General features: G+C 47.7%; 2 protein-coding genes and 1 long non-coding RNA gene across 3 annotated transcripts in view; all 3 read right to left on the reverse strand.

Moving 5' to 3' along the window:
- Positions 1 to 7,851, reverse strand: part of Smc3 (structural maintenance of chromosomes 3) — a 38,182-nt gene extending 30,331 nt beyond the window's left edge. Inside the window, exons 1-3 of the mRNA XM_050147474.1 lie at positions 7,687 to 7,851; positions 6,746 to 6,821; positions 151 to 189 (exon numbers count right to left, since the gene is read on the reverse strand). Of these exons, the coding sequence (XP_050003431.1) occupies positions 151 to 189; positions 6,746 to 6,821; positions 7,687 to 7,701 (130 nt within the window). The 5' untranslated portion in view covers positions 7,702 to 7,851. The remainder of the gene's footprint in view (positions 1 to 150; positions 190 to 6,745; positions 6,822 to 7,686) is intronic.
- Positions 7,852 to 40,043: 32,192 nt separating this feature from the next.
- Dusp5 (dual specificity phosphatase 5) lies at positions 40,044 to 53,170 on the reverse strand. Its single transcript, XM_050148233.1, has 4 exons — positions 52,633 to 53,170; positions 48,477 to 48,625; positions 44,325 to 44,544; positions 40,044 to 41,514 (listed from the first exon to the last, which is right to left on the reverse strand). The coding sequence occupies exons 1-4, from the start codon at positions 53,009 to 53,011 to the stop codon at positions 41,108 to 41,110; spliced, it is 1,155 nt and encodes a 384-aa protein (XP_050004190.1). The 5' UTR covers positions 53,012 to 53,170; the 3' UTR covers positions 40,044 to 41,107.
- A 4,742-nt stretch (positions 53,171 to 57,912) lies between these two features.
- LOC126505423 (uncharacterized) lies at positions 57,913 to 58,756 on the reverse strand. Its single transcript, XR_007592904.1, has 2 exons — positions 58,610 to 58,756; positions 57,913 to 58,132 (listed from the first exon to the last, which is right to left on the reverse strand). It is a non-coding gene; the product is annotated as an uncharacterized lncRNA (long non-coding RNA).
- Positions 58,757 to 69,745: the final 10,989 nt, after the last annotated feature.

Consider the following 69,745-nt stretch of genomic DNA (forward strand, 5'->3'; position numbering starts at 1 on the left):
GAGGACCCAGGTTCGATTCCCAGCACCCACAAACTGTCTGTAACTCTAATTCCAGGGGACCTGACACCTATGGCAAAACACCAATGCACGATAAAAAATGGAAAGACACTTAAGTCTTCATATAGCTAAAATCCAAAAATCTATACTTACCATAAAAAAAGTTGCTTTTTCCAGATCCATTTCTGCCCACTATAAAATTTCAAATAGTACAGGTTAGTTCATATAAAAAACAGTCAATTTAAAATCACTAAATCTATTTAAAAATTTTTCCATAGTATTTTTTGACTTTGGAATTTTACATTATAAAACTGGAGCACATTCACTTCCCAGGCCTCCCAGGTATGTCCCGCCCCAATTTAAAAAATTCAAATGCAGCTTTCTAACATAATACCTTAATACTGAAATTAAACAAAAAATAGTAGGTAAAATAAACCAGCAGAGCTGTAATTACCTACTAAATTTAATCTTTATATAGATTTTGGATAGGTTTTTTTTTCTTTTTGTGGCACGTCTTCCTAGCACAGCCCTGGTTGGCATGGTAATACAGACTAGCTTCTAATTTTGTAATCCTACTGCCTCAGCTTCCTAAGTGCCGACACTATAGACGTGCACTATCACACCTGCTTCAGATAGTTTTTCTGTGTGTGTTGTTTGTGTACACCCATGAACACATGTAGAGGACAAAAGTCAACATGGTGTCTTCCTTCCTCTCTTGCTCACTCTAATTTTTGAGATGGCCTCTCACTGAACCCGGAGCTCACTGTTTCAGCTACCAACCCCATATATTCTACTCTAGCCCCAATGCTAAGGTTACAGATACACACTGACATGGCCCCCTTCTATATGGTGCTGAAATACACTCAAGTTTCACGTTTGCACAGCAAACACTTACCCACTAAGCCACCTCCCTCAGACAGTTGATTTTTGCTCTCTCCCAATAGTTTAAGCAGGTCTAAGTTTAAGGAGTGCTACCTGACACTGGCAACTTATAAAAATACACAAAAATTTGTATGCAAATTATGTTTTTAGCGATTTGGATTCACATATTGTTAACCATCTCATGCTAAACTACTTTTACAATCAACTCCACACACTGATGCAGCCTAATGGAATCACAAAAGTGGAAACAGTTATAAGACATTTCTTTTGGTGTGTTTTTGTTTTTGCTTTTTGAGACAGGGACTTGCATTATGTAACCCTAGCTGGCCTCAAACTCAAGAGATCCTCCTGCCTCTGTCTCCCAGTTCCTCAGGGAATAAAGGTGTGCACCACCATGCCAGCTGTTAGACACATTTTAAAAAGATATTTCACTATTTTACTTTCAGGTTGTTCAAGACAGGGTTTCTGGCCCTGGCCCTGGCCGTCCTGGCCTTTTGCTTTGTAGACCAGACTGGCCTCTAACTCAGAGAGCCATTTGCCTCTGCTTCCCCTGGTAGTGCGCCACCTCACCCAGAGGAAATGTTAATTGTAAGTATGTGTATGTGTGCACACGCACTCGCGGGAACAAGTTTGAGCAAAGGTTGCTAGGAACTGAAGTAATGTCATGAAAGACAAAAAATACCAAGCACAGTGGTATAGACATTAGTGTAATCTAAACACCTTGAAGGTGAAAGGATGGGGATTTCCAACTAAAAGTACCCTGGGCGACACAGCAATGCACTATCTCAAATCTAAATAACTAGCTAAACAAATTTAAATAGAAAATACCTTCCATGGTGGATAATGTTCCTCTAAAATTATTAAATGAAAATCCTAGTACCAGATATAGGATATAAATTGTTGATCAGGGAGGCCCCAAGTACCCTTTAACTATTACAAGCTATTGCTGCTGATCTACTTGGCTGACCACTACAAACAGACCCTACTGCTGAAGACACCACATACTCGGCTGTAAGACAAATCTCAGCTGGAAGTTTCCTTCCTCCTGGATAACGTTCAAAGCACTGCAAAGCACTACAGCAGCTGCTGGGGGAGAAAAGTCATCAATGGTCCTCACCCAGCTGTGCGCCCATAAACTACAATAGAGACCTGCCTGGTAAGATATGCCCAGTGGTACAATAGTGTCATGACTACTGTTGGGGCAACCAACAGCTTTCTGGCTGGAAACTTCAGGTCTGGTACTGTGAACCTAGACAAAAGCCCAGAGCTAGGGAGTCATAGGCCCCAAGGAAGACCTACTACAGTTTTGCTAAATGGAGAAGACAGTTTTGTTTTGTTTTGTTTTTTTCTTAAGATTTTGCTTTTATGTGTATGGGTTCTTTGGCTGTGTGGGTACCACATGCATGCCTGGTGTCTGAAATCCAGAAAAAGGCATCAGATCCTCTGGAACTCAAGCTACAAACAGTTGTTAACTGTCATGTGGGTGCTAGGACTCCAACTGTATCATCTAAAGGAACAGTCAGTGCCCTTAATTGTTGAGCCATTTCTTCAGCCCCTAAAGGGACATGGTATAAAACTGCCTACTGAACTTTGTTTATGCCCATAGATTAGTGCTGCTCTCAGAGAAGATTCGTTTTGCAAAGGGCAGTGGTTAATCCAATGACTCACAATGGCCAAAGTGCAGAGACTATGAAGTGTTTGTCCCTAAATGGATCCTCTATATCATCCTTCAAGGCTCAGGAAACACCACAGGAGACAGAAACAATCAACAGCCAGAGGTTGGGAAGGAGTGCTGTGTCTTATAGACATGGCATGGCCACTACAGTCACCAGTTTACCACCGCCAAGGTCACCTGCACAAGACTGGATCCAGCACCATTCCATCATGGTAGGCTAACAAGCTCATGAGGCCCCATCACTCACTGAAGGACTATGGGTAATTAATGCATACTGATCAGAAAGTGTTATTTTCTTCAGTGATACAGCAACTGATAATTTGCCAGACTCCAATAAAAAACTTAATAGTCCCAGATTTACACTCCTGTGAACAACCATAATTAAATTTAGTTGGTCGGAAGGGAAAAATAAATAGGAGGAGCTTGTCAGGAAATAGGACTTCAGTCTGTGGTCGGAGTGAGGGTAAGGGAAATCGGCTTTTGTGAAAACTCATATATACGTATGAAACTGTCAAATAAATTTTCAAAAGAAAATAATGAAGGTTGTTGAAATGTTCCGGATTAAAGGCTCCTAAAGAAACGTGACAATTAAATCTAATAGTTAATAATAAACTGGATCCTGTATTGGGGGAGTCCTGTAAAGAATACTTCTGGGTCTATTAAAATAACAAAAACCTGGAGAATGCTATTCTTAAGCTTATATAAGATGATAACTATACAATGACTACAAGAATATCTCTATCAGCAAAGATACATGTACCTGGGGGGGGGGGGTATAAAAAGGATAATGAGAAAAAAGATACAATGGTTAAAAACAAGCATCAGTTCTCACTGGGAAATTTTTCCATAAAGTCAAAATTAATCCCAACTAAAAGATGAAAAGATCAAGGGAGTATCTATAAGTCCTTAAAATGACAACTGAAGCAGGAGAGATGGCCAATGGTTCCTAGCACCCACATCACGTGGTTCATAACCACCTCTAACTTTCAGCTGCAAGAATTCTAATGCTTTCTGCACATGGGCACACACACACCTTATAAAAATGTCACAATTCATTAATAACTGGAAAAATAAAAAATAATCTATAAAAATTACTCCTATCCATAGAATAAAACACTAAAAATCTTAAAGGATGCTAGAGATTCAAGATCTATTCTGAGCTAGGCATAGTGGCACATGTCCATAATTCTAGTGTTCAGAAGGCAGAGAAGGGATTGCAGCAGGTTTCAGATCGGCCTAGTCTCCAGCACTGAGGCAGTAGGATCTTGAGTTTGATTCCAGACTGGGCTACACAAGACTCTACATGGCAAGTAAAATTATTCTAGCTGGATGTAGTGGTACACAGCTATAATCCTAACACTTAGAAAGCAGAAGCAGGGTTACAGCCAAGTTTAAGGCCAACCTGGTCTACAGAGGGACTTCCAGGCCAGCCAGGGACACAAAGATTCCCTGATTTACACACCCGTTTCCCAATACCTTGGGAAACAATCAATAGGTTGTTTCTGCCTATTCTAGAGATATGTTCAAGCCAGGCCTGTGGATAACTAAAGGAGGCTGTAACTCCACAACTTCTTAAGAGTTTTGTATCCAGAGCTAAGCATTACAGAAGTAAGTGACAGCCACCAGCAAGCAGACAAACCCTCTCCAGCCTCTCTCTGCTGACTTTTCCCAGGCACGGCAGGTCCAGAAAGTCTGTCTGAAGTTACCCAACAAGACAACAAACCAAATGTGTCTTCTTCAAAAACTGACATCAGGGGCTGGAGAGATGGCTCAGACGCTATTACAGAGGACCAGGTTCACTTCTTAGTAACCATATAGTGGTTCACAACCATGTCTTAACTCAGCTTCAGGGGATTTCCGACTTTGTAGACATAAAGCATGAATATAGTAAACACACAAATGCAGGCAAAACAATCATACACATCAAAATAGTTTGGATGAGAATGGTCTCCAGCTGATGGACCCATTTGGGAAGAATGGGGAGGTACAGCCTGTTGGAGGAGGTGTGCCCTGGTGCCAGGCTTCAGGGTTTCAACAGCCCATCATGCCACTCCCACTTAGCTCTCCTTAGCTTGTGTACCATGCACGGCCTAAGAGGACTCAGCTGCGGGTCCTGTCCCATGCCTAACTAGTCGTGCTTCTAACTCTCTGAAACTGTACACTCCAAGTAAACTCTTTCTTGCTCTAAGTTGCCTTGGTCACAGTATTATCACAGCCAAAGCGAAACATAAAATAAAAGGTTGACATCGGCTCTTCCACATCACTCTTGCCCTTAGATTGCACCTTCCATTGAAGCCTGCCTATGTCTTCTAGAAAAATCAGGGTTAATGCAATGTTTTTTTTTAACATTTATTTATGTGTATCTATGTGCCAGGAACGTGTGCACACATGCGTGTACACATGGAAGCCAAAAGAAGTACACTGGATCCCCTGAAACTGGATAACAGGTGGTTGTCAGCCTCCTGATGTGGGTGCTGGGAACCCAATTCAGGTCCTCTGGAATAGCAGAGAATGCTCCTAACAACTGAGCCATCACTCCAGCTCCCAGTTTTCCTTCTTAGTGATTGTGCAGCTCAACATGGTATATTCCTGTAACCCAAGCATAAGCAAGAGGACCAAAAATTTATGGCCAAGTCTGTGCTATAGAATGAGGCTCTGTCTCCAAATAAATAAATAAGTGAAATTAAAATTTAAAAGGGACAGGGAGAACAATCATTTCTACATGGAACTATAATTTCTTTTAGGTTTCATGATTTATCATAATATCATATATTAACAGGTACTTCTTATTAAAAGGCTGGTTGAAGGAATCCTAAAAACTATACATACAAATCATCCATAATATCCACAGGAGATTGATTCTAAGAGAGCTCTCCTCTCCAGCCACAGATACCAAAATCTGAGGATGCTCAAATCCCTTCAATAATATGGTAGCATGTACACAAAGATCCTCTGTAGATTATTTATAATGTCCAATGCTATAGTTAGTAAGAGATTAAAAATCTAATCTTTTTGTTGTGGTGACATTTTGTTTGTGATCTAACAAATAAAGCTTGCCTGAAAATCAAGGTGCAGAACAAGCCACTAGTTAGCTCTAGAGGCCAGGCAGTAGCGGCACACCTTTAATCCCAGTACTCTGAAGGCAGAGGCAGGCGGATTTCTGTGAGTTTGAGGCCAGCCTGGTATACAAGAGCTAGTTCCAGGACAGGAACCAAAAAGCTACGGAGAAACCCTGTCTCGAAAAATCAAAAAAATAAAGACCTCCTACGACACTACAATTCATCATTTCCCCCAACTGATTCTGCATGCACGCCACAGCTACTGAGCGCACTGCATTAGGAGCTGACTAAGGCTGAGGTCCTGAGGGTGGGAGCCTGAGGAAGATGCTAGCTGTCGATCAGGCAGAAATGAGGCCTCAGCAGAATGCAATCATGCTGGTACACAAACACAGATTTCTACCCTCCAGAACTACATCACCAACCTAGGGTACTTTTATAGCTGCCATAGCAAACTGTAACAAGGATACTGTAATAGCGAAACTGTCAATACTACACACTGTTTTCTGATGGCTAGAAGCACAATTTCACCCGTCCTTTAGAAATTCAGCAGAATGTGTTTTTGCCAGCTGTAACAGCGAAACGGAGACTTAACAAACAAACAAAAATCGTAATAACAACCACTGCTAATGACAACGACTAAGTACCTTCTCAGTCTCTCCACTCTTGTGAGACAGGTATGATGTCTACTCACGCCTACCATCAAAATGTATGCTCACAAAGAAACTGGCAAGGGGAAATGACCGAGGACAATGTGGGAATGAGCCACCTTTCACTGCAATGTCAGCACAGCAGAACAGAACAGGTCAAATGACCTCAGTCATCACAACTTAAAGCTTTCCAAAACACCCTCTCACACACAGAAGGCTCGCAACAGAAACACACAACCAACATCCTCCCCCACACACGCTAGGCAAGCACTCCTACTACTGAGCCTGGCCCCCAAAACGACTCACCTCTGACTGAGTTACCTGAGCATTCTACTTTCACGAAATAAGCAATTCGTCGGTGCAGATAAGAGAAAGAAATTCCATACCAATGTTCAAAGACAACTGTCTCCTTAGGCCTGCATAAAGGCGGAGTACACTTAGCTGCATCAATTCTAAAGCTGACATATTAAGCCAAGAACACTTACCAATAACGTTATGTTTGGAGCTGAAGGGATCTACAATCGTCTGATCTCGGTAACTTCGGAAGCCCTGGATAATCACCTAACAGAGAAGAGACACCCTTCAGAACACGCCCTGGAAGAACTCCTACGGCAACATTCTTTCCTTTCCACGTCCTGCTTCCCATTTAATGCCAGACAGACACCTTTTGCTCCGCTTGGGAGCGTGCAAGTTAAAAAGCCGCTAGAGCCCTTCCGATGATCTGCAGCTTCTGCGGGTGCAGGGCTGACGCGGGAGCGGCTCTCAAAATGAAGGGGTGTCCAGAATGACAGAGTGGGCTGTCCCTGCGAGCGCGGCGGCGCCACACTGAAGGCGGAGCAGGCAGGGGCTGCTCCCAGCCCGCCGGACTGCAAGCTCAGGGAGGGCGTCGTTCAGCCGGACTGGGCAAAGCGGTCCAGCTTGGGGGAGACGGCGGGGGGCTCAGGGCCTGACAGGTCCAGCACAGAACCTTCGCCAGGCCTGTGTGCACGGTGCACGGCCCCTGCGGCGCCCTCCTGCGCGGGAAGACCCTTCTGACAGAAGTAAACAACCGAGCGGAGGCGCGCCGCCTTCTGCAACGAGGGTCCGCCCTGCCCGGGGACAGCCAGCGAAGGCGAGGTGGCGAGAGGCAGCCTTCGGGAGGGCGCGGGCTCCGAGGCCGCCCCGCCATCGCGGAGGCCCGGGCACCGCCATCCCTGCAGAGGGACGCGGCCCTCCCGCCGCAGCCCCCCACGAGCCCGCGGTCCGCGGCGCCCGACGAGACCTCAGCAGGCAGCCGCCGCGCCCCGGGGGGAGCCCCGGCTGCAGCCCGACCCCAGCCCGACCCTGGACCACCCGGGAGCCGCTCCCCGCCGTCCCCACGGCCCGGGTCAGCTCCGACCCACCCCGCCTCTCGCGGCGCGCGAACACGGAGGATGCCAGCCCTTACCTGCTTGATGTACATGACTGCGCGGCTTCTCTCCTCGGCGGAGAGACGGCCTCACCTCAGGACGGCAAGAGCGCGGCCGCGGGGTCCGCAGAGGCGCAGGCTGAGCCCCCTCCCACCGGGCTCCGCTCGCTCCCGCTCGCTCTGGCCCAACAAAATGGCGGCTGCGGCGGGGGCGGAGCCGGCGCGGCGGGCGGAACCACTCTGCGATCTCCGCGGGTTGCAGGGAGCGGCGGGGGTGGCCCCGCGTCGTCGCGTCGGAAGGGTCACGTTCCCGCGGCACTGCTGGGTGGCAGCCTCGCCGTAACTTAGACTCAGCAGTTCTGCTTGCTGAGAGATGCTGGGGAGCCCGGCTCGGAGAAGCCGTGCTCGGAAGACGGGCCAGCGCCACCTCCGGACGCGGGGACAATGGTCGCGCCCGGGAGGGGCGGGGCCTGCTCGGCGCCAAAGCCTGGAGTGAGCCGAGCGGAGCCAATCGGCTAGCGCTCCCGAGGTCATGTGGTCGCCCGGCCGCCGAAGAAGGGTGGCTCGTCCCGCTAGCGCCTGGCTTGAATGTAGGGCTCCTGGTGACGCTTGGAATTCGGAGCTCGGAACCACCGGGCTCCTTTATTCTCTGTCTGACTATAGGGCGCCTCCTACTGGTTCTGAGCCTCCAGACAGCTCCGAGAGGCCTGGAGGACGCTAGAAGACGGGGAGATTTTGTGTTTGATTGAGGGAGGTGGTTTTGCTTTGTTTTTCTGGGCGGCTCTCAGCCCCTGCGGGCCAGGAATTCACCTTGTAGCTGAGGATGACCTTGAACTCCTTATCTTCATTCCCCCCCCCACCCCCTTCCCGCCTTGAGTGTGCTAATAGGGGGGCAAATGCCTTTAATCCCAGCATTCAGGAGGCAGAGGCAGGCAGATCTCTGAGTTTGAAACCAGCATGGTCTTCAAAGCAAGTTCCAGGACAGCTAGGGGTGTTATATAGAAACCCTGTTTCAAAAGAAAAAATAAATAAATAAATAATATAAAGACTTATTAAGATTCAATGAAAATGACCGCACAACATTCAAAACGTAGGGGACACAAAGTGAAGAGTCCAAGAATAAGAAAATAAAAACGTAGGTTCTAAAAATAAGAATGTAGAAATAAAGAAATATAAAGTTATACGTCTAGGAGAATAAGAGCAGCTTTCTCAGCAGATCAAGGATCAGTCATTCACAGTGAGCTATTTTCTCGGATGCTTGGGAAGCCTCCATCAGCTTAGGTCATTTCATTTTACAATAGAGCTCTGTAGATAGGAAATGTCTCCTAGTAATCTTTGGAAATCATTTAGAGGCTACAATCGATCTCTCCTAATTTGGACCTTTGAAGTCTAATTTTTTGGAAACCTATTTTATATCCTAAATAATAGAATCTCCTCTTTCTATTTTTTTCAGGAGAAATTTGTAATCTCTATCAAGTCAAAACTTCTTTTACTTCTTCAAACATTCTCTCTAAAGTATTTACATTTGAACCAGATAGCAAAATGTCATCCATGTAATGGAAAACTATAAATTCAGGAAATTGTTTTAAGTATCATTTCCAAAAGCTGACTTACAAAATATTGGCACAGGGTGAGGCTATATAACTTTTGCATAGAGAATTGGTGATGTGGGAGTCCCCTCTGTGTGCTGTGATTACCATTAATGACTAAAGAAACTGCTTTGGGCCTATCACAGGGCAGAACTTAGGTAGGCAGGGAGAATGGAACTGAATGATGGGAGGAAGAAGGCAGAGTCAGGGAGACACCATGGAGCCACCAGAGTCAGACATGCTGAAGCTTTAGCCAGTAAGCCACTGCCACATGGTGATACAGAGATATGGAGATGGGTTAAATTAATATGTAAAAGCAAGCCAATAAGAAGTTAGAGCTAATGGGCCAAGCAGTGTTTTCATTAATACAGTTTCTGTGTGATTATTTTGGGTATAAGCTAGCTGGGAGGCTGGGAAGAACAAGCAGCCTACCTCCTCCTACAAACTGATATTTTCAAAAGTCAGAGATTCAATTATTATTTGTGTAGCTTCTGAATTTGGTATCATTATTTTTACTGCTGAAGTCAATTTTTGTAAGAAATCTGTAAAGGCTTCCTTTGGTCCCTGTGTAACTTAAGTAAATGACTCAATTTTCTTTTTTATTTCCCAGTTCTGCCCCAAGCATTCAAAGCTGCTGCACAATGCAATGCCAGGGTGTGGTCATCATATACAGCTTGCATGTCTATAGTAGCATGATATGGGATTAACCTCTGTATGCTATGAATATGTTTTATTACCATTGGTTAATAAAAAAAAAAGCTGCTTTGGCCTATGGCAGGGCAGAATACAGCTAGGCAGGGAAACTAAACCGAATGCAGGGAGAAAGAAGACACAGTTAGGCAGACGCCATGTAGCCATCCAACAAGCAAGATGTGAGGTGACAAACCATGAGCCTTATGGTAAAATGTAAAATAATAAGATATTGATTCATTTAAGACGTAAGAGCTAGCTAAGAATATGCCTAAGCCATTGGGCAAATAGTGTTGTAATTAATATATTACATATAATATATGTGATTATTTGGGTCTGGGTAGCCAGGAAATGAAAGCACAGTCTCCATTTACATAATGGCACCCAGCATTTGGCAATATACATCCACATAAAGCCTAAGGAATTTTTTTTTTTTGGAAGTTTTTTTTTTTAAAGGGCCTTTTAGACCCACAAAAATGGGAGTCCAATTACAGCTTCTCAGTAGCTGCATTTTTTCAGATAGGCTCTGTTTGCTGGCCACATGCAGAGGCATAGCTTCTTTAAGAGACAGCTTCCTGGTTCATACTTTTAGCACAAATGGCTCTGGATCTTTCCGGAGGTCTTGCTAAGAGCATTTAAATGAGGTTTGTGAGCAGAGTGCTGCAAGTTGCTTAATGGTGACAAAGACCCACTAAGTCACTGGAGTTTGGACGGTGACCTTGGCTTGCACAGGCAATGAACCATGTTGCCTGTGCCATGTTGCCATGTCTGCCATGTTGGAAGGGGCAGAGCCAACAAGCAAAGTTGCAGCATTAGTCCTAGCCATGCCTACTTAGCATTTTTTTTTAAATTCTCCTGGTCAGAAAATTCCTGACTAATGTGGTTTGATGCAACAAGATCCCCCAAAAGGTCTCCATGAACCCTAAAAACACTTTGCCCAACAAACAGCCGGAAGCAGTTTAGAGAAAACAACACCCAAATTCCCAAAATGATTGTTCATAAATGTTTGTTTTCATTTAAAGGAATTACGTAAATTGAGGCTGCACTTTCATTTCCCAGCTACCCAGACCCAAATAATCACACAAAAACTAAATTAATTACAACACTGTTTGGTCAGTGGTTCAGGTACATCTTAAATGAACCCATTTCTATTATTTTACATTTTACCACGAAGCTCCTGGTTTGTTACCTCACATCTTGCTTCTTAGGTGGCTACATGGTATTTGCCTATCTGTGCCTTCTTTCTTCCTGCATTCAGTTTAGTTTTTTTCACCTAGCTCTATTCTGCCCTGCCATAGGCCAAAGAAACTTCTTTATTAACCAATTGTAATAGAACATATTCATATTCTATGAATCCCACATCAGTAGTGTAGTCTCCTTCTCCAAGAATTTGATCTTAGGAGATGTTTACTCCATTGTTCAATAATCTTAGCCTTTTCTCTGAACCAGATACTCCACTGTAATTAAAGATCAGGCTCTAAAATACCATTAATCAATTCTATCCAGTCTTTAGGGATGATTCTATTATCCCTAAACTGACCACAAATTTAACATTTGCTTCACGAAAGGTGAATTAATGCCATATTATACTATTGCTTCCTTGAATTTCCTTAAACATAACATTGGCACAGAAGGCCAGTTAGCTGTAACAGAGCCTCTGCCATCTGGCAATTCCTGTAAGGTTACTGAATATATTAATGTTGGTTGTCTGAAAACCTTAGGTTTGTTCCTCTCTATTCTTATACTGCAATGCTGAAATTGACACTCCATTAAATTCTTCTGTCTGGATTTGAATATCTCTGTGATCTGTTTTATTAGGTTTATATAAAGCCTGTATCTTAGTGCTCTGATTAACCAACCTTTTTAGTGATAAGACAAAAATGATAAAGCTGAAATTCCTGCAGGTGGATTTTAACAAAGACAAACCGACATACAAAAACAAAAAAATACAAAGAGACAGACATAAAAAAATGATAAAGCTGATAATGTTTACAATTGACATTATACAAATCCCATCTAAATTAAATATCCTCAGCCAGGGCGGTGGTGGCGCACACCTTTAATCCCAGCACTTGGGAGGCAGAGGCAGGCGGATCTCTGTGAGTTCGAAGCCAGCCTGGTCTATAAGAGCTAGTTCTAGGACAGATTCTAAAACTACAGCAAACCCTGTCTTGAAAAAAAAAAACAATAAATAAATAAATAAATAAATAAATAAATAAGATATCCTCTCATTTAATTGTTCCACTTTCAGACTGTCTAGCATATTCTCATACTGTATGCGCCTTCTTTCCTCACCTCTGATTTTGTCCACCCTTGAGAAGGAAACTAGAGAGGCAGCATTATCTCTGGACCAGAGGTTGAAGTGAACATTAGCTGTAGGGACACATTGAGCTAAAGACCTGGCAGTTATTAAATAAAATCTCTGTCTGCAGATCATGCCTGAGGGCACAGTTATCCTTGGGATCACTTTATTCAAAGCAAAAACAGAAATGCCTTTGCTTTTTTGCTTACTTGGTTTCACTGTCACTGGTGAGTTCATCTTTCCTGCTGCTGCCGCTTCTGATGCTGATGAAGATGGTGATGATGGTGATGATGATGATGATGATGGTGGTGATGATGGTGATGATGGTGATGGTGATGATGATGATTGCTTCCCTAATATTAGAACCAGTGTCTTTGGGCCTGCAATGTGGACTGAAGACCAGTAACTCTCTAGGACTCCTCAAGGCCTTTGGCACAGATTGAAACTGCTGAGTCACCCAGTCTCACAGGATGAGCAAATACCAGGTACTCAGCCTCTCCAGTGTCAGACAGCCATTGTTCGACTACTCTGACTGCGGAAGCCAATCAGAAATCCTCTTTCATTATCCATTCGCTCTGCATGTTCTGATCCTCGTCCTACACACGACCCTGTATGAGAGCCGCCACATACAACTCGGCAGTAAAACAGTGCCTCCACATACAGCTGGGTGGAGCGCTCTGCAGACTTTTATGCCATCCCATAGCAGTGCAATGTGAAGACCTGAAGATCGAGATTTTGAATAAAGAACTCCTCAAATAAGAAAGCACCAAGAAAGGCGAGCACTAATGAGTGTGGATGCTCACTAAGACTAGTTCTCTTGGTTGCTGTCTTAGTTTCTGTCTTATTGCTTTTAGGAGACACCGTGACCAAAGAAACTCTTGTGAAAGAAAGCATTTAATTGGGGGCTTGCTTATAGTTGTCAAGGTTTAGTCCATGATCACCATTGCAGGAGGCAGGCAGGCAATGATTCTAAGGGGCTAAGTGCTTTTTGTAGAAATGTACTAGCAAGTACAATTATTGTCTTATTACACAGGAGATAAAAGAAGCAAATTTAAACCCTAAAGAAACAACTTCGAAAGAAAGAACATTGGATCTAAAGCTGATAGAAGGGGCTGAAGAGATGACTTAGCCTGTAAGAGCACTTATTCTTGGAGAGGATCGGGGTTTGGAGACTTAACAACCATCTGTAACTCCAGTTCCAAGGGATCTTTTGCCCCCTTGTGGACTCTACAGACGTTGCACCAGTGTGGTACACAGACATACATGTAGCCCCCAAACCCATAAACATAAAGTAAAAATGAACAAATCTTTTTAAACTGTATTGATTTATTGTGTGTGTGCCTATACGTGTGTGCCCACCCGCCACAGTGCACATGTGGAGGGCACAAGACAAGCTGATGGAATTGGTTCTTTCCTCAGGATGAGTCCTGAGACTGGACTCAGGTCACCAGGCCTGCAGAGCAAGCGTGTTGATTTTCCCTCCGAGCCGTCTCCCCAGCTGTCTTAGTCACTGCTGTTCTCTGTTGTGCGGGACAATCAAAGAAGGAGGGTCACTCTAGAATGTAACGTAGGCTCTCTGGCAGCAGGGAGGTCCAACCTCTGATGGACTGAACCTTGAACAGCCATTTAGAATTGCACTGATTATGACCCAAAAGCTATATTTTGGGTAAAACATACATGTTTCTCATACCAAAGCCCCTTTGATCTATTCTATATCTTCTCTGAATGAAATCATCAAACTCCCACAACTTTAGTCTTTATTGTACACTGTTTACAGTGCCCAATAATTCAAGAAATTCTGTGTTCCCAGATAGTCTTGTGTCCAAAGCCGTGAAATGGATGGAGAACCCCTTCAGAAAAACAACTCTATAAATCATAGAAAACAATCATTGTTATCTACTGTTTTTCTAAGTACCTCCGACAAACAGCTATTACATTCTAATGTTCCCCTAGATACAATGACTCTACTAGATTCCCACTACAAGTTAGTGTTTCTATTGTTGCGATGAGACACCATGACCAAGACAACTCTTACAAGAGAAAGTGTTTATTTGGGGCTTGCGTACAGTTTCAGGGTCTCAGTCTATTATCATCATGGCAAGAGCATGGTAGCACAAAAGCAGACATGGCACTGGCTAAGTTCCTTAGAGTTCTACATCCTAATCCTCGGGCAGCAAGGAAAGTAGAAGTGGAGAGAGCTGGACCTGGTACAGGCTTTTGAAACCTCAAAGCCCACCCTCAGTGACACACTTGTTCCCACAAGGCCACACCTTCTAATCCTTTCATACAGTTCCACTCTCTGGTGACAAAACATTCAAATATATGAGCCCATGGGGATCATTCTTATTCAAACCACCACACCAGCCCTCCACTAAACCTCTCCCTCCTGACAAGGTCTCTCTATGTGGTCCTGGATGTCCTGGAACTCTTTATGTAAATTAGGCTGGCCTCGAACTCACAGAGATCTTCTAGCCACTGCCTCCTGACTGCTAGGATTAAAGGCCTATGCCCCATGACTGGCTTTCCACTAAACTCTTTTTATTTTTTATTTAAATTTTATTTTATATGCATCTGGGTACTTTGCTTGCATGTGTGTCTGTGTAACACATGCCTGGTACCTGCTGAGGTCAGAGGAGGATGGTGGATCAGGTGGAACTGGAGTTAGAGAAGGCTGTGAGCCACCATGTGGGTGCTATAAACTGAACAAGTGCTCTTAACTGCTGAGCCAACTCCGCAGCCCTCTGCTAAACTCTTGCTCAAACAAAACAGAACAGTTCTGACACCCATTGCACCTTGCAGTGTATCACTGGGGTCCATTCTCCCTGGACTGGAGAGTTTATGCAATCATAAGAATTTTTCCACACTAAAGTCACCGGCTGTTGATAGACATATAATGCTCGTGAAAAGCAGGAAAACACAATTTTACTCAGAATTTTTCATCTAGTTGTGAAAACAGAGCACCATAATATGCAATTCTCTAGAACAACAAAGAACACGCACATTCAATAGAGATGTACCAATTTGGACTCTATTTTCCCAGGGCTAAGTTTGTTCTTGTTGAAATGTACTTTTATCTGCTGAGTCTTATCTTAAAATTTTGGTTTTTATTTTACATGCTTTTGTATCTTGATATAATCTACACAGTAATTCACTTTGATTGTATAACTGAATCGCTTTGCAACCCTAAAAAACAAAAGACAAAAAACACTGGCTCTTCCCCGTCCATTTGTAAAACACTGTCCTATCTACCGTATCTGTAAAGTGGACATGGATGTTTACACTTTTGGTTTGCTTTGGGTTGGGTTTTTATTTTTAACAAGGGGTTCACTATGTAGCTCCGGCTGGCCTGGAACTCACCATGTACAAGCTCAGAGATCTACTTGACTCTGCTTTTGTGCTGGGATTAAAGGCTTGAACCTAGCTGTTTGTGTTTTCTGAAACAGGCTCTCTCTCCCTAGGCAGCATAGCCTAGCCTGGAACTCACAACATAGCTCTCATGAATCCTCTTCCTCAGGCATCCTCTTCCTCCACACCTTAAGTTCTAAGATTTCAGAACCACTACACTTGACTCAACTTTCAACTGATCACAATGTGAGAGCAATGGAGGTTGCTCTCAGCATCAGTTTTCATCATTTCCACTAGAGGGCACTCTTACACTTATAACTGTGAGGCACTCCAGAGCTAGGGTGCCCGTAAACCAAGAAGGGGTGGGGACTGGGACACGAAGATCAATGATCTTTTCCTGAACACTCATGCCATCTTGTGCCATTCTAAGACTCAATAAAGGTTTTGCGGTTGGAAAGATGGCTCTGAATAACAGGTGCTTGCCACCGAGCCTGATGACCCGAGTTCAACCCCTAGGACACACAAACATTGGTATTGGTAGAAGAAAAGAACCTATTCCCGCTGGAGTCATTTGACCTCCGCGCGCACATCCCATGTGCCTTTCCCCGCCCCACAAATAACAAACGAGTGAATGAATATTAAAAACTCATCGGAGACTTTAAACCCAGTGACTGTGTACTTGTGGCTAAAACCCAACATGGTCGTGGCAAATAGAAAGGAGAAAGAGGCAGCTTGCACAGCAGAGAGTCCTGGTTATTGGCCGCACAAGAACAGAAGTGTAGACTTGGGATATACATTTAAAATAGCACGGTAAGTTGTGTGTTCTTTCTAGTTTATACTGTGGCGAGAGAGAATGGATGAGTGATACACTTGTGCGCCATTCCCAAAGTCCAGAGGCAGCGGTGGCTCACAGGTGTGGAGATGAGAGGCAGCAGGACATAGGTCAGCATCTCAAGGGTGAGCTAAGCTTCTGCTTTCTACATGCCGACAGGCATGCGTTTGCATAACACTCTCTCTCTCTCTCTCTTTCTCTCTCTCTCTCTCTCTCTCTCTCTCTCTCTCTCACACACACACACACACACACACAACACACACTCTCTCACACACACATAACACACACACTCTCTCTCTCACACACACACATAACACACACACTCTCTCTCTCTCTCACACACACACATACTTTTATTGCATTTTATTAATGCACGTAGGCATGCATGTGCCAGGCACTCACGTGGAGGTCAGAAGACAGACTGCTCCTGGAGAGGATGAAGAGGGCCGCTCTCTTTCCACCAAGTCATTTCAGGATTGAATCAGGTAGTCAGGTTTGATGACAAGAATCCCTCTACTGGCTGAGCCATGTCCCCCACCCCTTTTCTCTGGGGGGTCACCGTTTCTGGTCCTTTCATCACAGTAGTCTAGAGACAAGACAGGCAGATCGCTGAGTTCAAGGCTAGCCTTATCTACATAGTGGGTTCCTTGCTAGATATGGCTACATAGTGGGACTCCTGTCTCAAAAATTATACTTGATTTCTCCACCCCCCACACACCCTTCATCTCCCTCGTGTGTGTGTGTGTGTGTGTGTGTGTGTGTGTGTGTGTGTGTTTGGGTCCATATGTGTCACAGCCCACATGTGGAGGTCACCTTCAGGAATTAGCACATCTCTCTCTCCACCAGCAGGTCCCGGGTTGTTAGGGTGGCGGCAGCATCTTAAGCCACAGCCATCTCACTGGTCTACCACCACAAGCCTTAGCCTGTTACTCTGCCTAGGAAAATGGCAGGCTCCTTCCGTGACTTGCTATTTCTGCATGCATGCATTCGATATTTTCTGAGTTCTCCCTCTGTTCCAGGCATCTGGCAAGTCCCTGCAGGGCAGCAGTGAAGTGGACAAATGCTTACAAGATTCCTCTTTCTGACCGAGAGCAGGAAAGATCTAGCAACTGTCTGTATCTCCCATCACCACCTTCCATCACTCACCAGTGGGAGAAAACAATCAACCCTCGTGGTGCTCAGGTGCCTCTGAGGCTCAGCTAATCATCCACTCAGGGTCACCTTTCGACTCCAACAGAACTTCACTGAGTGAACCTCTGAAATCCAAAAGAAGAGGCCCACGCCTTGAGAATGCATCCTACAGCCACCCTGCCCTTGTTCCAAAGCTGCCCGTGTACAGAAAGGCCTCACACCAAAGCTGTTGGACACCGCAGAAGCCGTGTGGGGTCACGAGCAAGGATTTGATTTAAGAAACTAACAAAAAGTAGCTGTGTGATTTTTGGATACTACAAATTTTATGATTTTGAACCTCAGTTTCCCCGTTTGTAAAAAGGAAATGGCGGCAGCACTTCAAAGGTGTAAATCCATAGGCAGCTAACAGTCAAGCCGAGCAGGAGCCCAGGGATCCTCTGACTCCTTCATTCTTCAGCGAGAGAGCTGAGACCCAGCTTCAAAAGGCAATACACAGCAGTTAGACAGAGCTCGTTTGAAATCTTGGCTCTACCCATGTCTTCAGCAACTTCTTCTAATCTGTGAAATGTAGCAAGGTTGTTGCCAGGACTAAAGGAGATACTTTAAACTCTTGGCATCAAATCCTAGTATAGAATTCTTGAACTTAAAATGTTTCTTTGTTTCATTCCTTCTTCCCCCAACCCCCAGTCAAACTAGGTCCTAACTTGAACACACAGGCCCCAGGGTCAGCAGCTGACCTAAAGGGACGCAAGCTAGGGACCTAGGCAGATTCCCACCACGCGGAGGCCCTGACCAGGGGCAAGCATACTGCAGTTTGCTGGTCTGTAAAAAGTGGGAATAGTAGTAACCACTTCTAAGTGCCAGTGTGAAACCTGTGCTCCTTTTGAAAATATCTGGTAAGTGTTCTCTTCCCATTGGATTTTTGAGACAGGGTCTTGCTCTGCAGCTCTGACTCTCCTGAAGCCCATGGCATCTTCCAGCCTCATCCTCTGAAATGCTGGAATTATAAGCACATGCCACTACGCCTGGCTTAAGTGTCTGTTTTTTTTTTCTTATTACTATTTTTTTTTTTTTTGTCTTGCAACCATGGCTCTGATCAATGAGACTCTCCAGTAGATAAGCGGTAATGCTGGTATTTATTTATCAATTGCTTCATGTTTTTACTTGTGTGCCAGGCTGTTATCACAGCTGGCGTTCACAGGATTCAACAAGACTCTTGCTCTCCCATCCCTTACAGTGCAGAAGAAATACAGTGGCTGAGGCTGTGGATCAGTTTGTTAAAGGGCTAGCTTAGCATGGGTTCTGTTCCCAGCACAGCCTGACAACAGGCCATGGTGGCACCTGCCTGCAACCCCCAGCATTTGGGAGGTAGAGGCAGGAGGGCCAAAAGTTCAAGGCCATCCTCTGCTCTCTGTGGAATATGATGTCACCCTGTGCTACGTGAGACCTCACTTCAACAAAAGCAAGAGATAGGTCGTGCTCACAGGACTGTGGGCCAGTGGCTTCAAGGACAACCTAGCTAGTCAGCTCTTAAAAGTCTAGACTCCGGGACTGGGGAGAGAGCCAATCAAAAAAGTTCTTGCCGTGTAAACATGAAGACCCGAATTTGACCTCCCAGAACTCACCTCTCTCTCTCCCTCTCTCCCAACAGATGCACACACACCCACATAAATATGCATGCATGCATGAGCTTGCATCATGCACACATATGTATAGACAGAGCTGGACAGTTGAGATTTCTGTAGGCCCTGCTGGTTTGTCATCTTGCATAGTCCTTACTCTTCCCTGTTCCCACACAATAGTGGCCATCCCACTTCCCTCATGGGCTACCCTGGATGCTAAATGACTTTGTTCTGGTAATGAGACGAGGCTCATGGGAGGTTCTCTGTACATACTTCTTTAATTAATAAAACCAGGGCAGCATTCAGACGGGAAAGTGACTTTCGAGCAGAGGAAACAGAGAACACGAACTCGGCTCACCTGCCTGTCACTGAAAGTAGTCCCAACTGTCACACCTGGAAGAACTTTTCATTGAAGACTCTTGGTTTGGAGGTCAAGAAACTCAAGCCAGAGAGAAAAAGTAGTTGCCAAGCTAGGAGGTAGAATGATGATACCCAAACACAGGACTGGAGAGGTGACTCAGTGGTTCAGAGCACTGGCTGCTCTTCCAGAGGACCTGGGTTCAATTCCCAGCACCCACATGGCAGCTCACAACTGTCTGTAACTACAGTTCCAGGGGATCTGACACCCTTACACAGACAAAACACCAGTGCACATAAAATAATAATAATAGTAGTAGTAATAATAATAATAATAATACACAAGCATGTGCATATTCCAAGCTCTAGAATCTATGGGTATCTGATGTTATATATCAGAGGGACTTTGCTGAGGTGACAAAGATTTGGAACAAAGAAGACTAAGCTTATCAGGATGGGTTCAAGGTCATCACAAGTTCCTTAAGAGAGAGAAGGAGACAAGAGTGTTGGAGTTGGGGTGGTGTGCACCAGGGAGCCAGGGCATGTGCGTGTGCGTGTGCGTGTGCGTGTGCGTGTGCGTGTGCGTGTGTGTGTGTGTGTGTGTGTGACTAGGACCTCTGCTCTCTCTACATACCCTTCTAATCTGAGCCCTTGTTTTCCTGCTCTTTGTCCCAGGCACCAAGTTTGCTAATTCCCTTTGATAAAATGCCCTCCTCCCCCTCCTGTTTTTAGTGACAGGTCAGAGGCCCTTGCCTTGGCAGCAGAAGTCAGGGTGTGGTCAGAAAGCCAAGTGGGAACCTTTGGCAAGAGGTCACCTTTGGGCAAGGCTGATGAGATCTAGGGAAAGCAGCCTAGAGTAGAGGGATACAGCTGGGGTCCTTCAGAAGATAAGCCCTGGTGAGTGAGATGGGAAACTGCAGGATGCCAGTCCTCCGAAGCTGTGTGTGCAGATTAGCCTGGCCAAGGAGGCATATTGAGGCTGGGTTTTGAAGGGACTCAGCCCTCTCTTTTGAACACCTCAAATCTATGAAGGCTTGAATCTCTTATATAAAGTGGAATAGCGTTTGCTTTAGAACTATGTTCATCCTCTTATGGACTTTAAATCATCTCTAGATGCCTATGACAACATAGATATTATATAGTTCTTCGGTATTGTTTAGCAAATGTTCAGGACAGACACAGGTGGCTGTTTGTTTGTTTGTTTATGTTTTGGTTGTCGAGTCAGGGTCTTAAGTGCTGGACTTTCAGGAGTCTGTCACAACACCTATCTCAGACACAAGTTGTTGTTGTTTGGGACAGGGTCTCCATGTAGTCCTGCTGTCCTGAACTTGCTGTGTAGACCAGGCTGGCCTTGAACTCATAGAGATCCACCTGCCTCTGCCTCCTGAGTGCTGGGATTAAAGGTGTGTGCCACCACACTCTGCTTCGGACACAAGTTTTAAAAATATTCTGATTTTTTTGTTTTATATTTTGTTTTTGTTTGTTTTTATATACCAACCCCAGTTCCCCCACCTTCTCTTAACCACTTAGCCATTTCTTCAGTCCTGAGATTCCATTTTTAAGAAAAACAATACATTAAAAAGTCTGAAAAGACATATCATAAAATACCCCTGATGATTGTCTCTAGCCGATGGGGTTGGAGGAAGCCTCAGTGTTTTTCATTTGGTTTACCAAATATTTTCCAGTTTAATAACTAACATGATAAAAGCAAATCATCTGTAAAAATAATTAAAGGGAAGTGAACACTAGTGACACCCGCTTTGTGACTAGGTCTTTCCGTCTGTCCTCTTTCCAGAGCCCTGTAGGGAGGTTCCCAGCCACACTTCACTATGTAGAAACTGACACTGACACCAGGTAGCTCATCTATGACCTCACAGTTCCCAAGGGCAAGGGCCGGAGCCAAGCATTCCCAGCTAAGTCCAGCCACTCTGTCCTTCTACAGAATTCCCCAGTGTCCTGGGATTTGATCTAGGCAACTTCGGGGGAGGGGTGTGGAAATGGGAGGGTGGAGGCCATTTGAGGCAGTCTCGCTTTAGAGCCCTGGATGTCCTTGAATTGAATACATCATCCAGGCTGGCCTAGAACTCACAGCAAGCCTGTGAGTGAGGCCAACCTGATCTATAGAGCGAGTTCCAGGACATGCTTTAAAGCTACAGAGAAACCCTGTCTCAAAAAAACTCGTCAGCAAAGCCCCCTATCGTTTGAGCTATCTCTTCAGCAAAAACAAAAAAAGGGCTCAAGAGATGGCTCAAACTTTCAGAGAACGGTTCCTCTTCCAGGACCAGAGTTCAAGTCCCAACACTCACAGCGTGGCTCACAATCATCCCTAACTCTAATTCCAGGGATTCTGATGCAGTGTTCCGGTCTCCACAGGATGTGCACAGACATACAGACAGATAAAGCTCCTGTATAAACAAAAAGAAATAACCAAGTATTACCTACCTTGATTACTGGGGGAGGGGGGTACCCTACAAGGAGATTGTGTGCCCTAAGCAAGTGCTCCACTTGCTCCACCTTGGCCCTTGGTTTACTTCTTTGCATCACCAGAGTCCAACGCATGCTAGGTTCTGTTTTCCCAGTTGGATGAATAGATGGAAGTGGAAAAGACTCCAGCCAAGGAATGTGGGGCTCTCTGGTGTTCGATTGGAACCTCCAGCTCGTCCCTGCGTGATCCAGAAAGCCCCATTCCTGTCTCTCCAAACCCCACCCACTCAGAGCATCTCAGAACAAAAAGAAGGCACCAAAAAGCCCAGTTCTGCATTCTTGTTAGCTACAGCAGCTCCTCCCCTGGAGTTGCCAGCAGCCCAAGAACCTACCTAAAGCATTCGGCTTTTGACCATGCTTGGCACAAACCCCACTTGTGGTGAGCGCACCATCACCCCTTGCCTGCAAGCTATATAATCTCCCTGCTTTAGTTCAGATGTGTGGCTTCTTCGGCCTGGATCTCTGGGCCTGGAGAACCTACCTGGGAGTTGCTTTGCTCAAATAAACCTGTTCTACTTTTTCAGTTAGGTTTGGTCTGGTTTACTGCATGTCTAGGTACAGAAAACCTATTATCTAGTCTAGGTTCTACCATTATTTATGCTGTCAGCCTCAGTTTTCTTGTATGCAAAACACATTGGATTATTCTTGCTGCATACACTGTAACACCCATAGATACAGTAGTGGATCAAACACGGAGAGATGGGCACCAGTTGGCTCCTCGCCCTGGCAGCCGCTCACTGCTGTTTAAGTCTCCTCTGAGATGAAAACTTTCCATCCTGCAGGGGAGCTCCTTAAACAGGGAGGTAAACAATTAAAAAATAGCTTCAAGGACTCCCTGAAACTGACCAGATCCACTAGGCCACTGCCTATCAGAGTGCACAAAGCCTGGAGTCTGCCTCAGAGGAAGAAGAGCTGAGGCACCACAGCAGACTCGGGAGAAAACCTGCAGAGAAGACTGGCTAGATCAGCTGTCCGGGAGACTCAGACACCAGCCATCTGCCTCGAAGAGATTTAGACAAGCTACAGCATTGGGAAAGGGCACTCTGCAACCTGTTGAGCTGCCGGTAGGCTGTGCAGTGCGCTCCAGGTATGCTGAGCCTTGGTGATGCCATTGTCTTTGAGTCATTTCTGCTCCCTGAAGTAACCCCAGTAAGTCTCACTGATGCTATCTGTACACTGGTCTCTCATGGGTTCTCTACGTGGAGCCAGTAGACACAGCACACTTGCTTCATCTCCCCAGGAAAATGTTGGCACACAATGCTCACCTGTGAGGGAACTTAGGCATTTCTCCCCGACACATTGGGGGTTTGGGCACTGTTGGGACATTTGACGAGAAAAGATGTGTTATGCACTGTCTACCCTAAGACCCCTCCCACATTCAAAGGTGGAATTGCTTTTCTATTTCTTTTAAACCAGTCACTAAACATATGAATACTAACTACAGCAGGGTGATGGGCTATGGCTGCAGCTCCCTGCTAGGATTCCAGGCCTAAGGGGCACTTCCTAGCTAGCTGTATGTCCTCTGAAGGTTACTAAACCTTCCGCTGCCCAGGACCGACACCAATAGCTCCCTGTCATTGCAAGATGGCAGATTTCTATGTAATCTTAATCAGCCTTCATGGATGGAGAACTACCACAGGATTCCTGCCAGCCTTGGCTGGGTACATGTTCACACCTTCCCTTCCGGAAACCCCACTTCTAACTGATGTGGAAAGTGGTCCCTGCCAGGAGAAGCTTCCTTCGAATTGGCAGCAAAGCCTTGAAGTTTAGCTGGGGATGGTAGTTTAGCCTGGGTATGGTAGGGTAGACCATGCCTGTAATTCTAGCACTAAAGAGCCTGAGGCAGGAGGAGTGTGAGTTCAGGGCTAGGTTCCAGGCACTGGGGATAAAGGACCTTAGGGATGGAGGGCTTTCTACTTCATTGAAAACAACGACTCTTTGAAAACCTCAGCCAGGGGCTGGAGAGATGGCCCAGCAGTTGAACACTTTGTTGCTCTTCCAGAGGACCTGGGTTCTATTCCAGGCACCCACATGGTGGCTCACAGTCATCCATAACTCCAGCTCCAGAGTATCTGAAGGCCTCTTCTGCCTTCTATGGCCACCAGGAACACAGGCGGTGCACAAACATACCTACTGGCAAAGCATTCAAACACATTTTATTTTTTTAAAAAAGATATTAAAAAAGCAACTTCGAGTCACTCATTTGGTCATTTCTCATAGAATCCTAAGTAGAACAATCCACTTTTAGGGAGCTTGGTGTCCTCTTCTATAAAAAGAGGATGATGGGGAGTGTGGCCCCTGAGCCCTCCACATGTCTCTAGCTTAGATGTAACTTTGGAAGGTGTGTGTGGGAACGAATGAGAGCTCTACCATGGTCACCCCAATGCCTACCCTGGGGGCTATAGGGACAGGTTCCAGTGGAATTGGAGGGAACTCCTTCAGAGCACACTCCTGGAGACTGGCGGCTCCGGGGGTGGATGCTCTACTCTGCTGGGCATCCGAGCCCTGGGGGCAAGGCTAAGGACACCTGCCTGCCTGCAGTCGGGAACCTCCGAGCACGTGGCACAATCACGGGGCAGGGAATGCAGCCCGGGCAGTTCCCACGGGCTCCCGGCTCAGGGTGGGAGCCCTTGCTTGGCGGGGGCCATTGGAATGACACCTGGCAAAATATTAATTACTGTTGCTTCCAAGGTCCCACCAGTCACAGCGGTGGCGGGCCCTGCCCAGGAAGTTCAAATAATCGGCACGGCTGGTATTTTAGTCACCCCATGGGGAGCCGGGTCACCTGACTCCACAGCTGTTCCGAGGCAGACTCAGGCAGAGCCACTTCCCGGAACCCAGCCTGCAACCCAGCCTGCAACCGCGAAAACAGGGGGCCTAGGCAGGTCGGGGTGGGTGGGTGGGTGGGTGGGCGTGTTGGGGAGGAGGAGAAGAGAGTGGAAGACAGTGTAGAAATACTTAGCATCGGGTGTGGCGTGCTTCTCTTTAATCCCAGCAGACTTACACGACTCTTTATTTTACCAAAACAGGTTGAGAAATCTAAGAAAATTGCCCGAAGTCCTAACCTGGCAAGAGACAAGGCTGGGACACTTTCCACTGATGGCAGGTAATTTCACAGGCCGGAAAAACCACTCTGGCCTAATCAGTGGCTGAGCATATTGAGAACGTGAGAAAGCAGTGGGCAGACTAATCAAGATGACACTGGGCCCGTGGACACGCCTTCTGTTGGTGGCGTCAAAAGGACCCCTGGAAGAGGAAGAGAGAGATGGGGAGCCCCCTCCCACCTACTCTGAATTCTGGGAACTGAAGGAAACAACTTCCCCCAAAGCCCCTAGGGATAAAATTCATTAGTTGGGGTCAAATGTCAATTAAGTATCAGTATTTCAAACAATAATTCCTGCATCTGAAATGGGTTTTTGTTAAAGGATATTCGTAATTTACACACATCCCACTCTTTGCCCGCCCCCCCCAATCCAGCTGTTAAGAAATGGTGACCACGAGTGTTAATATAGGGAAGTTCAAACACTACCAGGTAAGGTGCACAGCTTGTACACAGACCATCCCACCTGCTCAAAGGCTTGGGAATGGAGTGCCCATTATTCTTTTAAAGCGGGTGTATGTGTAGACAAACACAGGACAGACAAGACACGCGCGAAAGGAGGAGACACAGACACGCGGCTCCCACGTGGGTGCACTTTAATGGGGGGGGAACACGATAAGGGACAGGTGTGCAAGACACACAAGGGTAAAGGGCAAGAGAGAGCGAGACCTCGTGGAAGCTCGCTTTTTAACGAGAAGCGCAAGGGTATCTGGGAGAAATGTCCTGCACCTGTGCGCGCCCGCGTGCGCAGGTATCCGTAATCCAGGAGGAGTCTGGGAGCTGTAGTTTCCAAAAGGAACAACAGTGCCCCATCCTCTCCTGCCAAGGAGAAGGGAGTAGATAGAGCTGGAGGGAAGGAGGTACCCCAGGAAGACTAAATCTAATGCCCAGAAACCATGTTGTGAAGGGCAGGAGGCTGGGGTAAACCCAGAAGGGGGGTGGGGGGGAGCTGATGCAGAGGATGGAGAGGGTGCAGGGCTGGGTCAGCCTCCCTGGCATATCCTGCCTGGCATCAGAGGCCTGACTCAGTATAGGCCTCCTCCCTTTGGAGTCTGAGAGTCTGAGAGAGGAAGCCCCGGTGGGTTGAGCCCTCACGGCCCCTTGCACGTCCCTCTCCTATGCTGGACAGTGGCAGCTTGTGTCCATGTCCACCTTCATGTAACTGCTAACATCTACAGGACAAAGACTGGGCCTTTTCCACCCTGAATCCGTGTCACAAATGTTGTCCGATTGAATGGGAGGTGAGTGACCGAAGGGCTCCCCCCATCTCCAGACGAGCAGCATGCCACCATTAAACTAGGGTTTCTCAAGTCGCCCTGGCCTTTAGCACCGATAGACTGTGCTTGGAGCCCTAGCCTCTGACCCACAAACGGACTCTCCTGTGCCTCGTTTTCCTCACCTGGAGAGTGGGACAGAAAAGCTGCTGAAGGGCCTGTGTCGCGGGCCCTCAGGCCAGCCTGGTCTACTTCCTCCTCCCACGCTTCCTTCTGACTCAGTTACTCCTTCCTGTTCCTCACCTGAGTAAAAGTCCAGAAATGAGGAAAAGGTTAGCTACACTAGAGCCTACCAGTAAGACAAGAAAATATCAGTAGCTGATAAAAAGTTTGATCAGTATGTTTTTCCAATGGCATAGTAAATGTGTATTTCTGTGAGATGGAAAAGGAGCTAAATTTACATATGTTATGCTGCATGCTTATGCTTGTATATGTAAACGACAACTTCTGGAAGAGTCTACAAGAAACTCTAAGAGATTTCCTTCTGTGGAAATTGGTGGGGAGAACTTGACTTTTCACTTTCTAGCCTCAGATTATATAAGACACCACCATGCCTGGTGAGAGCTGAGGATCCCAGCCGGGCTCCTCACGACTGAGCAGCAAAAGCTTTGCTAGTGGAGTCTGCTCTCCAGCTCCACTGAGAGTACATGTTAATATCTCCACGAACACCAAGAAACAGACAGCTCAGTATGGTAGTGTAACCCAGCACTCCAGCGGCAAAGGCAGGTGGATCTGTGAGTCTGAGGCTAGCCTGGTCTACATAGTAAGTTCCTTCCAGGATAGCCAGAGTTACATAGAGACCTGCCTGGAACAAAACAAAACAAAAAGACAAAAATAGCAACAACAAATAGACAAAAATAAAGTAATGATATCTCAGTAGTGGTTCTGCTGGCAATAGTGGAATTATTGAAATACTGTTTATATTGTTCCTGCCTCTCAAGTGCTGGGATTACAGGTGTGCACCACCACATCTGGCCTAATATTTTTCAGTATTTTCTAAGCTTTACACAACCAGAGTGTATTTCATCTATAAGCTGCCATTAAGGACAAAAATCATTTCAAGTAACTTCTCCCCTCCAGGGTAGGGGCAGACAAGCGATTGTGTGCACAGAGTGGACACAAAGGTGGGGCAGGGCAGAGGCTGTCATAGTCCTGGGGCCAGGAGGTTTCTGCTGAGTCACCTGACACCGCTGAGCCTCAGCTGGCCAGTGGAGGCGAGAAATGCTTCCACTGTTGCCTAGGTCATTCTTAGTCATCCTCCGGACATCAGAGCAGGGGGCAGAGGCAGGAAGCTAGTTGGAAGGAGCCTCGAGCCTTCTGGGTTGAAGGAGTCTAAGACCTAGGCCTCCTACCTAAGTGGCACTGTCCCCTTGGGGCGGCCAGCCCACTGGTGCTGAGTAGAAGGCTTGGGAAAGGATGTGAGAAAATGCCCCTGGCCTTCGGCTGCTCCCATCCTCCCATGGAAGCTGTTGTGAAAATTAATTACCATTTGTCTGGAACTTTGAGATTCCCCAGATGAAAGACCCAGCAGAAGGAGACTCATGATGAATACATGTTTACGGTACTGACTTTCATCCTAAACATCCGACATAACAATCACGTGTCCCTCCTGTAACCTCCCACTGCCTGGACATCCTGCCTCAAAGTGTCAAAGTTCGAGCTTCAGAATTGAATCAGCACGGGAGGGGGGAGGAGGGAGGGGGAGAGATAATGGAGGAGGAAGGGAAGGATTTGCGACAGGTGTCAGGCATCCTGTGTTATCCAGGTGTTCATTTCTCCCAGGTTAAAGGGGAGGACTTCAGCAAGGCTAGGGAACAGAGGCTTGCAGAGAGGGGTTATGGGAAATTCCAAGGTAGTCCTCGTTCGTGCCAGCCTAGAACCCTGAACTTTAACTCTCTTTAGAGTTGAGGAATGGGAGGGATTCTAGAATGTTCTCGCCAGTGCTAGGCAGCTCGCACCCACATGCTGACATCAGATGGAGTCCGCGGCAATGTCTTCCTCCCGCAAACTGCACTGACTCTTTGCTGACGGCTACTGAATACTGAGAAGATGGGGTCCTGTTACTCCTCCCTGCTGGAGAACTCTGATTTTCTCGCTAAGTCTTCTTTTGCCTTTCCATCTTCATTTCATGCAAGATAGCAAACAAGCTGTAAGGCCTTGTGAAGTTTTTCTAGCCAGGTAGACAGAGTGGATCCAATGTCGGGGGAGGTCTTTGGTTTATTTATTAGTTTAGACATGGTCTCATTGTGTAGCTCTTGCTTTTGTACCAGGCTGGCTTTGAACTCACAGAGACCTGCTGCCTCCTCCCCAGGACTGGGATTAAAGGCGTTCAACACCATGCCTGGCTGAATTTAAATTTTGTTTTGATTTTGGTTTTTAGAATGAGGGCTCATGAAGCCCCAGACTATCCTTGAATTTGATAGGTAGCTGACCAACTGGCCTCGAGTTCCTGACATTGCCTCCATGCTCCGGGATTACAGGTGTGCACCACCATACCGGGTTTTTATATACGTTTTTTAAAAACGTATTTTAATTAAAATTTCTTTCCTTCTTTTTCAGAGAGGGTCTTGCATTAAAGACCAGGCTGACCTAACCTTTCCGTCCTCTTGCCTCTGTTCGCTGAGTGCTGGAATTATAGGTATAATGCCACCCCTAATAAGAGAGGACCTTGAAGGCTCCAGCCCCTCCCCCAAGAAGACTGACTTAACCACCTAAGGGAACAGTTAGGACCGGCCTGTGCTCTGAACTGGAGAAGTCCGGAAGCTGTCCTAGGCTCCAGGTGTGGAGGCCCCAAGGCATGCAGCTGAAGTGAACCTTAGGAAAACAGTCCATCCGGGTCAGAATGGAAGGTTCCCGAGAGGATGGGGGGGGAGGGGCTGGCAAACAGGCAGGCAGGGTGCGCCCGACTATAGAGGCCATGAAGTGCCGAGTTAAAGACCTAGGATTTGCCCAGAAGACTCCAGAGACACCCCCACCCCCGTAAAGTCTCTGAGCCATAGGAGGATATGATGCTACTATGCAAGCCAGGGGGTGGGGGGAGAAGAAGTGCCAGGAGGCGCATCACGTGGCCTTCCCTCTCCAACCCTCCAGACTTCTATTTTAACTGGTGATACATCAGCACCGACGTCACCTCCCACGGTGCCCTCTGACACACTAGCCAGTTTTATTTTCATGGCCCTTAACACCCTCAGCAAGGATCATGTATACACATTCTGACTTCCTTTGCTCCCGTAAACAAAATAGGGTAGGTGGGGGATCATTATCTTGTTTTGTTCTCTGTTGCCTCTCCGGCAGATGCTGTGAGTGTATTTGTGGAATGAATACGTAGATTGATAACTGGAATGATGGCATCACTATTTCTGTCCCAGGGCCCCAGGCCCCATGGTGATGCTTGACTCATGCCCCTGTGTGGGATCTGGCAATCTCTTCACTTGGATGTGTGGTTTCTCTTTCCCTCCCAGCCCCTGCACACGCAGCCTCTACCCTCCCAGACAACTGTAAGCGCTTTGGGCATGGTCTTCCCATGGGGCCTCGGAGTCTTGGCCATGACAATTCCCTCTGATCCGATCTCTATGAGAAATGAATGAATGCTGGTGAACAAGACTGACTACGGGGTGGGGGTGGGGGTCGGAGGTCGGCAGGGCAGCTGAGGATGATGTTGGTCTTCATGACCACAAAAGACAGAAAAACAGGGGGCCAAGTGAATGCAGATGAGGGAAAGAGGGTGTCTGGAAAGCCGAGGCTAACTACCCGGGGATTAGACTGCTCTGTCCATGTGATACGTGTTCCCTCTGCCGTTGTCTTGCTATTTAAGATTTAAGAAAAAGCACACAGGCAACCTGGGATCAGGGATGAAGCTGAAGGGGCACCAAGATTCTGGATCCAGTGAAACAGTATTTATTGGTCTATGTGAGTTTCCCATTGCTAAGAAAACAACCAGTTTCCCTGAACAAAAATTAGTATACAAAGGACAAAAAAATGCATAAACAAATAAACCAAAGTTGGGTATGAGGGTATACTTTAAACCCAGCTGCTCAGTAGGCTGAGGTGCATGGGTCATTTCAGCTCCCAAGTTCAAACCCAACCTTGATAGACTGGAGAGATGGCCCAGCAGTTGGGAGCACACTCTAATTCTGCAGAAGACCTAAGTTCCTTCTGTTCCCAGAATCCACCCAGGCTTACCACCACCTGTAATGCTGGATCTGAGGACACCAACACATACCATACACATATACATACGTAATAATGAAATAAAACACAAATTTTAAGTCCAACCTTGGCATGATAATGAAACTATTCCAAACACTGACAAAAGAGCTGTGTCTGCTGCTACAGACCTGTAATCCCAGCTCCTCGGCAAAGGCAAAGGCAGAGAGACAGGGGCAGAAGCAGAGGAGCAGAGATGGGGGCAGAGGAGCAGAGATGGGGGTAAAAGTAGGGGCAGAAGGGGGGAGGGGCAGAGGATCGGATCACAAGTTCAAGGCCTTCTTTGGCTAGGCTACTTAGTGAATTCAAGGCCAGCCTGAGCAACTTAGTGAGACACTAAGTTGCTGTTTCACAAAACAAACAAAAACAGACTAAGGGAACACATCTCAGTGACAGAGTGCTTATCCAATCTGCATGAGGCCCTAGGATGGATTCCCCAGTACCTGGGGTAGGGGTGGGGTGTGAAGGTATTTCACCATCCAGATAAAGGAACTGGCATCTAGCTCAGTTGGTAGAGTATTGGCCTAGCGTGTGCAAAGTTCCGCATCCGAGCCCCAGCGTGGCCTAGAGCAAGTGAAATTATGTTTACCTGTAATTCAAGTACTCAGGAGGTGGAGGCAGGAGGACCAAGAATTCAGGGTTGTTCTTGGTTACATGGTATGTGTGAGGCCACCCATCTAAGCTACATGAGGGCAGTGAGGGTGGCTGGAAAACTGGGGCCTCTCCAGGGATGAGACTGCTCTGTCCATGTGCTGTGTGTCCTTTAAAAGACTGTCTCAACTTTGAGATACCATCTTACACCTGTCAGAATGGCTAAAATCAAAAACACCAATGATAGCCTTTGCTGGAGAGGTTGTGGAGAAAGGGGTACACTCATCCATTGCTGGTGGGAATGCAAACTCGTGCAAACACTTTGGAAAGCTAGTGTGGAGGTTTCTTAGGAAAGTCGGGATCAACCTACCCCTGGACCCAGCAATACCATTCTTGGGAATATACCCAAGAGAGGCCTTATCATACAACAAAAATATATGCTCTACTATGTTCATAGCAGCATTGTTTGTAATAGCCAGAACCTGGAAACAACCTAGATGCCCTTCAATGGAAGAATGGATGAAGAAAGTATGGAATATATACATATTAGAGTACTACTCGGCAGTAAAAAACAAGGACTTCTTGAAGTTTGCATACAAATGGATGGAAATAGAAAACACTATACTGAGTGAGGTAAGCCAGACCCAAAAAGAGGAACATGGGATGTACTCACTCATATTTGGTTTCTAGCCATAAAAAAAGGACATTGAGCCTATAATTAGTGATCCTAGAGAAGCTAAATAAGGAGAACCCAAAGAAAAACATATAGGCATCCTCCTGAATATTAACCTTCATCAGGCGATGAAAGGAGACAGAGACAGAGACCCACATTGAAGCACCGGACTGAAATCTCAAGGTCCAAATCAGGAGCAGAAGGAGAGAGAACACGAGCAAGGAACTCAGGACCGCGAGGGGTGCACCCACACACTGAGACAATGGGGATGTTCTATTGGGAACTCACCAAGGCCAGCTGGCCTGGATCTGAAAAAGCCTGGGATAAAACCGGACTTGCTGAACATAGTGGACAATGAGGACTACTGAGAACTCAAGAACAATGGCAATGGGTTTTTGATCCTACTGCACGTACTGGCTTTGTGGGAGCCTAGGCAGTTTGGATACGCACCTTACTAGGCCTAGATGGAGGTGGGTGGTCCTTGGACTTCCCACAGGGCAGGGAAACTTGATTGCTCTTTGGGCTAATGAGGGACAGGGACTTGATTGGGGGAGGGGGAGGGAAATGGGAGGCAGTGGCGGGGAAGAATCAGAAATCTTTAATAAATAAAAAAAAGAAAACTGAAAAAAAAAAGACTGTCTCAAAGAGAAAGGAAAAGCTATTTTAATATTCAAGTGTAGAACCTTTCAGATTATGTAATTATAATCACACATACTTATATTTATAAACTGTAGTCACATGAAAATATTTAATGTATTCTATACAACACACACACACACATATATATATATATAAAATCTAAATTAAAAATACACAAACTGGGTAGTGGTGGTGCGTGCCTTTAATCCCAGCAGAGGCAGACAGAGGTCAGTGAGTTCAAGGCCAGCCTGGTCTACAGAGTGAGTTCCAGGACGTCTAGGGATACACAGAGAAACCCTGTCTCAAAAAACTAAAAATAAATCAACAAGTAAATTTATACAAATATACATATATACTGTTTAGTTTGTGGTGGTTTGAATAAAAATGGCCCCATGGGCTCGTAGGGAGTGGCACTATTAGGAGGTATGGCTTTGTCGGAGAAGTGTGTCTCTAAGGAGCTGACTTTGAGGTCCAGTTCTCTACCGTTGCCTGCAGATTCAGGTGCAGGACTCTCAACTACCGCTCAGCACCGTGTCCACCTGCACACTGCCATGTTTCCCACTATGACGAGGATGGACTGAACCTCTGGGCTATGAGCCAGCTCCAGTTAAATGTTTCCTTTAGATGAGTTGCCGTGGCCATAGTCTCCTCATGGCCACAGATGCCTTAACTGAGACCTAGTTTTATAGCCGGCTCTTTGTTCACTTAATCGTATGTGTGGAGCGCAGAGGTGCTTTTATAAGCCCAAAGGGCGGTTTGAAAAGATAACCCGTGGGATAAACAGGAAGGCAGGAGTGATGTATGAGTGTGAAGTGAGCTCTGTGGTTTTGATAAATATTATTAAAGTAAATAAATCTTAGCCGTGCTGCCAGGCTCAGGTACTCATTAGGTTTGTGAGCAAGGCCACAGATGAAGACTCCCAGAACGGTGAGTGGGTCTTGACGGAGCCTCTGAGGTCATCTCGTTCAATCCCCTTACCTCCCTACTGAGAAGCCACAAGCCCAAGACCATTAAATAGTATACCTAGATGGATGCCACAGGAGTGGTGGCCCAGGCCTGCAGCTTGCTGTCCCAGCCACTCAGGGGGCTGTAGGAGGAGAGTCACAGCTTCAGGGCCTGTCTAGGCTATGGAGTGAGTTTGAGGCCAGTTGGGGTATTTAGTGAAACCCTGACTCAGAAAGAAAAGGTGGGGCTGGGGTTATAGTATAATGAAAGAGTGTTTGCCTAGCAAGCATGAGGCTTGGATTCAACCCTCGGTGTTAAAAACAGAAGGAGGAGGGGGAAGAGGAAGAGGAGAAAGAAGGAGGTAGAGGAAAAAAAAAAGACAGAAAAGACAAGATAAAAAAGAGAAGAAGAGATGGGTGCTGGAGAGATGACACAGAGCACACAATGCTCTTCTAGAGGACCCGAGATCAGTTCCCATCACCCACGTCAAGAGACTCACAGCTGCATGTAACTCCAACTCTTGGGTGATCTGTTGTCTCTGGCCTCCACAGGCACCTCACTCGTGTACATCTACGTAGCAGACATACACATAATTAGAAAGAAATCAAACAGGAAGACAGAATAGAGAATAGGGAGAGTCGCCAGAGAAGCTGGGCTGAGAACCGAAGCCCCGACTTCCCCTCTAGGGCTCTGACAGTATGTATGCTTTCGTCACACCAGACTTGCATACAGAACAGAGAGAAACGATGACACACGCCATTAGTCCCAGCACTCTGGAGGGAGGCAAGGACTAGTGAGTTCTAGGCCACCCTGGTCTATAACAGCAAGTTGCAGCACAGCCAGGCCTATATAGAGAGACCCTGTCTCAAAAACAAACAACCCCCCCCAAAACAAACACAAAGGAAAAGCAAAGGGGCTGGGGAGATGGCTAAGCAAGGAACGAGCTGGGCAGGGGTTCAAATCCCGGCACCCACATTGCCTTAGGGTTTTTATTGCGGTGAAGAGACATCATGATTGTGATAACTCTTATAAGAGACACATTTAATTGAGGGGGCTGGCTTACACTTTCAGAGGTTCAGTCCATTATTGTCATGGGGAACATGGCAGTGTGCAGGCAGACACAGTGCTGGAAGAAGAGCTGAGAGTCCCACCTCTTGCAGGCAACAGGAAGTTGACTGACTCACTGGCAGTATCCTGAGCATAGGAAACTGCAAAGCCCACCCTGACAGTGACACATTCCCTCTAAAAAGGTCACACCTCCTAATAGTGCCACTTTCTATTATGGGGGCCGATTACATTCAAACTACCACACACACAGAGGTTAACAACTATCTAACTCCAGTTCCAGGGTATCTGATGTCCTCATTCGGCCTCTGCAGGCACTGAATGCATGTGGTATACATACATACACACATACACACATACATACAAAACACCTACACACATAAAATGAAAATATCATTAAAGAGAAAAATAAAAAAAGATAAAATCTAAGTTAATACTATGCCAGGTATGGTAGGACATGTCTGTAATCTAACTACTCAGGTTGAGACAGGAGGATTACAAGTTTATCCAGCTTGAACAACATAGCAAGATTCTGTCCCCCAACACATTTCTGTATTTATACATACATATATTATATATATATATATATGTATATAATATTTGTGTATGTGTGTACACCAGGAAAACACTAATATAAAGAAGCAAGGAAGACAATATTGAGCATGATACACAACATATTAAGAAAGAATCATTGCAGGAACATGTCCTAATAATAAAGGGATGAATTTATCCAGTGAACATACTGATTCTAAGCAGAACTTCAGCATTGATGAAGCAAACACCGATAGAACCAAAAGAGAGGTAAAGTTCCAATTTAGTTGAGCACACTCATGTCTCAATGATTGATAGAACAGCGGACAGGAAGCCAGTGTGGATGAAGAGTTAAGCAGCATTATCGATCAACTGGACCTAGCTGGCACTTGTCACTCCAGTCTCGAGCAGCAGGTCGCACATATCCCACGTGCATGCAGTAGCCACCGAGACCACACCTTGGGGCCACACACACACACACACACACACACACACACCAGTAAAAACAAGTTACGTTTATTTCAGTGTATGTGGCAAGCTCACACGTAGGTCAGAGAACAATTCTGCAGGAGTCCATTCTCTCCTTCCACCAAGTGAGGCCTGGGGATCGAACCTAGGTGTCAGGCTTGGGCAGTACCTCTACCTGACAAGCTATCTCACCAACCCCTCCCTAGGAATTCAGGGAGGGAAGCATCATTTCTGATACCAAAGCAAGACAAATGCATCTCTAGAAAAGATTAGAGATGAATATCCTTCACAACCACAAAATTTTTAACAAAATATTAGCAAATTAAAGGCAGCCACAGGTTTACAAAAATACAACACAATAGAGGTTTTCCCCAGAAACAAGATTTGATCAGTATTTAAAAAGCAGTCCGAGCCTAGACTTGATGACACGTGCCTTTAATCTCAGCATTACCAAGACAGACAGACAGATCTCTGAGGTCTACATAGTGTCTATACAGTGACCAGTCAGAGATGCACAGCGAGACTGTCTCAAAACAACAACAGTAATAAATAATAAAACCAACCCATTGGCTGGACATAGTGGCACACACCTTTAATCCTAACACTTGGGAGGCAGAGGCAGAGGCAGGCGAATCTCTGAGTTCAAGGCCAGCCTGGTCTATAGGGTGAGTTCCAGGACAGCCAGGGCTACACAGAAAAACCCCGTCTCAAAACAAAAACAGCAACAAAAATACCGAAACCAAAGCAAAATTCCTTTTGGACTTAGAGAAATGAAACAATTAGTCCATATCCACACAGCTGGGAAGTAACAGAGACAAAACTCAGAACCCATGACACCACAGCACTCATTGGTATCTTATCAGCCTATGGGTGGGCTGCCTTTGAGTCAGGTATCCACCTTGGGATCAGTCAGTTTCCTTCAGTTCTGAGACTGTCTACTCAGATCCAGTGAGCAGGGCTCACAATAAGCGAGTTCCAGCTAGAAGCCGTGAGCAGCTTGTCTTCTAGGATGTCCATTTAAATGAGCCATGCTTCCCTGTCTTGTAAGAAAACCCAGAAAATGTCCACATAAAATCCACCCTAAACCAGCCTGTGTTGGCGAGTTTTGTGTCAGAAGCTAGAGTTACCCGATGAGGGGCAGACATCAATTGGCAAAATGCTTCCATTAAGATCCAGCTGTAGGGGCTGGAGAGATGGCTCAGTGGTTAAGAGCATTGCCTGCTCTTCCAAAGGTCCTGAGTTCAATTCCCAGCAACCGCATGGTGGCTCACAACCATCTGTAATGGGGTCTGGTGCCCTCTTCTGGCCTACAGGTATACACACAGACAGAATATTGTATACATAATAACTAACTAACTAAATAAATATTAAAAAAAAAAAGATCCAGCTGTAAGGCATTTTCTTAATTAGTGATTGATGGGGGAGGGTCCAGCCCATTGTGGGTGGGGCCATCCATGTGCTGGTGGTCCTGGATTCTATAAGAAAGCAGGCTGAGCAAGCCAGTGAGCAGCATCCCTCCATGGCCTCTGCATCCCCTCCTAGCTCCAGGTTCCTGGCCTGTTGAGTTTCTGTCCTGACTTCCTTCAGTGATGGGCTACAAAGTGGAAGTGGAAGCTGAAACAAACCCTTTCTTCTCCAATTTGTTTTGAGTCATGGCGTTTCATCCCGCAACAGAAACCCTAAGGCAGCCACGATTGGACTACTCCACCCTATCAAGTGAACCCATCTAATAAGTAGCTTTTGAATAATATAGTTACATCATTTTGATCCCACTCTAGAGAACTTAGCCAGTCCCATCAATGAGTCCTTCCGAATGAGATGACGGACAGGGCACCTGTTATTTCTGTATTCTGAACCACAATCCCTGACAGACCTTACAGGAGGGAAGATTCACCTTGCTTCTCGGCTTAGGTCCAACGCAGTAGGGAAGCCATAACAGAAGAAGGCATGGTGCATCAACTCAGGTCTTGGGAGGAAGTAGGGGGAACCAGGAAGTAGAGAACAGACAGGACCCAGAGGCCCGTGCAGCCAAAAGCCCACCGTAGGATCTATTTCAGACAATTAGACCCAATCTCCTAAAGGTTCCACAGCCTCCTAAAGCACGTCCACTGTCTTGGGAATATGCATTTGAAACATGAGCCTGTCAGGGGGCGGGGAACATTTGAGGTTCAAATGACAAACATCAACTCACAGGGCCACTCTAGGTACATATTCCCCGCCTCATTCCATAAATGGTACATTTAGTTTCTCAAATGGGGTTTAAAGGCTTTGTGGTTACTTTAAGTCTCTGAGAAAATGGAAGTAAAAGAAAAAGAAAATTGCAATTTTTTTTAATGGAACTGAGGTTGAGTTGATAACAAGGAATATATTCCCTACACTGGGCGTGGTGGTGTGTTCCCCAATCTCAGCACTGGGCACAGTGGTGTGCTCCCCGATCTCCACACTCAGAAAATCCAGGCAGATGAACTGAGTCTGAGGCCAGTCTGTGCTACATAGCAGGTCCTATCACCAAACAAAAATAAGACTAAACTAAAAGCACAGCATGCTATAGGCTCCTGTAGGTTAAAAGTTTAGTTCTGAACTCACATAGCCTGAGCAGAGAGAGAGAGAGACAGGCAGTCATGAGTTTCAGGTTGTTCAGAAGATGAATCAGCAGGAGTTCTGAGAGGTACCCGTTTGGTCTGTTGAAGTTGGGGAGACATTTCCTTAGGGTCCTTGCCATGGGTGCACAGGGCTCCTGACACACTCTGGGTAGTCATGTGACCCCACCCTCCCATCAATCCCAGCTCAGAAGTTAGGATGAACCTGAGACAGTTTGTGTATCTGTGTAGTTGGGAAATGAGCTCCTATTCTCTCAGGCTCAGACGCATCTTCACAAGGCCATGCTGGAGACCAACAGAGTGTGCTCCCCCAAACCCTGAAGTTTAACTGACAATAATAACACTAGCTTGACTTCTCCACCTGGTGCTGGACACCCGCGGGGTTGATCCCAGCAGAAATGGAGGTGAGATTAACAGACTAGCAAATAGAGCAGTAGTCCCGGAGCCTTCCCCAGCTGTGGGGCTTCACTTCTGCCCCCCTCTGCCCCATGACTCACGGGGCTTATGAGCAATCCTCATATGCCTGATTTAGAGGACTTACTCACCCTTTAGAGACAGACTTTAATGCAATAAAGCGAACGGCAGCAAGTGGGATGCGGCTTAGCACAGCAGTCCAGCCTGCAGCTGGCGGCCTATTCCCCAGTTCTCCCTCCAAGGTCCTCTAGCACCTGCACAGTAAGTTACCAGGTGATACTCCAGACTGAGCAGAGGCTTAAGGGATATGGGACCTGGAAGCGGTCATGAATCAGGCAAGCCAAGCCCCAGGCTGGCTGCAGATTGGCTTCAAAACAGGAGTTAGGGGAAGGTGAGGAATTCTTCGTCCCTGTCCATTGCTCTACACAGAGTAAGACTTGGATGCGTTAAGGGACTGACTCAAAGTGATTAGGTCTTCTTGGTCTGGGTGGCCTTCCCACCTGCAGCCTTTCCCAGGGGCCCCTGGAGCTCGATTTGGGGAAAGGAAAGGAAGATAACAAGGTCCCACGCAGTCTTAGGGCTAGTCAGCGGCTGTCTTGCTGTTTGCCAGCAAAGTGCACATTGGGGTAGCTGGAGACCTTTGGACCCTTCTGAAGTGAGAGGTTTGGCTGGAAGCATCAGCTGAGCGGGATGGCACAAAAGCCAACATTTTCCTGTTGGTCTGGTTAGGGACCAGGCCCCGAGTCTGGAACTTAGTCTGTACCAGCCGCAGTTGATTCCGTTTCTTCCTTCCTCCACTGATGCAGAGGAAATTACTCAGAAGGCAAGTTAAGCTTCACTTGGATTTGAAACCCACTCACTAAGGGATTGACCTGGGAACTCCGGAGGGAGTTATCTGAAAGAGTAAAAAGAGGGGGGCAGGCCATTAAGGGGAACCTTTATCCCTCAGCTATCCGAGCCAGCCTTTCCTGCGTCTACCATATGCCAGGCAGGGCAGAGGGGGCTGCCACAGCCTGGCATCTGGGTTTTCCAGAAAGAAGGGCATTGTCTTTCCAGGAACTTTGCAGAGCATCAAGCTCCCTTTCAAGTCCACTTCAGGGAAGAAGCGAAAGTTCAAGCAGGCTGTTTAAGGAGAGCCTAGGCGGGAGGTCTGCCCACCTTGAGGATTTTTCTAGCAACATTCTTGTCCTTGTTAAAACCAGTCAAGAGCAAACAGAGAGTGCTTCACATCCACCACCCCATCCTGCCATCTATCTGGAAATAAATGGAGGGAGAGATGCTCAACAGTTGAGAGCACACTGGCTGCTCTTCCAGGACCTGGGTTTGATTTCCAGCACCCATGCAGCAGCTCACCACTGTCTCTAACTCCAGTGTCTCTTCTGGCCTTTGCAGGTACTGGGTGTGCATGTGATGTACAGACCAAACACCCACTCATATAAAACAAAAAATTAAAAATAAACACACAAAACAGTAAGGCAGGCTTAAATCTCCGCCTGAAAAGCATTCCCTCCTACTCAAGTCACCACTAACAGCAACCGCACTTTTAAGTTATTTTTATTTTGCACTACGTAAAAAACAACAACCAGCAACATACTGCTTTTCTTCACATTCACATGGATTTTTGGGGACTTATTGCCTTTCCCCCAGAGAAATAACCTATCAAAGAACAGAAGTAGTACCACATTGCAAAAAATACAAACCCCAGGATCAGTAGCTTGAAGACAACCCCCCAGGAGCAGGGAGGGAAACAAAGTCACGACGGACAACGACTCAGTACACAAAGGACGCTAAACTGAACAAGTCCTGTCACTGCCCCAGAACACAGCGCGTGCCCCCTTTCTCCAGGCACTTACTGCCACCTCCTCAAAGGGGTGATTTTTTGGTCTAGGGTCTGACAGCAGAGTGGCTTTAAAGAGAGATTCAACGGAACAGGTTCAAGTATGCACAGAAACTATGCCGGAGTCCATGGTCACAGAACCCTTGGTGAGAAAGAAACCCTGACTTTCCAGCATCTTCTTCAGACAACAGCTTTCATGGAACCCAAGACAGAATCTCAACACTTCTGGGTTCAGACCAGCAGGTACTTCTGTCTTGACAAATCTAGCAGGGTTAACTTTTGTGACTGGGTGGTGACCCGCGTTATTCCCTGAAGTGACAGACACAGACAAAAAGTTTGCCAAAGTTCAAAAAACAGAGTGAAAATTGTGCTTCCTTCAAAATGAATGGGCCTCGTCACTGCCTTCTCTCCTGGTCCAGCGGTGTCTCGCTCCCACTGGGCTGTGGGGATTTATTGCCTTGCGCTTGAAATGAAAAGGCGAACTTCTGAGATGCACGGACTGGGAGGTCCTGAGTGGGCAGGGGCTCTGGGAGCGCAGCGGTCAGCAAGCGCCCCGCTGGAGGCATGGCTTGGCCTTCCTACAGTCCCGAGAAGCTATGCTCGGGATCGGTCCGAAGTGCACCTGCAAGCCTGGTGACCACCACTGTCTCAGTGGGGCAGCGGACAGAGAGGTCTGCAGTATTGCACATGTATGAAATGTCCACAAGTTTAAAAAAACAAAAATCACAGTTGTTCTTGGGGATTCACTGGCAGCCAATCCCAGTCTCAGCAGGACGTGGCCGTGGCCACAGGGCTCCTGTGGAGCTCCGCGACTGTGGAGTGGGTGGGCACCGGTGCCAGCACTGAGGTAGGAAATGTGCAGTAGGCACCCTGCATGTCAGGGCTCAGTGTCTGTAAATGGTCTATAAACGAAGAGCTGGCTGCCTCCCCTTGGCAGGAGGGAGGCTGGGGGGTGGGGGTGGAAGGCAGGGTCTCTGACTCATACTGAAGAAGCTGTCCCATGAAGCCAAAGTTGGGAGAGATCACGCTCCTCCTCTGCTTGACGTAGTCGAAGGCCTCCTTCAGGCGAAACTGCTTGGTCTTCATGAGGTACGCCATGCAGATGGTGGGCGACCGGGAGACCCCAGCCTCACAGTGGACGAGGACCTTTCCTCCTTCTTCCCTGACACAGTCTGGAAGGGAGCGAAGAGACGGGTGGTCGGTCAGAACTAGGATCTAAAGGGAACACCAACTGCAGGACACACGAGGGACAACCTGTACAACCTGACAGTCCTCCACAGTGCAAGTTCAAGGGCCACGGCCCTCAAGCTGAGCACGGCATGTATCTAGAATCCCAGCATCTGAGGGATGATGGATGGGAGGACCACAAGTTTAAGGCAAGCTTGGGCTACAAAATGAGACTGTAATAGAGCTTGAAATTCCAACAATATATGTCCCCAGGTAGGACTTTTATCCCCATATGAAACTGTTGCCCAGGGCCCTTGCACAGATCCTTTCACTGGCAGGGCAAGACCCTGAAACGTCTTCTCTAGACACAGCCTCTCAATCTGTGTTCTAGGTTCGGCTCAAAGGGGCATGGGAAAATCCTTAAAATCACATGCAGGTTTCTTTATTGGGCATATGTCATTCCCTGAGTGTCTAAGGCTCAGAGACTTAGTCTCTCCAGTTCTGATTCTAATGGTGACGACACAGGCCCATACTGGAAGAGGTCTTCTGGATTCCCTGAGCACCCTGTCTTGCTGTGACAGGGCAGGATGCTTGGTGAGGTTCCAGGGTTCTCACCACCAAACATACAACAAACAGTGCCCAGCCACTAATTACAGTCCTGGCTAAGTGACGCTTACTGGATGGATATAAACGGCTTCTGCAAACCCTACCTTGCTCAACAAAGGGGAGGCACTGCTACAGAGTCACCATCAGTTAGCGTTAGCAGTCTCTTGTTTACTATGACCAAGTGTGCATGTGTGTGCGCGTGCATCAAGGGTCCTTTGTTCTGCTCTCCCCCACCTCCCTCCCCAAAAAACTGCTAAAAATAGGGAAGGTGAATATATGTCAAATCAAAATCACACAAGTCTCCCCAATTGCCTCTCTTGATAGTGAGGAAGTAATCACCTCTCGGGAAGTTAGATGTAGCTGTAACTGGTACTCTGGAAGACCACAGTATTCAAAAAATGAAGGGAAAATGTTACTTCCTTTACCACCTTCCACCCATATGCTTAAAGTTCAAGAAGTCTGAAAATGACTCTGTATCTAAAAGATCAAATTTCTAAGGGGTCAGGGAGGAACCTTTGAGATTTCCAATCCGAACAACAAACCTCAGAGCATGCCCAGAGGAACTCACTGGAGGTACAGCAACACATCAATACAAAGGGAATAATAAAGAGCTGGCCCCCAACAAAAGTTGGTTCAAAGCCCAGACTCCCAGTCCTTGGGATTATGGGGTCAAGGGCAATTAGAGTTGTGCCTCACTTCCCCTCCGCTGTGAATGTTTAGTGGACTACTGCCACATTCAAGGACCCAAAGGATATGGAGTGCACCGTTTCCGGAACTCTTTCCAAACCTCAGGCTCCTGCTACCCACAGCATCATCCTCCCCTGGATGTCAGTGCTTATTTGGGTACAAGGCTTTTGAAACCCTGTGGGACTGTGTCCACAAATATAGACACAACATACACACAGGATGTGGAGGGAGGTTTCTCAGAACTGGACGGTGGCAGGTTGCATGACCTCATTCGGTAGCTATCCAGGTAATTAAGTAACAGGCTGAGAAGGAACCCTCCCAAGGGCATGAAGAAAAGTCAAGAGTTCCCATCTAGAACCCACCATTCTTGGCTGCTTCTCAGGCTGCAAGAGGATTCTCAGCCTAGAGACTTGGGCGACAAGAAAAGCCTCAGTCTGTGCCTTTGACGAGCTTGTCAAGATTTCTTATGACACTGTGTGTGGTAAGCAGGCCCTTCCACGTGGCTGAAGGGAGCCTTTAATTGCTGCCTGCACTAAGTAATTACCCTTGTGCCTAACACCTGCCTTTAACAAGACATAGGAAAATGATGTCTCAATCCCAGCAACTATGCATGTTAAAGAGAAAGAAGGAAGAGAAAAGGGGGGCAGGATCCTGGGTGTGTTTGTACATCGGAGACAGAGAAGTCAGGCTAAACACAATGGGGGAAGCAATCTGGAATGCGAGGGCAATCAAGGCAACACTGAGAGCCCAAGCTCTGTCTGGGCAGAGGGACTAGAGGCCAAGGCTCCAGCCTCCAGGCTTGTATGATGGGAAGACAATAACTGCTTCGCAGGATACAGGGATTCAAAAGATGCCAAGTTTTCTGCGCACAAGGCACAGGGTTTTGAGTCAAGTGCTATCTTTAATCCAGAGTTAGTTGAAAATGCAAAATCAATTGCCTTCAAAGCTGTTTGCCAGAGCTATGCAAAGCTGCTGGGGCCTTCAAGGCTTGGTGCGTAAGGAGTGCTCCCTCCATCCTTCTGTTTGCTTCAAAAATAGCCTAACTTACGTAGAAGGAGACTCCCCCTGCAGAACATTACACATGGCTGCACTCTGCTCCCGACAGCTGAAACAATAACAAGAGCAGCAAAGTACTGCCATAAAATGATATTAATTCATTTATCTTGTAAACTAAAACTCCTAACAAGAGTAACTCGGCTCCTCCCCTCGCCTTTGTGATGGCTAAAAGGCCTGCTCTTTGCCCCAACTCTTCGGGCTGCATAGACAAAACCCTTCTTAAACTGGGCATGGTGGTAGGTTCCTGATCCCACCACTTGAGAGCTGGGAGAAGATCAGGGATTCCAAGCCAGTCTTGGTTGCATAGCACATTTGAGGCCACCTAGGGCTACAGAAGTTGCTGTTTCCAAAAACCAGACTCCTTTCTTTCCAAGACGGTAACCATACCAAGATATCAAAAGAAAAGAATACATATTCCACTCCAAGGAGACTCCCAAAACAATGGAGATGGGGTGGCTAAACCTACCAATAAAATCTATTGCTTCTTGGAAGTGGGAGCTGATGTCAGCTGTGTGGCTGTCCTCCACAGGGATCCATTTGTAGTGCAGGTGGGTGGTGCAGGCCTCGGAGGTCCGGCGGGAAACATTCAGCAGGGCGGTGATGTGCAGGTTGGCGAGGAACTCGCACTTGGATGCATGGTAGGCACTTCCAAGGTAGAGGAAGGGAAGAATTTCAACTGGGCCACCCTGGAAGCAGGGACAGAGGACAACCAGGAGACATTAGATTAGCTCATTCATTTGGGAGAAGGCAAACAAAAGCCCTGACCTATTTGTTTAAGTGGGAGGTTCCCTTTCTGGTTCCCAGGTAGAGAGTTCAGAGCCAGGGCAAGTCAGCCAAGAGTGGGTGGCATCTCCATCTTGGCAAGCCCTCTACCCTTATGACTCAGTGACAGCAAAATTCTCAGGGACCAGGAGCTTAGAAGTCACACAGCAGCCTTCCGATGCTAACTTCCTGGGTGGGAAGTGGTCGGAACTGAAAGGGCTCTTGTTTAAGTTAAACTCCCCTGAAACAACCAGGGAAAGCCAGTGGACCCTGCAGGGCAGCTTCCTAAGCCACAGTGAACATGGAAAATGGTTTGGCAAAGTATCCTCCCTTTACAGCGTTTTATATCACATACTGCATAAACCCTGACACATGGCCATCTTCATTTTAGGAATGGCAAAGCTGCCGTTCCACCTCTCCCCAAAAAAAGTATGTTTCTTAGAATTAAAAATAACCCCCACCTACCCAGAATCTAGACTCAGGAAAGCTGTTAGACCACAGCAGAGGGGCTTCCCCACCCCCGACCTTCACATGGAGTGTAGGAGTTAGACAGGGTGAGGTCATCGCCCACACCCCAGGCTTCTAGTTCAGAAGCTCCTACAGAGGCAGAGCCAAAGACCGTCTACCCCCAGGTGAAACAGAGCTCTAGGCTAGACAGACTCAGTAATCTGCGTGCATATACTGGGTTCTAAGCTGCCAAGCAAAGGCCACTGACTGTTGGAGACCACCCCCCCCCACACACACACCATTTCCTGCCCCAGAAACGGTAGAATGGAAATTCTTAGCCAGACCCATAGTAAGGAGAAAGGTAAGGGACCAAGAGATGGGGCAGCAGGCAACCCCCCCAGCACTTGAGGTATTTAAGCAAAACCCAATTCAACTACACAGAAGTAACAGAATTTATCAAAAGGGTAAAGCGCACACACACACACACTTTTTGAGTTGGGGTCTCATGTAACTCAGGCTTGTCTCAAACTCTACACACAGCTGGGCTGGGCACAGGGTGCATAGCTTAATATTCTTGCCTCTGTTTCCCAAATACTAGCATTATTAGGCATGTGCCTCCGCACCCAGTTTCTGTGGTATTAAACTGAACGCCGGGTCCAGTGTGTAAGCAAGCACTCTACCAACCGAGTTACACACACATCTACACCAGCATTTTTATCCACACCCGCGTTTCAGGGGCTTTAGATACCTAGAGGTACTAATCTTAAAATAAAAGATCTGTAAGATAGGTAATAATGCCTTTTACAGACACTTTCTTTCTTTCGCTTTTTTGTTTGTTTGTCTTGTTTTTGTGTGTGTGTGTGTGTGTGTGTGCGCGCGCGCGCGCGAAAACAGTCCTAGCTGTTTCGGAAATAGCTCTTGTAAACCAGGCTGGCCTTGAACTCACAGAGACCCGTCTACCTCTGCCTCCCTAGAATTGGGATTAAAGGCGTGCGCCACTACCGCCCTGCCCACAGACCATTTCCTGAGGCTCAGATGGGATTAAATAATGCCAGAGACAGTCAGAGGTAGAGCGGGACCTATTTCAGGTAAAAATGAGAAGTAAATATTTTCCTTCTTTCTCGCATTTCTCTAGAGATTCTCTAGGAATAAGTCCACTTGCACCCCTCCCCTACACACACACACACACACACACACACACACACACACACACACACACGCGGCAGCCTTCTAGAGGCAGTGTGGTGCAGAGGTTAGGGACATGGACTCGACATCTGTGAGAGAAGAGCTCGGGCGGAGGGCTAGCTCCAGCAGCTTCTCTAACCCCTGAATGAAGAGGGGACAATTTCTATCCTCTGAGGATAACTGGTAAGACAGAAAAGGAATAATGGCTGCATTATTAACTTGTACATTATGCGACTACCATCTTTAGAATCCTGGGGAAGACACAGGGCAGATCCTGAAGCCCAGCAATCCCAACAGCTCTGGTCTTGGCCTGAGAGCAGACTGTCCCCTGCACCCAGCCCAGCGCAAGCACTCCACTGGTTAGAAACTAGAAAAATGGTAGAGATGGTAGACTCTGCTTGGGAAAGAGGCCCGAGATTCAAGTCTAATTCCATTCTACCTTTGATCAGATATAGACCCACCCCATCCCCACGGCACCAATAGCCACCCCCTCAAAGAAGCAGGCTGGACACTACCAAAAGCTCCCTTGAGAGCCTAGAAAATGCTGATACACCAGTCTGGGATACCATCCAACGTTCCCTGCAGCTGGCCCATCACACCCCTGAAATTCTATTTCTCTCCTTTTCCGAATCTTCTGTTCAACTCAAGAGGAAGACACCAAAGCTGTCAGAAAACCCGGAGACTATGACAGCTTGTCTGGCCTCTCTCAGTGTACGGGGGTTTCCCGGATGAGGGCTGAGGACACATCAGAGCACCCCACCCTCAGTGGGCCAAAGGTCTACAGTGCTTTCACAACCTGTTGTCAATTCCTACTTCTCTTTCACTTTCTGAGAAAGAGGCAGAACACAACACCACACACACAGACAACACACACACACACACACACACACTCACACCGCATCCAGCTTAGATACGTGCTGGGGCTTCAGACTCACCCCACATGCTGATTTTTCTTGAAAGAAGACAAACATAAGCTATCACTGGCATTTGGCCAGGCTAAGGCTTCCAGTGACCAAGAGTCCCATTAGAAGCAAGGCCACCCATTTGTATTTAGAATTCCAGGGCCTGAGTTTTGCCCATGGCAGGGAGCTGGCATTTTTTCAGCCATATCTTTATTAGGTTTTGCTATGTTCTTTGTTTTCAGCAAAGACTGAAAAACTTCCATGTCAGATGTGTAGGCCAAAGGGCAGATGGGATGGATACAGGGATCCTGAAGGAACCAGAGCAGGGGATTGAAGAGGGGCCACCTAAGTCTGGGGCTGCTGTGGACTGGTGGCTGGAGTCTTTGCAAATGTCAGACATTCCAATGGCCAATGATAAGAACCTTGCCCTCTGTGAGATGGCAAGGTGGTGCCTGAACTCTAGTTTCTGTCAGGCCTGGACTTTCGCCTGCTTTTTCCCCACCCTTCCCCATCATTTTATAGGTTTTATAGCCTCTTGTCAGTGAGGTGTATAAAGTATACCTTTTTAAAGCAATAATAATAATAATAATAATAATAATAATAATAATAATAAAACAACCAACAAAACCCCATATGCTTACAGAAACATCTAGCCTTCTAGAATCTCCATTTCCTCTGGCACCAGAATGTATGAAAATAAGTACCAGAAACCTTCAGGAGTCGGCCAAGGATGGGGCACAAGCCTACAAACCCAGCCTTTGCGGGGCTCAAGGAGTTAAGTCAAGGCTGCCCTGGGCTACACATACACAGCAAGCCTGTCCTCCCAAAACAAAAGAGAATGGGGCTAGGGAGTTGGCTTGGCAGCTAAGAGCACTTGTTCTTGCAGAGGCCCTGGGTTTGACTCCCAGCACCACACGGTGACTCTCAAGCCTCTGTAACTCTAGTTTGTGACCTCTGCTGTATGCACGTGGTGCAAATGCACACATGCAGGCAAAACACTCACACACATAAAATAAAACAAATCTAAAAGGCGAAACGAAACGAAACAACACAGGAAGCCTCAGAGTCAGCTCTGAATGTCTTCAGGGAAACCTAAACCAGTATTTTCAAGCTTCCCCAAACTGCCCAAGACAGCTAATAACAATGTTCTCTCTCACTTCCTCTCCTCTTCAGAAGCTGCCCAGCATCCTGTGGCCCAGGGACCCTAGTGAACCGTGTGTGCTGGGAGACTGCTCACTCGCTCTGCGATGAGAACCCGTGTGCACAAGCCACAGCAGCTCCGTCAGCACAGCAGCCCGAGTCAGGAGTCGGGAGTCACATACCTGGTCATAAGCTGGCCTGAGGGTGACACTGAGGATGGGCTTTCCACACTGGCTGAGGAGGCCCCTCTCACTCTCAGTCTTCTCCTGGGAAACGGGCTTCACATCCACACAGCACTCGGGATATTGTGAGGAGAAGGTCTCGTACCCCCCTTCAAAAGCAAGCAAACAAACAAACGAAAGTGAGACAGGCAAAGGCACTGGGTTCTTGGACTGTCAGAAAACATCCATGGCGACTACGTGAGGGCTACAAGCCCGCTAAGGCAAAGCAACTTCTGAGCACCTAAAACCAGCTCCGTGGGTAGAGCCACAGAACAGAGGGAGAGAATCAACTCCTGCAAGTTGTTCTCCGGCCCCCACATGTGTGCTATGACAGACGCATGCTCAATAAAAACATAATTAAATAAATGTATTTTAAGAAAACTGAACAAAACCACCACTTCTAGAATAAAAAAGTGGACTTCCCTCACTTGTATACATACACACACTCCTAAAAGCCTGTCATCTGGGGCTAGAGGGATGGAGAGCAGTTAAGAGCACTTATTGCCTTGCAGAGGAACCTGGGGTTCAGCTTGGAGCACCCACATGACATCTCACAACACCTGTAATGCAAGTTCCAGGAGGAGTCTTAACACCTTATTCTTCCCTCCTCGGGATCCTGTACACACATGGTGCACATATACCCACACATACACACATAAATAAATACGTCAAGTTTTTAAAGGTCTCTCAAAGAGAGGCAATGATTAACTTTCTGTGTCTGTCAGAAGCAGCTTATCTGGCATTTGGTAAATATTAACCATATCCTCTCAGAAAACAAAAGCAATTTTCTTCTCTTGTTTACCTAAAACAAAGGCATGATTATGTGAACTTTCATTGATTTCTAAGAAGACTCCTAAACTAGCTTTTTCCCTAGTCCATTTGCTCTAGGCAAAAATCATAGCTGTACCCACCTCCATTCATAGAAGCGTGCCCTTTCTCACTCCTAAGGTCACTGACAACCCCTTCTATAGGTCCAATTTAGTCACACATCAAGTTAATACACTCTAAACCAAATGGAAAAACACAGACTTCTGGGCATGGGAGGATGCTGGTATTACATTTCAATTTCTCCAGAAGGCTCCGGTGAGGTCAAAGGGCATCCTGTAGAGCTGAGCATGGCAGCACATGCCTTCAATCTGAGGAGGTGTTTAGGAGGGTCATGAGTTGAAGGCCAGCCTGGGCTATATGTAAGACTCTGCCCCCACACCAAGGTATAAAAATGACCAGTAACAGAAGTGCACCCACATCAATAGTCTCAAGACCAGTGGGGAAGAACCAGGAAATCTGGCCTGGAGGCCCACAGAAAGCCAAGGCATTGTAGGTAGACAAAACATCTTGCTTAGGAATCTTCCGTTTCACCAACAGCAACCCGAGGTACTTCTGAGAGTCTCCGGAAAAACCACCTATCATTCACTAGTCTCAAGGGTTCAAGCCACCAGTAACACAAGCACACTGCGACAAGGGCCTTCCCAAGGAACTCCCTTCGTGCTCTGTCTCTGGGTGCTAGATGGGCAGCCCAGTAAGAGGGCTCCCTCCTGCAGTCAGCAAAGTGTTAATGGATTAGATGGCAGTCTCCTATACCCGCCTGGGAGCTGCAGCCCATTCCTAGAATGAGTCATCTTGTCATTCAGGCTTCCTCTCAGCTTCTGCCCCTGCCCCCATTTAGTACCCCCAAATCTCCACTAGCTCACTAGCCCTGGAGAAACTGCTGGTCCTCCACAAATGCTCATGTTCTCTGCCATGGAAACAGGGGGCTTGGCTAGAAGGGGAAGGGAGCAGAGGTGAAGGCTTTGGTGGCTTAGCTTCCCCTGGCAGCCCCTTTCTTCTAGGAGGCAGAGTGAATGTTATACCAACCCACACAGCCTTGGGGGCGGTGGAGGAGGGGGGTTGCATTTCATAGTCAATAAATCACGCGGGTGGGCCTGGCTTCCACGGTTTGGGTTCCAGGAAACAAAATGACAGGTTTGTGGGCATCTGGACAAAGAATAGCCCAGGCACTCCCAAAGTTGAGGACAAGGCTTCGGGGAAGAGAAGCCTTCAGGCCACCTCATCTCTATGCCTTAGACAGACCATTTAAGAGCTGGTAGGCAGGAGAGTAGAGAGAAGTGCTGGTTAGGGCAGGAGACTGCCTGCCAGTTAACAAAATAAAACAGGCAAAGTGTCTCCGTGTAGCTGAAGGACAGATAAACAACAGGGCTTGTCTCTTCAAACTGGGGTCAGGAGATTAGGTCTCTGCCCTCCACCCACTCCCACCGGAGGTGTGGAGACAACATTCCTCTGCGCTGCCTCACTCCAATTGCAAGAGTGTTAGCAATTCCTCCAGCTGCTTCGACCTCCTTCAGACATCCCTGCACTGCAGGGAACAACACACACAGACGCTGGGGCACATACAGACGCTGTGTGAGCGCTCCAACTACCCAACTGGTCCTCATCAGCGCGAGAGGCGACTGGAGGAAGTGTGGCAGGCCTGGCGCCAACATCTGGATGCCATCAGGTCAAACCCTGAATGCCCATTTGGACACGTGCTATGTAAGAGAAAGGCATTCTCCCCTGCAACAGTTTGAATTCAGCAGTTATAAGGGTAGCAATTTCCACTGAAATCCCAAATGCACACCACTTTTGATCTTAGCGTTTTTATTGTCTGAATGAAAGACAAGACTGCACAAGCCAGAGCACCTTAGGACGACATCTCCCCTCTCCCTCACACAGCCAGCTGCCCGGATCATCCCCGGGCACTGTCTATCACCAAGCAGCATGGATGTGTCCAGAACTAGCTGGGTAAAAGAGGCCGACTGGGGAAATGGATGGTTCCAGTTGGTTTAAAAGCTATCCACGAGGGAACTTGTTTTCGGGTGTGAGGAAGCCATGCATCTCTTTATACACACTTTGTTCACCTGAGTACACATTACTTCATTTTTAAAAAGTGAGAGACCTCTGCAGAGCCTAGAGAAGGCCACCCTTCCACACCCTGCAGCTGCTATCTCCCAGTGGGATCAACAAGGTACAACAGTTAGCAAGAGGTGTTAATAGATAAGGAGCTCTGGAATCCTCCTGGCCTGCAGTGTGTGAAATTTCAGGTTGCATGGCTTTGAAACAGGGTCTTAGCTCACTGCACCCGAATTCTGAAGCACATCAGGCTTCCCGCGCCAGGTACTCAGTCAACAGAGCTGTGGGGGCCCTATCCATTCTGCAATCACCTCTGCACCCCGGCCAGGGTTCCCACACGTTTGAGGTTAGAAGGCAAGAACAGTCACAGGAAATGACCCAGAAATCAATGATGTGGGGTTTGAGAATAAATCACCCACCCACAACCGGAAGCCAAAGTTATCTCGCCAGCAGGTGAAATGGTCGGGCCTGGAGGCAGCCCTTGAAGGCCTAAAATCAAAGGCCACAGAATCTCCACCACATCTCACAGCCCCCGCGGCACCTCTCCTAACCGGGCTGGCCGGTTGGCAGTCTCTGAGACGGTCCCAGGGCTAATCCCAGCCGGGGAAGAAAGGATAAAAGGGGTGGGAAAGCTGTCAGCTCCAAATTAAGCTCGAGAAAGGCCTAGGGTGGGAGAAGGAGGCTGGAGGAAAACAATAAAAAGCAATAGAGGGAGAGGAAGGGGAGGGACTTGCCAGGGTCAAAAAGGCAGGAGGCCCACCAAGACAGAGCCGAACGTACAGTAATTGTCTAGGCGGGAAGAAAGGGGACACCGCGGCGCCACTCTCCCGGGGGAGGGTCTCGACTTGCTTGATCGCGCCAGATTTGTTAGAAACATTCCGACCCCCGTGGTCTGCAAACGGCGCCAGAGGCCAGCACGGGCCCTCGGCCCCCGGAACTAAGGAGCACGGCCGGCTGCACCTTCCCAGCCCACCCAGCCCAGGGGACCGACAGGTTGCCAGACGCTTTCGAGGAAAACGGGGGTGGGGAGAAGGAAGCCCCGGACGCTGACGTTCGCAAGGACCTCCCAAGCGCACGCGAAACCCCGGGGCGCACATTCCCTCGAGTTGTGACTTTCCCCGGGCCAGAGTTCCCACGCAGCGAGGGAACCCGGGGCCCCGGTGTCCAGGCCCAGGGTGCAGGGGAAGGAGGGCAGACGGCAAGGGTCCCGCGGCTCCCCGCACGAGCTCACCTTTAAGGAAGTAGACCCGCGGGCCGGCGGGCAGGCAGGCCAGCAGCGAGGTGAGCACGACGCGCGCGGCGCTCTCCTTCCGCAGCTTCTGCCAGTGGCGGCTGCCCTGGTCCAGCACGACCACCGCCGCCACGCCGCCGCCGCCCTCCTGCAGCAGCCGAGCGCGCGCCGCCTCGTCGGGCAACACGTAGCGCGCCGACACCGCGCCGCCCCGGGCCCGCCGCAGCACCACCGAGTTGAGGTTGACGTTGAGCGAGCCGCGCACGCTCGACGCGGCGAAGTCCAGGTAGGGCCGGCAGTCGAGCACCACGCAGCGCGCCTCGGCCTCCGGCCGGAGCATCTTGCGCAGCTGGCGCCCGTCGAGCGACGTGACCTTCATGCCGCCGCCACCCAGCGGCCCAAGGCCGGCGTGGACGAGCGGAGCACCCCCGGCGGGGCTTGTGGCCTTGCAAAGACCCGAGCCCGGCCGGCGCGAGGGGCCGCGCGACGTTGTTCTTCACGCCCCGCGAGCTCCGCACCAGGCCCCGCCACTCGCCGCCCAGAAAGCCGGGGATTCCGCCGGCAGCGCAGCGTTTTATGTGAATGAGTGCGCGTCCTGTGACGTGACTGCCCATATAAGGCCAAATATGGGTGTTTCCCCGCCCCTCGGCGTTGGCCACGCCTCATGGGCGGGGCGTGCGGGCACCCGCCTCCACCCCGAAAGCGGGATGGAGGGAGGGTGTCTTAGTCAGAGCGAGAAAGAGGAAGTGGCGGGCGCCTGCTCCCTCTCGGGGGGCCCAACGCGGAGAGACTCACTCACACATCACCCGGCACTGCCGGTGGGCTGTCAGGAACGCCAGCCGGCCGAGGTGACCCACGCTGTGCGGGAAGAGGAGGAAGAAAATTCGGTCGGAACCCGAGGGCCGCGCTCGGGAACCTCTGGGGCCTCCGGGTGGATCCCGAGCTGACTCCAGTCTAAGGAGGTGGCATCTGAGATGAGCCGCGGTGGGACATGGCTCGACTCTATTAATCGAGGCTTCTAACACGTTTTCCTCACTTCTGTTACGTTTTCATTTTCCTTAATAAAAAAGTTCCGGAAAGTAAACAAACAAACCAACCCAAAGGGGAAGTTGTTAGAATCAAACGGATTCTGTCTCATAAGGATTGACCGCCCTCTTCTGTTGTCTCTCTCCATAGCTAAGAACAATCTACCGTCAGAGCTAACAAACAAGAACAACGCACCAATTTAGGAGCTGTTCTGGGAAACCTGTCTTGAACCCAGTAGCAACACTGTCCACAGGGATCCAACAGAGGGGATCAGTCCCATAAACTTGTCCAGGTGGCTTCTGGATTTGGGGGATTATGGTGTTATGGTGGATCAGTGTAATCCCAGGCTGTCTACTCCTGCCCTTCTCTCTGGAGCTTCCTGCGCCCGCCTCCATGGGGGGGGGGGAGGAGGCTAGGTGTGATTCGCCCCTCCCCTCTGCAAGTGTCTATTGAGGACTTTGCTAGATCCCAGGACACGTGGGCTGCAAATGCATCTATAAGCCCTTTGCCAACCATTTTACTGTTATCTTTTGATGAGAAAACGTCTGTCCATTAGAGAGGGGTTTATTTACAACGGACATAAGGGAACGAGATTTTTTAAGAGAAAGCAGAAATCAATTTCTGAGATCAAATCAATCCATCTCAACAACAGGAATAGCTGACATTGTTTCTGGGTCATAGCTGCATTCAACCAAAAGCCCTGTGCTGAAAATGATAAATGAGACCCTGCCTGAGATCCCAGCATTTGGGGGTGGGTCGAGAATAAAAGTATCACAGAACTAAGGCCAGTCTAAATGACATAGACCCTGTCTAATAAAACCAAAGCAAGCAAACAAAAGATGGCTGGCCTAACCCTGGTAGTGGGGGTCACACTGATGCCATAGGATGGCTTTTGTCTGGGGTTATCTATAACAGCTTCCCCCATAACCTGCTCTTCTTCCAGAGGGTTCTGTCTGTGTAACCAGCATCTCCACCCCCAGGCATTTCATTCTAGGGCCTCACAGATAATATGGAGCAGCCACAGGGCCCAGACTCTGTGAGGAGCTTGATAACACCACTGTAGGCAGGACTCACTCCAAGAGCCCCAGAGAGGCCTGGCCTAGTCTCAGGTCTCTAGGTGTCTGTGTCTGTTCACCCACGGTGGGTGGGCTAGGGTGGAGGCTAAAGAAAGTTTCTCAGAGATGACAGCTAAGACAAACTTCCAAGAATGAATAGAAACCACTTGACGTTAAGGAAACAACAAAACAACCAAGCAGACAAAAAAAAAAAAAAAGAAAAAAGCTGGAATTGCATGGTTGATGGCAGGAATCCTGTTTTTTCCTTCTCTTTGACTCATTTCCTTTCCCTGATTTTTGTTTACATTGTTTATGATTTGCTAATTGTATTTATTATTATTATAATTTGTGTTGTTGAGGCAGGGTCTTATTTATCATTTGATTGGCAGTTCTGTTCCTGTCCTCCCCCCACTCCCACTTCCCGACATGGAGGAAAGATCAAGCTGTCTCTTCCCAGCTTCCCTGGATTTCAGGATCCTCCGGTCCCCACCCAACACTGACTCTGTAAATAGATGCTTTCGTTTGTATTTTATTCTATTTCTTTTCTTGGTTGCTTTGTATGTGTGTCACGGTGCCTGTGTGGAGGTCAGACGACAACTTACAAGATAACCTTTCTTCCCTTCCACCTAGAGATCAAACTCTGCCTCTAAGCCTTCACCCCCCATCTCCTCAGCCCATGAAAACATATTTTAGGTGGCACTTCTCCTCACAAAGTTCAGGGTACCTGGAGATCATGATGAAGGCCAGGCCAGGTTGGACTGGCCCCACAGAGCTGCAGCCTGGAGCCCTGAGCCCCTCACTCATTGCCGCTCAGATTTGTACAGCAGAGATGGCTCAGCTGAAAGTTAAATTCCTGGTGGCTCACACTAAGATCTAGAATTCACACCAGCCAATCTGGACTGCCCTCCTTCAAGAAGCATGAATTACATACCTGAAGCCATACCTCCTAATGTAAGAAGGCATCCACAGGCCTCTTGACATAAGTTTCGGCTATTGACTTCATTGGCTGTAGTGAGCTGAGTGGGTTAGCATTTGGGGTTAGCAGTGAAGCAGCGCTGGAGGGTGGAGGGTTTATATGAGAAGGGAAGTGGGATCCAGACTGAGGTCAGGGAGAGGGACGGGGGTTTCTATAGGTAGTTGATTGAGTTGGTAAGGACTTTCTTGAACTTGGCCATGATCGTAGGTGTGAAGAAGCCACACAGAAGCAGGGCGGTGGTGGCGCACGCCTTTAATCCCAGCACTCAGGAGGCAGAGGCAGGTGGATCTCTGTGTGTTGGAGACCTGCCTGGTCTACGGGAGCTAGTTCAAGGACAGGAGGCTCCAAAGCTACAAAGAAACCCTGTCTCGGAAAAAAAAAAAAAAAAAAAAAAAAAAAAAAAAAAAAAAAAAAAAAAAAAAAAAAAAAAAAAGAAAGAAAAAGAAAAAAGAAGTCACACAGATGAGAGAGTAAAACGTAAATGGCCCAAGGGGGTGTGATCTTCATCATCTTTATCACAAGGGGCGGGTGACACATCTGGGACGGTGACATCAGAGTTTAATAAAATAACTGGATGGATGGTGGTACCATTAGACAGAGACCTACAGCACAGACTGAGGGATTGGAGAGAAAGGGGGGGCTGCCATGTAGACACAGTTACAAGTTAGAGCTTGTCACAGCTACTGTCTGGTGTCTGGTAAGCAGTAGGGTGGCCTGGGAAACCAGGTACAAAGGTCTGTCAGCTGCCTTGCTATATTGTTTCTTCTCCTCCGGGTCCTGGAACTGCTGTGCAGGTCTGTCTTTAGACCTGTCCTCTTCTGTCCTGTCACTAGGGCTGGCTTCTCCAACACAGCTTGTTTCCCATACAGTCTTGTATCTAAAAGTTTGCCCCAGAGTTTTAACCCTATGCTGTCATTCTGAAATGTTTAAGATTTGCACAAGGAACCCCATATTTTTCTTTTGCAGTTGAATCCCATGAGTTATGTAGCTGATGCTGCTCAGAGCTGGGCCACCCCCCCGGGCGCGCCCCCCCCCCCCCCCCCCCCCCCCCAGGAATAGCATTCTGTGTCTCACTTTCCAAGCCTTTTGGATGCTTATTCTCTGGCAGGGTTTTAAGAATGAATTTGAACAGTGCCTCACAACCTTCCGTGGCGCGCAGATAAAAATCCAAATTCCACTGGGCAGGGTGGGTGCACGATCCTACGGCTTGGGATGCAGAGGCAGACAAGTGTCTGTGAGTTTGCAGTGAGGCTGGTCTCAAATAAACAAGTCCAGATGCCACGTAACCTCCTTTCTCCTCCTGTCCCTGTGCAAGGATGCTTCCCCTCCACACAGCTGCAGCCACAGCTCAGCTCTCCCCTCCCCCGGCCTGATTGAGTGTTATCTCTCCTGCCACACTCGGGGCCTGTCTGACGTCTGAGTGTCCCTCACATGGTGCCCGCCAGCCAGTGCTGATGGAATGGAATTCACTGCTTGCTGAGAGACGTGGAGCAGCTGGCCCTGTGGGAGGCACCCGGAGAGCAAGTTGGCAGCAACAGGAATCAGAGCCGGAGACGCTGGGAAGGAAGCAAGGTGGAAGATCCGCAGTCCACAGCCACAGGTCTCAGTGGGAGAGGAAGAGGTGTCTCAGTCAGGCGATACTTAATGGCATAATAATCATGCCCCCCCCCATTTGGAATGGGATGAAGGTGGACTAAAGACAAAAGTGGAATTTACTATGACGAAGCCACAAGGCAGGATCTTGTCCCATTTGTTATTTTCTCCCCTCGGCCAGTTATCTCCAGAGCAAGCTCCTATTTTCTGAGGGTTTCCGACTCGTGTTTGAGCCTCATGCTTTGTTCATGGGTGTCTTGCACTTGGAAGGCCCCTGTCAACCCTGGGTCTCTCTCTGGAACACAGCACACGCCGTATTTAGCTAACACTTCCAGAGAGCTCATGGACTGTGGCGAGTATGGGCTCGTGGCATCCTCCGCAGGAGCCCCTGGGGCTCTTGCCTGTCCCTCTGTGGGCCAGGCAGATGGAGGGGGTGGATTAACGAGTGTCCACAGTGCAGAGCTCAGAGCAAACCCATGACGAGCCCAGGCCCAGTCCTCCTGGAAGGATGTATCTTGCCCAACTCCCCCACAATTCACTGGTTTGCTCTGCACTGTAAGAGAAATGTGTGTTTGCCGACGACAGCATTTTCAGTGACGAGGTAGAAAACCCAAAGAAGTGAAAAATGGGTGGGATTTTTAAAAACTCTGTATTACACTTATGTGTTTACCGGTGGGGATGGGCACAAGCATGTCACAGCATGCATGTGGAGTTCCTGGGGGCAGAGCTCAGGTTGTCAGGGTTGGTGGCAAGCACCTTAACCAGCTGTGCCATCTCTCCAGCCTTCGTTTTGTTTTTTTAGGGTGCAGCTTCTTTCAGCTGACAGATCCAGAGCTGACCTTGCTTTGACCTTAGAGGAAGGAATAGGAACTGTTAGGAATCAAAGGTCCGGGTGGCTGCTGTGGAGTCTCTGCTGCCCTGCATCATATCAGAACTATTTATAACGGAGTCTCTGCTGCCCCGCATCACATCAGTACTATTTATAGCCTTTCTCTCCCCGTGGCCACTCCCACCTCTCCTTCCCAGGGTCTTAGAACCCAACAAAGCTGATACTCAATCCAGGAAAGAGACAGCAGTGTCACCACTGTGAAACGGTTCATTTTCTTAGAGCCAGAGTGACCTGCTCACTGTCTCACAGAACAGTGTAACCCCGAGAACTAACACCAGCCAGTTGAGTGCCTTCTCGCTCCCGTCAGGAAATTGTGCCAAAGGCCCTGTCCTTCACAGTCACCATTAGACTCCACTCTCCCACCGCCCAACGAGTCAGCCAATAAGCTTCTTTGCCACAGCTCACATAGTCTATTTTGCCCCTGAGAAGACAGTTTACCCAAGAAAAGCGCTGCCTGAGGACTGAGTCTTAGCACCCTGTGCTGAGTGGGACTGGTAGACTTCCGTCCTGACCTGGGAAGGCTGGAAGAAGGGTTGAACGGGGAGGATTTGCTCATGCAGAAAGAGGGGAAAGGCTGTAACTGAAGGAGATACTGTCCCACAGGGAGTGGGAGGAAGGAAGCAGTCCTGTGTCATTTCCTGGGAGGATGAAACCTCCTTGGTGGGGGGCAGGGAGGTTCCAGAATGCTGAGAAGATGGGGGAGGTGAGACAGAAGACATAGCACCTGCTGTGTGACACCAAGCATCACGCATACCAGGGCTAAAAATGTTTATTCTCTTTTCACCTAGTAATTCCACTTCTGGGAACTAATCTTAAAATCTAAATCCGGGGGAGGGGGAAGTAAGTATATCCACAAGAGTGTTTATCAGAGAGCTATTTATAAGAATAAAATTGGAAGCAGCCAACACATCTCAAAGAAAGGCAAATAGTATATTCAGAAGCCACCTTCAGAAACAGCACCACACTCCCGATCAATCACGCTAACACGGTAAGGGAACTGACAGCTTGCGAAACAGTAGCAGCCCTTTGTTGGCTGCTGCTGTCTTCTGCACTGACGGGGGCTTTCCATCGACTGTCCACTCACACCCCAGAGAGGGTGGGACCTTTCGTATGTCACGGATTTAGAGACGGAGGCTCACCCAGGTAGGGGGTGCACACAGTGGATTGAGCCTGAATTTCCAACAGTGTGTTCCCACTGTTACTTTCTGTGTTAGGCCCAGAGGCGGCAAGACCACCCCTGCCCTCATGGGGGAGGGGAAGGGATCAACTACAGCAATGGTTCTTTCTTAGATAAAGGAAGTACAGTTCCCCCACACACACCCGAATTTTCTTCATTTTCTAAATTAGTTTCTTTAAAGCTTTATTTCTTATTATTCAGAGAGGAAGGCAAATGGTGCAATGTGTGTGTGTGTAGGTCAGAGGACAGCTCAGTGACTTGGTTCCCCCCACCTTTATCTAGGTTCAGGGGAATCGAACTCATGTCCTCAGACTTGTACAGCAGCTGCTTTTAACCCCCTAAGCCATCTCACTGGCCCAATTTTTCTAAAATTTTCCTAATGGAACTGTGATATCTTCTGTGTCTTTTCTGGTTTTCAGTTGTCCACTGTGCTTGTCAGTCTGCAGTTAGTTTTACTTTTCCTTTCCTGCAGGTCTTGGTGAAGTTATCATCTTCCAATGCTTTTGACCTTTTTTGTGGGAGGAGTTTAGGGGAAACACGGGCTGTTTCAAGTGTGGATTTGGCAGAATTTATTTACCTTGAAGGACATTGAGGTTTCTAACTTTTTAATTGGTTTATTTTGGGTTTTTGAAACAAGGTCTCAAGTAGTCCAGGCTAGCCTTCTTTAGAAACAAAGTATTTGCTTTTCAGAAAAAAGACTGGCTTTCACAGATTGAGGGTGCAGAAAGTTCACTGCTGGACCCACATGGGAAAAGATGATTGCCATTGTTAAAATGGTGGTCTGGGGTGCATCAGTGCTACACGAAGGCCCTGGAGTTACTGCCAGGATCCAACAAAGGTGAGGATGTGGTTAAGGCAGCAGCTTCTCAGCATATCCCCCTCCCACCCATTCCTCACCTTTCCACTCAGAGTACCCCTACAGGTGAACTCACCAGGGCATGTCTAGGGCTTTTCTCCTTGAGGGAAGTTAGAGATTGGATACCCCCATCCCATCTGACAGCCACCCCTTGACAGATATTAGCATGTGGTTCTGGTGTGTATGTGTGTGTGTGTGTGTGTGTGTGTGTGTGTGTGTGTGTGTGTGTGGTATGTGTACACTCCCGGGCATGCATACACGTGTGTAAACACTTGTGGTTATGCATATGTGTGTACACTTGTGGGCATGCATACATGTGTGTATATATACTTGTGGGTATACATACATGTGTGTGTACACTTGTGGCTATGCATACATGTGTGTGTACACTCGTGAATATCCATACATGTGTGTATACATTTGTGGGTATGCATATGTGTGTGTACACTCGTGGACATACATACATGTGTGTGTACACTAATGGGCATGCATACATGTGTGTATACATTTGTAGGTATGCATATGTCTGTGTGTACACTAATGGGCATGCATACATGTGTGTGTATACATTTGTAGGTATGCATATGTCTGTGTGTACACTAATGGGCATGCATAATATATGTATACACTTGTGGGTATGCATACATATGTGTGTACACTCGTGGGTGTGCATACATGTGTGTTTATACACTTGTGGCTATGCATATATGTGTGTACATTTGTAGGCATGCATACATGTGTGTATACACTTGTGAGTATGCATGTGTGTGTGAATCCTCGTGGATATGTATACCTGTGTGCATCCTCTTGTGGGTATGCATGCGTGCATGTGTGTGCATACCAAGCATCACACAAATTAGAGTACGCTAGATAAACTACCATTGATCTACACCCCTAGCCCTTTTTTCTTGACCTTCAAGGTTTGATGCTCTAAACACAACCCAGGCTGACTGGAACTCCTGGCAGTCCTCCTCGACCTCCCTATCACTGGGATTAGCACGGTACCTCCATGCCTGGCTAAGCAGCTTGATTCTGTTTAGCTCTGGGCAAATCCTCTTCAGAAAGACAGTTACTCTGCTGCCCACAGGGCACCAGGATGCAAATGTGATTTCACTTCATTCACTTCCTCTCTTTCCCTGGAGATGTTTCAAAAGCAAATGTCATTTGAAAACCCGAGAACCTCAGCCAATTCCTTACACCTGCCCTGTGGCCTGCAGCCAGCTTTGTTGGGGGCCATGCGCTGCTGTTTCAATTATTTGAAGGAAAGGACTGGAGTTAGGGGTCCAACTGGCTGCGTGATCTTGGGCAAGCCAGTTTCTCGTCTATGGGCAGGGCTCGTGGAAGCTACCTGATAAGGTTGTATGGAGTAAATGCACTGCCATTGGGTGTCCAGTCAACCCTGCCTACATCGGAGACTAATGATGAGTCATGGGTTCAATCCATGTATCCTAGGAAGGAAGCCTTGTTGCCTTCCTTTATCCTCGCGGAGAGCTCTGTCTGAGAACCTCTGGTCCAGGCTGGAAAGCCTTCTCATTTCTCAGTCTATGAGATGGCAGCTTGAAGCCATGTAAGCAAAAAGACAAAGCCGACCATAAGCAAACACTTTTTTGAAGGCAGTTCCTAAACAAATGGAAGTCCAAACCTGTCCTGCTTCTCTGCTGGCCAGGACATTGTGTCCCATCTCCTTTTCATTTTTATCTTACTCGGATCTCTTCCGCTTAGCATCGGCAGCCAGAACACCAATCTGTCCCCAAGAGGAAAGGCATGAACTCAGTGAACCTCAAAGACTATGTTCAAGATGTGTTATTGGAATCAAAAGCTGGGTGTCGCACACCTGTATTCCCTTGGGAGGGTGAGGCAGGTGGATTGCCTGGAGTGTGAGGCCAGCTGAGTTTCATATTGAAAATTTTATCTTAAAGACAAAAAAGGGGATGCTGGAGTGATGGTTCATTGGATGCAAGCACTGGCTGCTCTTCCAGAGGACCCAGGTTCAATTCCCAGCACCTACCTGACAGTTCACAATTTTACCTTTAAACTTGAGTTCTAGGGAATTTGATGCCTCTGGCCTCTGAGGGTCACACACCACCGCCCACACAATACACATGATTAAAAATATAAAGGTAAATTTTTAACAGCAACAAAAAAGAAATTAAAAAGAAAACCCACACTGCATTCATGAAAACAGCCAGGAGGTAAATCCCTTGTAGCAGATGTGACTGTTGTTTATCCCATGTTGTACAAGTGCCTGTAGCAAGAAAGCAAAGCCGGAAGTTCAGGCACAGGAGCAGAGCCGTGGAGAGCAAACCCAGTGGGAAGCCCAGTAGACTGCCTCAACTTCCCCAGTCAGTCTGCTGGGTACCTGATTTGATGATAACGTCTCTATCTGTCCCTTTTTGTTCTTGCTCATGTAGACCTCACCAGACGGGACAATTCCCTCTGCCCTGGATCTCTTGGGGGGGGGGGAGCTCCAGTTTTTCCACTTGATATCTGCAGATGTTTTGCTATCTATCCACCCATCCATCATCCCTTGTTATTTGTTCTTTTATTCTGGCTGGCTGTATACTTAATAAACTCACTCATTCACAACCTAAAGTGTAGCTGTGCTATCATTGCCTGGACTGTACGGAACAAAGGAAGATGACAGAAATGATAAAACTGACCACGTGAGGTTGTTTGTCAGGCTGAAGAGGAGGATCTGAAGCTGGACACCCAGCACAGTGTTTGCCACTCAGTAAACACTCATAAGTGAACTGAATATTACTTGTATAGCTGGGCTGTATAGCATGGCAGCATTTGCCTGTAATCCTAGTGTGTGGGAGGTGGAGGCAGGAGGATGAATAGTGAGGGGTCAACTTGGACTACACAGTGAGACCAGATATCAAAAGCTATAGGAGGAGGAAGATGGTTTAATGGACAATGTGCTTGCCATACAAGCTCAAGGACTGCAGTAAGAATCCCCAGCACCCAGGTATTGCTGGGTGGATCGAGTGCCTGCCTGCAATCCTAGGTCTCGGGAAGCAGAGACAGGAGATCCTCAGGGCAATCTGCTAGCTAATCAACTAGCTATGGGTCCAGGGAAAAGCTCTACCTCAGTACGTAAAGTGGAGAGCAATTGCAGAAGACCCCAGGCATCAACATCTGGCACCTGCAAATGTGTGTCCGACACGTGGGCAAGAGTTTGAATGAGAACAGCCCCCAAAGGCTGATAGGCTTGAATGCTTGGTCCTAGGATAGTGGAACTGTTGGGGAAGGATTAGGAGGTGTGGTCTTGCTGGTGTAGGTGTGGCCTTGTAGAGGAGGTGTGTCACTCGAGATGGGCTTGGAGGTTTCAAAAGCCCATACAAGGCCCAGTGTCTCTCTCTCTGCCTGCTGCTCAAGGATCAGGATGTAAAACTCTCAGCAACTCCATGCTCCAGCACCATGCCTTTGGGCTTTCTGCAGTGATGATCATGGGCTAGTCCTTGAAAACTGTAAGCAAGCCCCCGATTCAATGTGTGCTTGTTTGCTTTCTTTTTTTCAGTGTATTTTGTTTTTCTTACTTACTTATTATTTTAGGTTTATTGATGCATTTTATGCACATGGGTACTTTGTTTGCATGTACATCTGCACACCAGAAGACGGCATCAGACAGTTGTGAGCTGCCACGTGGGTGCTGGAAATGGAACTCAGGACCTGTGCAAAAGCAATGAGTGCTCTTAACCACTGAATTGTCTCTCCAGCCCAAAATGCTCTCTTTTTTAATAGTTGCCTTGGTCAGGTGTCTCTTCACAGCAATAGAATAGTGACTAAGACATACACACTCAGTTTCTACAAATCAATAGTCCCCAGGTTCAATGAAAGAATCTGTCTCAAAAAATGAGGTGAAGAGCAATTGAGGAAGATAGCCATCACTGACTTCTGACTCTACATCCTCACGTGTGCACATGTGTGTGTGCATGTGTGTGTGCACGTGCGTGCGTGTGCTCTCACCTTCATACATGCACACACAGAAAAATAGACAAGGGGTGTGATGTAGACTAACAGAGTGCTTGTCTTGTGTGCACAAGGCAATAGCTTTGCTCCTTAGTACTACACTAAAAAGAGGGAAAAAGAAAGAGCTGGAAAGAATGACCGCATGGGAGCAGTGAAAACCACTCTACTCTCCAGAAAGACAATTAAGAGAAACACTGCTGTTGGAGGCGACAAAGAGCCAGCAGGCAGTCTTGACTCCCACTGTGGGAGTCTTTGGGAAGACTGGAGAATGGACAGGAGTTTGTTTTCTCTCTTGCCCGGGAGCATCAGAAGTGTGGGGGGGGGCGGGGCTGTCAGTCACATGGGGGGGGAACTGTCACATGGGAGGGGGGAAGCTGTCAGTCACATCCGTCCGCCTATGGCAGGGACTGTTCATGGGTGCCTGTTCAGCATCAGCACTGAAATAGCTGGGTGTGCACGACTGTAATCCCAAATCTTGGGAGGTCTCTGGAGGCAGAAGGATCAGAAACACAAAGTCATCCTTGGCGGCATAATAAGTTCCGAGTCATTTTGGACTACTTGAGACCTTGCCTCAAACAAATAAATAAACGAAACTGTTTTGTTAGCAGATTGTCACGTTTATGCGGAAGGCTTAGATCTAGTGCTCACAGGGCATGGTTCACAGCCTCAAGACTTGCAAAGCCCGGTGCTCTGGTCACACATTACAAAGCCCAGGTCTAGGACATTGCAGGTGGCTTCATGCACCCAGCCTTGCATGGCCCTTCCAAGAGAAAGAAATCCCAGAGCCGAAAGGCAAACCCCAGAAGAAGCTGCCTTGCTAAGCACGACCACATCACATACGTGTGACTCAGGTATGACTGGAGGAGCCTCTTACAGTACTTACGTGTGAACCCCACCACGCCCCTTCGATTCACAGCTTCCTGGATGGGGGCTGGGCTGTGGACTGCACTGGGCCTTCCGATAGTCCTAGTCCGTGATGGAGTCACCCACCTTTGGCCACACTGCGCCAGCCTCAAGCCCCTAGATTTTCAGAAATACTAGGTGTTCAGTCTAGTGTCACATCTGTGCATTTTAGTCACAATATGTCTTTATCTGGAATGTTCCAGGTTGATAATTTTACCTTTATTGCTTTTCCTTAAGTTTTAAAACAAGCTGATGAAGAAATTAAAGTTCCTGTAAGGAAATCGGGCCTGTGGAGTGCGGAGAGACAGGTTCATCTGACCCCAATCCCAAGCTCTCTGGCCTTTCCCTGAGTTACTTTGATCTTGTTGAACTGTTCACTTTCTGTTGCTTATCCTAGCCTTTATATTCAAACTACTTTGGCAAAAGTAGGGTTCATAGTTGTATTCTTCAGATCAAAGCTTCTTGAATGGGCTGGGATTGTCGCCCAGAAAGACAACTGGACTGAGAGCCCCTAAGTCCTCTGCCCTGTGGAGCTTCTGTGAAACTTTCTGGGGTTCTGGCATGTGAACGCCCAGGTCTCCCTTCCTTTTGACAAGTCCTTCCCTTCCAAGTTGGCCCAGAGCTGTCTCCCCCAGAGCACACTGTAGGCTCACGGCGCGCTGACTCCTAAGTATTAAGACTTGGGAGCTGCAGAGAGGGCTCGGTAAGTAAAGCCCTTTCTGTGCAAACATAGGCACCTGAGTTCAGATCCCACAGAGAAAGTCAGGTGTGGTGACGCATGACTGCGACCCCAGCCCTGAGGAGGTGGAGGCAGGCAGACTCTCAGGGCACACTGGCCAGGGTAGTCAAGTTGGTGAGCCCCAAGTTCAGAAGAAGACAAAAACAGATATCTGAATTGACCTCTGACCTCCACACATGCATGCATAAGCCCACACTTTTGTAAACACACATAAACCCACCACCCCTCAAAAAGGACTCCAGACTTCTGTGACCATAAACCAAGGACTATATATATATATATATATATATATGTATATGCATATACATATATATATATATAATTTTTTTCTCTGACTCAGATTTATTTGTATTTAATTTGTTAAGAGCTAAGTGTCAGGGATCCAATAGTAAACAAGGCAACTGAGTTCCCTGATGTCTTGGTGCTTCTGTGTGGTGGGAAAGACAGAGGAACATACTCAGCAAAACCAGCTTCTGGGTCTGGGTCCAGGAGATGCATTAGAACTGGAGGCCACAGAGGCCTTTCTGAGGAGTCAGCTTCTGAAATGGCCATGTGTAGAAGGAGACTGCTTGTTCGTTTTCTGGCTACCCAGACCCGAATAATAGCACAGAAACTATATTAATTACAACACTGCTTGGACATTAGTTTAGGCTTATTCTTGGCTAACTCTTATAACTGTGTATCGGCATGAGCTGTGGCTTACTGGTAAGGATCCAGTGTCTGTCTTCTCCACTCTACTTACTTTCTCTCTATATCTCTTTTCAGATTTCCCACCTGGATTTGCTTTGCTAAGCCATTGGCTGAAACAGCTTTATTCATTAACCAATAGTAATAAAACATATTCACAGCATACAGAGAAGAATCCCACATCAGCCATGGGCTGACCAAGATGAGCTAGCAGGTCCTTAGGTCTGGACCACGCTTAGGATTTATGGATGTTGATATGGCTGTAGCTCAGGAATTAAGGGATGGGGAGGAGGAACCAGGAGATGTTTGCCAGGTAGGATTGTATGGGGTCTTTCTTGAAGGACATAGCAAAGAGACCAGACTTCCTGACCAAGCCAGGAAGTCGTTAGAGAAGTTTGAAAGGCAGAGCCATGAGCTAGGGGTGCAGTCCTGTCCATAGAACACCTGCCTAGCACGCCTGAAGGTGGAGATCAGTCTCAGCAAGGCATAAGACTGGTACGGTGGCCCACGTCTGTAATCCCAGCACTTGGGAAGTAGTCGGGGAGGGAGGAACAATGAGCCCAAAGTAATTTTTGTGTTAATATAGAGTTTGAGGTCAGCTTGGGCTACATGAAAACAAACAAAGCAAAGCAAAGGAAAACAGAAAGAATGATGGTGGGACCTCACAAGCTGCTCGGGATAGCGGCAGGAGAGAGGACGGTGTGGAAGCAGAGAACAGGCAGGAGGCCACTGTCACCATCTGGATGAGGCCTGATGGTGGTTTGGAGAGAGAAGTTGTGGAAGAATTTGAGAGCGGCAGCCTGCAAGCCTTTCAGGCAGCAGTGACAGGCAGGGGCACCCAGGAGGGGAGAATCAAGCAAATCTCCAAGATCAAGGGCTTCGGGGGAGTAAAATTTCCTGAAACTGGGAAAATAAGGCAAGAGCAGAATGAGGGGAGAAAGGTCAAGAGCTCCAGTGTGCTCACGTTGACAGGTGACAGGGTGCACAAGGGCCCAACGGTGCCTCTCTCTAGCATGTGGCCTTACCTAGAGAAAGGGACTTTGCAGATGCGATTAAGCCAAGAATTTTGAGAGCAGGAAATTATCTTGGATTATCTCAGTGAGTCACTGTAAACACAAGGGGAAACACCAGAGAGGGAGGGACAGAGTCAGAGGGGTTCGATGAGAGAAGGATTGCACTTGGCTTGGTTTTGCGTTTACTTAAGATAGAAGGAGGAAAGCCAGGTGTGGCGGAGCACAGCTGTAATCTCAGCACTTTGGAGACTTAGGTGGGAGGATCCATAGTCTGAGGCCTGCCAGCCAGCCTGCTTGATGAGCCCATGTCTAAAAACAAGGTAAAGGAAAGGAGCCATAGGCAGGGAAGCAGACATCCAAGAGCTGGCAAGAACCTGCAGAAGGATACTCCTTCTGGCCCCTTCCCTTTTAATCCAGTACAATCCATTCTGGACTTCCAGGACTGTAAGATACTGTGTTGATGTTGTTTTAAGACAGTAAGTTCCTGGCCTTATTACAGTAGATAGGAAACAGGTACCCACGTGGAGAGTTGTTGGCCTAAGCCCCAGGGACACTGTGAGGCTAGAACTCTAGACTCATGTGCATACAATGGGAACTGGCTTGAAATGGGCTGCCAATCACTCTTGGGATTCTGTGTTCTCCAGGTGGACTAGAGTTGGGCCTGAGCTGAATGGCCTTCTACAGGATCAGGCCCTGGGGCAGAGGTGAAAGTGAAATATCAGGTGGGGTCCAGTCTTTGAGCATAGGAGACCTCACCACGTCATCTCAGCTGCCCCACTGGGAAAGGTGATACCAGAGAGACAGAAATGTTTACTTACTATCTGCCAAGTGCCAAGGTTCTGGTCTGGCAAGGCAGGGCTGGTTAAGAATTGGCATTTTTACAAGAATCTTAAGGGTTACTTGCTTAAGGTCAGTAGAGCACATGTTGAAAACCAATGGCCACCAGGCAGAGATGGTCAAACTGGGCTATCACATTGCCTGTGAAATCAGAAGGTGTTCCTGGAGGTGTCTTAGTTCCTTTCTAGTGCTGTGACAAAACACCATGACCTAGGAACTCACACAAGAAAGCATTTCTTTTGGGGCTCATGGTTGCAGAGGGTAGGACAGTCCATGACCATCACGACAGTAAGCATGGCAGCAGAGAGGCAAGCAGGCATGTTGAGGAAGCAACCCTGATGCAGAGAGAAAGACAGAGCACTATCTGTGAATGACACTGTCGGCTTCTGAAACCTCCAAGTCTACCCCCAGTGATACAGCTCCTCCAACAAGGCCGCACCTCCTAGTTCTTCCCCCAAATTTCTACCAACTAGGGAACCAAGCCTTCAAATATATGAAGCAGTAGGGGCCATTCTTATTCTAACAACCATGGGAGGTTAGACACTGAGACATCAAGCCACTCTGTAAGTGCCAGGAAGAAGACAGTACAATCCTACAGGCCATGTCTCTGCCAGGCCATACCAGATATTCTCCAACCACCAAGCCAAGCACCCTCTCTTCCTCTTTAGGCCTGGGGTGAACCTGGAAGAGGCTCCCTATAACAAATGTCCTGATGTACAGGAGGATTTTCCCAGCCAACCCCTGCAGCTGGCTAGACTGAACCCCACAGAAAGGGTATAAATTGTCCACATGAACCAGAGGACTGCGTAGAATGGGAGTCTAGGAGATGGTTCCCAGCTCTGATTTCTCCGTGGCTTGACTGGAATAGGGAATTCATAACCCAGAGCCTAGAGAAATCAGATGCAAAGGAGGCCACGGGAAATGTGCATGTGTGTGTGTGTGTGTGTGCATGTATGCATGTGTGCCTGCGTGCATGTGTGTATATGTGTGTGTTGGGGATGAAGTGTGGTTCTACAGCCTGAATAGACTTCCCCTCTGACCTTGGCTTGAAATGCAAGGCCTGCACGTTACAGACCATTGCTGTTTACCCAGTAAGTACTTATATATGCCCTGACAGCAAGGAGTTTCAGCTTTGTGGTCACAGCTTTGTAGAGACAAACAAAACAAGTACTTAAGCAACTACCATGGGCCCAGCCAGGCAAGGGCTGCAATGGGAAGTCTGTACTGGGGAGGTCAGACAATAGGCAAAATACAGAATTAGTTTCAGAGATGATGAAAGAGACAGAACTGAGTAATAGGGCGGGGGCAGGGAGCACTGGGGACCACACCTTTTCTTTTTCCTTTTTCGCTTTAAAATTTTTATTATTATTATTATTTTTTTTTTTTTTTT

The sequence above is a fragment of the Alexandromys fortis genome, unplaced genomic scaffold (assembly GCF_014885135.2).
Source record: "Alexandromys fortis isolate MF-2015 unplaced genomic scaffold, M_Fortis_MF-2015_v1.1 scaffold_16, whole genome shotgun sequence".
Classification (NCBI taxonomy): domain Eukaryota; kingdom Metazoa; phylum Chordata; class Mammalia; order Rodentia; family Cricetidae; genus Alexandromys; species Alexandromys fortis.

Coding starts and splice junctions, on each gene's coding strand:
- Dusp5 (XM_050148233.1), bottom strand. CDS start 53,011: ATGAAGGTCACGTCGCTCGACGGGCGCCAGCTGCGCAAGATGCTCCGG. Junction 44,545..48,476: donor TCAGGCCAGCTTATGACCAG/GTATGTGACTCC, acceptor CCCTGCTTCCAG/GGTGGCCCAGTTGAAATTCT. Junction 41,515..44,324: donor AGAAGCAATAGATTTTATTG/GTAGGTTTAGCC, acceptor GCTCCCTTCCAG/ACTGTGTCAGGGAAGAAGGA.